The sequence below is a fragment of the Lotus japonicus genome, chromosome 3, assembly GCF_012489685.1.
Source record: "Lotus japonicus ecotype B-129 chromosome 3, LjGifu_v1.2".
Lineage (NCBI taxonomy): Eukaryota > Viridiplantae > Streptophyta > Magnoliopsida > Fabales > Fabaceae > Lotus > Lotus japonicus.
In genome coordinates, this window is record NC_080043.1 from 67,638,030 (window position 1) to 67,693,902 (window position 55,873).

Below are 55,873 nucleotides of genomic sequence, written 5' to 3' on the forward strand. Positions count from 1 at the left end.
TGTTGGAAGGTGCTATGAGAAGCTTGTGAGAGAGTTCTTGGTGAATCTCTCTATTGATGTTGGACTTCCTGAAAGTGCAGAATTCAGGAAAGTCTATGTGAGGGCTGAATGTGTGATGTTTTCACCTGCTGTTGTCAATCAAGCACTTGGCAGAAGTGCTCTTGAATTTGTTGATGAAGAAATGTCCATGGATGATGCTGCCAAGGAGCTTACTGCAGGTCATGTGAAGAAGTGGCCCAGCAAGAAGTTGTTGTCTACTGGGAATCTCAGTGTGAAGTATGCTATCCTTAACAGGATTGGTGCTGTGAATTGGGTTCCTACTCAGCATACCTCTGGTGTTTCTGCAACGCTTGCCAAGTTGATCTACAGGATTGGCAAGTCTATTGCTTTTGATTTTGGAACTTTTGTGTTTGAGCAGACCTTAAAGCATGCTGATACTTGTGCTGTGAAGCTGCCTGTTTCATTTCCTTCACTTCTTACTGAGATCATTCTGAAGCAACATCCTCAGATTCTCAGGACTGATGATGTGGCTATGTCTCGTGGTGTTCCAATCACTTTGGATCAACGTTTGTTTATGGAGCCACATGTTCTAGACATTGCTTTACCAACCAGCAGAACATCTGCTCCTCCTGTGACTGAATCCGGTACTAAGGCCATAATTGCTGAATTACAGGAAGTTTCCAAGGCTTTGGAGGAGACAATCAGGGTGAGCACTGCTAGGAAGCTTAAAGTTGATGCGTTGCTACTCAAGCTTCAAGAAGAAGAACGTCTAGGTGGTGAGCACAGTGCTGCTGCTACAGCTGCTCAGAAAGCGAGGAATGAAGAGGAGGAAGGATCTGAAGAAAGAGCAGAAGGGTCTGGGGAGGAGTCAAGTTCTGAAGACTAGTTTGCTCTGATCGTGTGCTATTTTCCTTTGTTTTTGGATGCACCCTTTGCAAATTTGTGCTAAAAAGGGGGAGTAGTTGTAGTTGAGATTGAAGGTTCTTCTGCTATGTGTAGTTCTGATCGTGTTTACTCTGATAGTGTTAGCTTTGGTTTGTTTAATTTAAAGACAAGTTCAAGATCGTGGCTATGTTTGTTTCAAGAGGCATTTTCTGATAGCAGGATTTCTGATAGCTTATGTGTTGCTAACTTCTGATAGCAGTAGTTCTGAAACGTTGCATCTGATTAACAGTATTTCTGACAGCTTATGTGTTGCCAACTTCTGAAGGCAGTATTTCTGAAACGTTGCATCTGATTAACAGTATTTCTGACAGCTTATGTGTTGCCAACTTCTGAAGGCAGTATTTCTGAAACGTTGATGTTCTGAGCTGATCTATTTTGGTGTCATCATATGCTAAGGCCTGATTGTACTTTTGGTTGTGTGTTTGTGCTGCTAAGTGTTTTGTTCCAACTATGTCTTCTGAAGAATGGTAGTTGGCTGTGGAGTTGCATCAGTTGAGGGGGAGATCTGACTAAGGGGGAGAACTGTTTCTCTAGTTTTTATCCTCTCCGATTGTGAGTTGTTTTAGACAAAATTTGACAAAGGGGGAGATTGTTGGAACATGTTGCCACGCATTTTGTCAAAACAACCGATTGTCGAAGCAGATGTCGTGGCATCTGATTCCGTGAAGCTAGGGCATCAGTCCTCAGCTTGTGTTTCTGTTGTGGGGCTTCTGAAGATTTACTGAAGATATGTTTTTGAGTTACTTGAGGAGCAAGTAGCTATTCCAGAAGGGTTTATTTGTTGGGTTGTTATTTGTTGAAACAATCTTTGTTAAAAGATTGGTTTCTATCTTTACTTGTGCAATAAGAAACCGAATCTATCAAGATTGCGTTTTGAATTGCTGTTACTGCAATCTGTTTCTTCAGCCCGTGGCAACCCTAAAGCCCATGCTACCGCTGCTGAAGTCTATAAAAGGATGAAGACCTAAAACATGAAGGGGTCGAAGCTGATAGAGAGAGATCGAGTGTTTTAGGATTTGTTAATTGTGCTTTGTCCTTTGTTAGTTGTGAATCTGTCTTTGCTCACTGGTTCTATAAAGCAAAGAGATTCTGTGTGTTTGTTTGCGTTCAAACTCTATTTGTTCATTGTGTTCACCAATCACTGTGGCAGTGATTGAGAGAAAGTGAGAGGGGCTCTCATACTTAGGTTGAGATTCTAAGTAGAAATACACTGGGTAGATTAGGAAGTGAACTATGAACTGAGTTGTTCATGAGTGTCTGTAGTTCCTGAATCTTGAGATAGTGGATTTCCTTTCTTTGGGTGCAAACCCTCCAGACGTAGGTGAAAGTTTTCACTGAACTGGGTTAACAATTACTGTGTGTTATTGTTTCTGTTGTTAAGTTTTGTTTTACTGTTAAGCGGTTGTCGAACCTCTTGTCCCAGCATCGTGCAGGACGATCGTATCAGAGGGAACCTGAATTACAATTGGTATCAGAGCAGGCACCCTGTTCTGGTTGGGTGAGCTCCAGGGATTTTTATTCAAGTTCTCATGGATAACAAGGAGGGAGGATCAGTCAATAGGCCACCCATTCTGGATGGTACTAACTATGACTACTGGAAGGTTCGCAGGGGCGGACCCACGTAGGAGTGAGGGGGTTCAGTTGAACCCCCTGAAAAAAAGAAAATTCTACTTACCCCCTGTATTGATTTTTTTTGAACCCCCTGAAAAATTTTATTTGCACCTATGACCCCACTTACACCTCTCTCTCTCTCTCTCACACACACTCACAGACAGACTCACGCTCCTCTCACCCAGTCTTTCTCTCGAAATTCACAGTCTCATTAGGTCTGGCCGCACTGAAGCAGTCGAGCACGGCGCACCGCCGGCCACCAACCCACCACCACGCCACGCCACACCACCACCACCGCGCTCCTCTCAAACTCTATATCTCACGAGAGGGTAACTCTTAGTGCTCTGAGTTGCCAGCGTTGGGAATCTGCACTCAAAGGAGTCAAGGTTTCTTTCTTTCTTATTTATTTTGGTATGAATGTGAATATGTGATGGTCAGATGGTGGATGTGGAGTTTAATTGAGTTGGTTTTGAATTTTGATGTTTTGTAGAGAAATGGGTTTACATATGTGTTTTTGTGCAATGCTAGTTTGAATGGTTTAGAAATTAGATTGATAGAAATAGAATGATAGTGTTCAGATTGATTGGGATTTAGAGGCACCAATTGAGTGGCGAGCAACTTTTGGCAGTTTTGGGTAAGAAAGTGAGGGAGAGGGAGGGGGTTCTAGAGAGATTGGGGAAAGGAATAAGATGATGATGGTGTGTTAGAGGGGGGACGGTTCCAGAGAGGGGGAGGGCTAGAGGGGGAAGGGAACACCAAATCTGGTCTTATTCTGGAGTTCCCAGTTCAGGCACAAGGTAAATTTGAGCTATTGCAGAAATGCAAAGTTTGATGTTGTGAAATTTGAGCTGTTACAGAACTGCAAAATTGGTGCTATAATGGGATTGTGGACTGAGGTGATTAATTCATACTTTAGCAAGGTCATCAATAATTCAATATATATTTGTTCTCTCTCACTTCCTGGGCTATTGTTAAGAAAATTGAAATGCTTTGTTACTGTTGGCGTGTGCTTCTTTCTCCCTGGGGCCCGTGAGTTTGTATTCATGTTTTTATCTTCTCTAAGATGTTGCAGCAACTATCTTGGTGCAGTTTCTCCACTACATCTTTGCTGGTTTCTTGTCAATTTCTATGCTATGCTGGCTTGCTCGCCTTATTGGAGATTGACTAGGTGTTGCTCTTTTCTTTTCTAGTTAGTTGTTGTACTAGATAGATTGGTTCTAGCTTTCTAGTCTTTTTGTTCTTGTTCTGTTTTTTTCTGTTTTTGCTTTGTATCTTCCTTTGTTGTTTAACTCACTTGAGAGAGTATGTTCTCAAGATCACTTCCTTTCTAAAATATTTTCATTTTCAAAAAAAAAACAATGTCTAGAATTATGGAACATCTTATCTGCTATACAAATTTTCACAATTATTGTTTTTCTTAACTTCAATGATTTCTTTTGTCGTCTTCTCTGTATACATGGGGTAATCTTCATGCTGTTAGACTTGTGTCTCATCTAATGAATCTGGGGATTGAGATTTGGGTTTCTTCATAATTCTATTATATCCATATCCAAGAGAACCTCCACTTGATTCAAATAGCTCCGAGTTCTTTTTAAAATTAAACGTGAGAGTGATTTTTCAAGTGATTTTTTGGTTAGTGTTTTTGTGCAATGTCCCAAATGTTTTTAAGTTGTTTTTAATTATATTTTTATCGATGTGCTCATTTGAAAATTTTGAACCCCCTGACCCCGGGGTCCTGGATCCGCCACTGAAGGTTCGCATGACAGCCTTTCTCAAATCAATTGACTACAAGACTTGGAAAGCTATTGTCAAGGGTTGGAAGCACCCCACTAAGGCTAAGGTTGAAGGCACCTCTACTACTGTTGTGGAAAAACCTGAAGAAGAATGGACCAGTGTTGAAGATGAAGCTGCTCTTGGAAATTCAAAGGCTCTAAATGCTATCTTTAGTGGAGTTGACAAGAATATGTTTAGGCTGATCAATACGTGTACTGTGGCAAAGGATGCTTGGGAAATTCTGAAAACTGCACATGAAGGAACTACTCGAGTAAGGATGTCAAGGCTTCAGATGCTTACTACTCAATTTGAAAATTTGATGATGACTGAAGAAGAGACTATTTCAGAATTCCACATGCGTGTCCGTGACTTGTCTAATGCTTCATTTGCTTTGGGAGAACCTATGTCAGATGAGAAGCTTGTAAGGAAGATCTTGAGATCTCTTCCTCAGAAGTTTTCTATGAAAGTCACTGCAATTGAGGAGGCTCAAGACATTGAGAACATGAAGGTTGATGAACTTATTGGCTCTTTGCAGACATTTGAGTTGAAACTGAGTGGAAAATCTGAGAAGAAGAATAAGAGTATTGCTTTTGTGTCAAACACTGATGAAGGTGATGATGAAGATTGTGAGGGTGAAAATCTTTCTGAGGCTCTGGCCATGCTAGCAAGAAAATTCAACAGAGCATTGAGAAAGATTGACAAAAGAACCAGGCCTAATGTCCAAGACATGAAGTTCGATAACAAACCCAAATTGTCCAATTCACAGAGGAAGACCAAAGAAGAAGAAAGATCTGGTCAGAATAAAGGAGTGCAGTGTCATGAATGTGAAGGATATGGTCATATCAGGTCTGAATGCGCCACCTATCTAAAGAAGCAGAAGAAAGGTATGATGGTAACTTGGTCAGATGAAGACACTGAAGATGAGGAGGAGATATCTGTAAACAAAGTCAATGCTTTCTCTGGAACCATCTATGAGTCTGATACAAGTGATGAGGACATTACAGATGAGGAACTGGCTGAGACTTACAAGCTGCTACACATCAAGTGGGAAGAAGCATGTAAACTTGTGAGAGAAAAGCAAAGTGAGATAGAACAACTTGTCTCTCAGAATGAAAGGCTGAAAGAGCTCAGCACAAAGCTGAAGGAAGATCTGAAGGAATGGCAAAGTAAGTTTAAAAATGCTGATGTTATGGAAAAAGCTAATCTAGTGTTGATTAATGCAGGACTTCAAGAGGAAGTGGCAACTCTGACAAGAAAGCTTGAAGCTACTCACAAATCTGTTAGAATGTTGAACAGTGGTTCTGATATGCTTGATGAAATTCTGAAAGAGTCTAGCAAGCAAGGAGGGAGTTTGAAGGGAATTGGCTTTGACTATAGAACAGCAAACAGAGAAAATCATAAAGGTTCAAAGAAATTTGTGTCCGCTGCAAAACAAACTGAGTTCAAGAAGCCCAGAAATTATCAGTTGTCAGATTCATTGCCTCGACATGTACCTCTGCATGTGAAACCCCAACTTAAGCTTGACAAAACTGTACCTTGGAAGTGTCACTACTGTGGTAAGAATGGTCATATAAAGCCCTACTGTGACAGGTTATATGGTTATCCTCAGATGTACGATAAAAAGCCTGTTCAGATGAGGAAGCAATGGAAGCCCAATGGTGAAGTCAGATGTCAGGTAGCCTACACGTCTTTCAGAGCATCATCAAAGGAAGATTGGTATTTTGATAGTGGCTGCTCAAAGCACATGACAGGAAACAAGAGTTTCTTGCAAGACATCAGAAGTCACTCCACCAACTATGTTACTTTTGGAGATGGAGCTAAAGGGAAGATCAAGGGAGTAGGAAAACTCGTCAGCACAGAATCTCCTAACTTGAACAATGTGTTACTTGTAAATGGTTTAACAGCCAACCTAATCAGCATAAGTCAACTGTGTGATCAAGGATATGATGTGAAGTTCAATAAGATAGAATGTGTTGTGACCACTGATGATGAGAGGGTTGTGATGAGAGGAGTCAGATCAAAAGACAACTGTTATATGTGGACATCAGAAGAAAAAGGTCATGTTTCCAGATGTTTGTTAACTAAAGAAGATGAGATGAATGTATGGCATCAAAGACTAGGACATCTCAACTACCGAAGCATGCAAAAGATTCTTGCAGATGAAGCAATAAGGGGGCTGCCCAATTTGAGCTTGGGAGAAGGAAAGCTATGTGGAGAATGTCAGATTGGTAAGCAAACCAAGGTGCCACACAAGATCCTCCAGCATCAGACCACGACAAAGGTTCTGGAGTTGCTTCACATGGATCTCATGGGTCCCATGCAGGTTGAAAGCTTGGGAGGAAAAAGGTATGTGTTTGTCTGTGTAGATGATTTTTCAAGGTATACATGGGTTGAATTTATGAGAGAAAAATCAGAGACTTTTGAAATATTCAAGAATCTATGTATGAGACTTCAGAATGAGAAGGACTGTGTGATTGTAAGAATCAGAAGTGATCATGGAAGGGAGTTTGAGAATTCAAAATTCTTGGAGTTCTGTGGAACAGAAGGTATTAGTCATGAATTTTCTGCCCCCATCACGCCACAGCAGAATGGAATAGTTGAAAGGAAAAATAGAACTCTCCAGGAATCAGCTAGAGTAATGTTACATGCTAAGAAGATTCTGCACCAGTTCTGGGCTGAAGCTATGAGTACTGCCTGTTACATACATAATAGAGTCACCATCAGGGCAGGGACATCCTCCACACAGTATGAGCTATGGAAAGGTAGAAAACCGTCTGTAAAATACTTTCACATATTTGGAAGTAAATGTTATATCCTTGCAGATCGTGATCCTAAGAGGAAGCTTGATCCTAGAAGTGATGAAGGAATTTTCATGGGATATTCTATGAACAGCAAAGCTTATAGAGTTTTTAACTCTCGCACAAGGACCATGATGGAATCTGTGAATGTGACTGTAGATGATGAACCAAGCAAGAAGGAAGAAGAAGTTCTGAATGAAGATGATGATGGTACTGATGTTCCAGCCGATGCTCCAGCAACCGCCCTCGACAATGAGTCAGAAACAAGTGCTGATGAAAAGGAAGACAAAGATATCACATCAAACAAAGCTCCATCAATCAGGGTTCAGAAGAATCATCCTCAAGAAAACATTATTGGTAACCTTCAAGAAGGGGTGACTACCAGATCCAGAAGTATAATTGCTCACAGTTGTTTCATCTCTAAGATAGAACCCAAGAATGTCAATGAAGCTCTCACTGATGAATACTGGATAAATGCTATGCAAGAGGAGCTAGAGCAGTTCAGAAGAAATGAAGTGTGGGAGTTAGTTCCTAGACCTGAAGAAGTAAACATCATTGGTACTAAGTGGATCTTCAAGAACAAATCAGATGAAACTGGAACTGTCACAAGGAATAAAGCAAGGCTAGTTGCTCAAGGATATACTCAGATACAAGGAGTTGATTTTGATGAAACCTTTGCTCCTGTAGCTAGACTGGAATCTATAAGACTCTTGTTAGGTGTATCTTGTCTCTTGAAGTTCAGACTATATCAGATGGATGTGAAGAGTGCTTTTCTGAATGGCTATTTGAATGAAGAAGTCTATGTTGAACAACCTAAAGGATTTACAGATCCGCATCATCCAGATCATGTGTACAAGTTGTGGAAGGCCTTGTATGGTTTGAAGCAAGCACCTAGGGCTTGGTATGAAAGGTTAACTGAATTTCTTGTAAGCAATGGCTACAGCAAGGGTGGAATTGATAAAACTCTGTTTGTGAAGAATGACAAAGGTAAGCTCATGATAGCACAGATTTATGTGGATGACATTGTCTTTGGAGGAATGTTGAACTCAATGGTGGAGCATTTCGTCCGACAAATGAAATCTGAATTTGAGATGAGCCTAGTTGGTGAATTGAATTATTTTCTAGGACTACAAGTCAAACAAATGGAAGATTCTATGTTCATATCACAGAGTAAGTATGCTAAAGGGTTAGTCAAGAAGTTTGGCCTTGAAAAGGCTGGTCACAAGAGAACTCCTGCTGCTACACACATCAAACTTTCCAAGGATGAGCAGGGGGAAGATGTTGATCAAAGTCTCTATAGAAGCATGATTGGAAGCTTGCTGTATCTCACTGCTAGCAGACCAGACATCACTTTTGCTGTCGGAGTTTGTACTAGATATCAAGCAGCTCCTAAAGCAAGTCATCTGCTTCAAGTCAAGAGAATTATCAAGTACATCAATGGCACAAGTGACTATGGTATTCTCTATACTCATGATACAAATTCCTCCTTAGTTGGTTTCTGTGATGCAGATTGGGCAGGTAGTGCAGATGATCGAAAGAGCACATCTGGTGGATGTTTCTTCTTAGGGAATAATTTGATTTCATGGTTTAGCAAGAAGCAGAATTGTGTCTCATTGTCTACAGCTGAAGCAGAATATATTGCAGTAGGAAGTAATTGTACTCAACTCATGTGGATGAAGCAAATGCTGAAAGAGTATGATGTTGAACAGGATGTCATGACATTGTACTGCGACAATCTCAGTGCAATTAATATTTCTAAAAATCCCATACAGCATAGCAGGACCAAGCATATTGACATTAGACATCATTTTATTAGAGACTTGGTAGAGGATAAAATTGTTAATTTGGATCACGTTACAACTGACAAGCAATTGGCTGATATTTTCACAAAACCCCTTGATGCTATCACTTTTGAAAAATTAAGAGGAAGTCTAGGGATTTGTCTTTCTGATGCATAGCAATTGCATGCTCCAGTGTGTTAACGGCTAGTTTATTCTTGGTCATCATTAACTGCCGTTGTGACATCAGCAGAGAGAAAGTTACTTCATGGTTCACTTATTCTATAACTACCTCCAACGGGCAAATTGTGTTCTCTCAACCGCTTGTGCATCTATCTTCTTCAAGATTTATCATCTCTCATTTGCAATTCTGTTTCGTTGTTCTGTACTCTGTTTGTAATTGCTCTCGATTCATCATGTCTCAAAGTTCAGGAAAGAAGGAATCTGTCAAGGCCAAGATTGAAAGAACTGCTAAAGGAGTCAAGTGTATGGGTTTGAAGAGTGATTCTTCTCAACCATCTTCTGTGTCCAAGAAAGCTCCCAAGACGATGAGATCACGAAACCCAACGTGTAAGGTCTACAAATCACAGGTCAAGAATAGCAAAGCTCCGAATGTTCCTATCCTTGAGGATGTTCCTGACGAAGAGGAAATCAATGATGAAGATTCTCCTGTGAAATCGCCCCCTGATGTTGTGCCTGATGTTGAGACATCTGGGTCTAAGGAAAGTTCTGCTCAAGAAAATTGTGGAAAGGATTCCACTTCTCATGAAGATTCAGGTGGTGCTACCCAGCCTGATATCTCTGTATCATCCTCTTTTAAGGATGCTGATTCAAAGAATGATAACTCTGCGGGTATCAATTATGAAGAGCCAATCCAGGCTCCAACCTCTGTTCAGGACATCTCTGATGATGCTTCTGATGATGTTCCTCTGACTGAGACTTTTGCTGATAGTGTTGCTGCGAGGATGAAGAAGAAAAGAAGGATTTCTTCTCCTGAAATTACTCCTACTCCATCAAAGAAATCCAGACAGGCCAGTGTGAAGAGTAAGGGAAAGCAAAAGGAAGAAAAGACTCCCACTGAGAAGAAGAAGAGGAAGATTTCAGTTGAAGTTGAAGACTCTGGGTCAGATGTTGAAGTTGGTGTCCAGGACATTCGATCTTCTGAGAAAAAGAAGTTTTCTGGTAAGCGTATTCCTCAGAATGTTCCTGCTGTTCCTATTGATAGAGTGTCTTTCCACTTAGAAGAGAATGTTCAGAAGTGGAAGTTTGTTTGCAAGAGGAGAATGGCCAAGGAAAGGGAAGTTGGTTCTGATGTTCTTGAATGCAGAGATGTAATTGCACTAGTTGAGAAAGCAGGTCTGATGAAGACTATTCAGAATGTTGGAAGGTGCTATGAGAAGCTTGTGAGAGAGTTCTTGGTGAATCTCTCTGTTGATGTTGGACTTCCTGAAAGTGCAGAATTCAGGAAAGTCTATGTGAGGGCTGAATGTGTGATGTTTTCACCTGCTGTTGTCAATCAAGCACTTGGCAGAAGTGCTCTTGAATTTGTTGATGAAGAAGTGTCCATGGATGATGCTGCCAAGGAGCTTACTGCAGGTCATGTGAAGAAGTGGCCCAGCAAGAAGTTGTTGTCTACTGGGAATCTCAGTGTGAAGTATGCTATCCTTAACAGGATTGGTGCTGTGAATTGGGTTCCTACTCAGCATACCTCTGGTGTTTCTGCAACGCTTGCCAAGTTGATCTACAGGATTGGCAAGTCTATTGCTTTTGATTTTGGAACTTTTGTGTTTGAGCAGACCTTAAAGCATGCTGATACTTGTGCTGTGAAGCTGCCTGTTTCATTTCCTTCACTTCTTACTGAGATCATTCTGAAGCAACATCCTCAGATTCTCAGGACTGATGATGTGGCTATGTCTTGTGGTGTTCCAATCACTTTGGATCAACGTTTGTTTATGGAGCCACATGTTCTAGACATTGCTTTACCAACCAGCAGAACATCTGCTCCTCCTGTGACTGAATCTGGTACTAAGGCCATAATTGCTGAATTACAGGAAGTTTCCAAGGCTTTGGAGGAGACAATCAGGGTGAGCACTGCTAGGAAGCTTAAAGTTGATGCGTTGCTACTCAAGCTTCAAGAAGAAGAACGTCTAGGTGGTGAGCACAGTGTTGCTGCTACAGCTGCTCAGAAAGCGAGGAATGAAGAGGAGGAAGGATCTGAAGAAAGAGCAGAAGGGTCTGGGGAGGATTCAAGTTCTGAAGACTAGTTTGCTCTGATCGTGTGCTATTTTCCTTTGTTTTTGGATGCACCCTTTGCAAATTTGTGCTAAAAAGGGGGAGTAGTTGTAGTTGAGATTGAAGGTTCTTCTGCTATGTGTAGTTCTGATCGTGTTTACTCTGATAGTGTTAGCTTTGGTTTGTTTAATTTAAAGACAAGTTCAAGATCGTGGCTATGTTTGTTTCAAGAGGCATTTTCTGATAGCAGGATTTCTGATAGCTTATGTGTTGCTAACTTCTGATAGCAGTAGTTCTGAAACGTTGCATCTGATTAACAGTATTTCTGACAGCTTATGTGTTGCCAACTTCTGAAGGCAGTATTTCTGAAACGTTGCATCTGATTAACAGTATTTCTGACAGCTTATGTGTTGCCAACTTCTGAAGGCAGTATTTCTGAAACGTTGATGTTCTGAGCTGATCTATTTTGGTGTCATCATATGTTAAGGCCTGATTGTACTTTTGGTTGTGTGTTTGTGCTGCTAAGTGTTTTGTTCCAACTATGTCTTCTGAAGAATGGTAGTTGGCTGTGGAGTTGCATCAGTTGAGGGGGAGATCTGACTAAGGGGGAGAACTGTTTCTCTAGTTTTTATCCTCTCCGATTGTGAGTTGTTTTAGACAAAATTTGACAAAGGGGGAGATTGTTGGAACATGTTGCCACGCATTTTGTCAAAACAACCGATTGTCGAAGCAGATGTCGTGGCATCTGATTCCGTGAAGCTAGGGCATCAGTCCTCAGCTTGTGTTTCTGTTGTGGGGCTTCTGAAGATTTACTGAAGATATGTTTTTGAGTTACTTGAGGAGCAAGTAGCTATTCCAGAAGGGTTTATTTGTTGGGTTGTTATTTGTTGAAACAATCTTTGTTAAAAGATTGGTTTCTATCTTTACTTGTGCAATAAGAAACCGAATCTATCAAGATTGCGTTTTGAATTGCTGTTACTGCAATCTGTTTCTTCAGCCCGTGGCAACCCTAAAGCCCATGCTACCGCTGCTGAAGTCTATAAAAGGATGAAGACCTAAAACATGAAGGGGTCGAAGCTGATAGAGAGAGATCGAGTGTTTTAGGATTTGTTAATTGTGCTTTGTCCTTTGTTAGTTGTGAATCTGTCTTTGCTCACTGGTTCTATAAAGCAAAGAGATTCTGTGTGTTTGTTTGCGTTCAAACTCTATTTGTTCATTGTGTTCACCAATCACTGTGGCAGTGATTGAGAGAAAGTGAGAGGGGCTCTCATACTTAGGTTGAGATTCTAAGTAGAAATACACTGGGTAGATTAGGAAGTGAACTATGAACTGAGTTGTTCATGAGTGTCTGTAATTCCTGAATCTTGAGATAGTGGATTTCCTTTCTTTGGGTGCAAACCCTCCAGACGTAGGTGAAAGTTTTCACTGAACTGGGTTAACAATTACTGTGTGTTATTGTTTCTGTTGTTAAGTTTTGTTTTACTGTTAAGCGGTTGTCGAACCTCTTGTCCCAGCATCGTGCAGGACGATCGTATCAGAGGGAACCTGAATTACAATCATCATCTTCAGTTTCCTCACCAGAAGATTCTTCCATGACAGCTTTCCTCTTGACATCCCTTCTAGGTGAAACTTCTTCAGGGTTAGAGTGAATGACTCCTCCTCTGTTGGTGTCATCTTTTTCTTCTTGAGTTCCAATGGAGGAAGTCACAGAGCTCTCAGAGCTATTAGACTGGGATTTTTTAGGAGACTCCACTGGAGTTCTTTCAGGAGAGGGTTCTGGAATTGGTTCCCTGATGACCACAGATTTTGATACAGCTTTCATCTTCTTGGTTTCCTCTATCAGAATACCTTTGCCTTTGGGATCTGAAGGCTTGCTACTAGTTGTTCTCTTGGACTTCCTTGTTGGTACCTCAGGAAGACTATCAGGAAGACTTTTGATGAATTCCTCGAGAGTGATTGGATCTCCCTTACTTCTGAGCATTCTCACATATTCCAGAATGCTGGCTGGATTATCCTTCTTAGACCAGAGAGGATAGTTATCAACAGGGTGATTCTTCTGACGAACCTCTTCAGATGATTCTTCAACAGGTTCAACTTGAACTTTGTCAATGATCTGCATTCTCTTCAACTTAGTCCCATTGAGAGCATCTCCAATGGACATAGCCAGATCCTCATGAAGTCCTAGGTCAGACAGAGTCTTGACCAGTTTGTTCTTGGTGAAAATATCTGAGAGCAGCCTGCCATAAGGAATGTAGGAGATAGACCTCTTGGTCTCACTTGCAGTAGTTCTTGACTTCTCAACACATTCCTTCAGATAGTTGAAGAGCAGAAATGGAAGAAATACAGGCTCACCCTTAGAGATATAGTACATGATTACCTTTTGAGTTGCATTGAGGTAATCAGTTCCTCCTGTTCTGGGGTGAATGCAGTAAATGAAGATCTTCTGCCAGACCTTCATTGTTGGCTTCAATTCCTTTATGGCATACTTTGTCTTCTCCAGAGACCAGTTGTCATAAATGGCCTTATTTACTAATTTCCTCATGCCAGGAACATTAGCATCCACATTTTTTATTCTCTTGCCCTGTTGAAACTCCATTCCCAACAATTTTGCAATGGATTCCTCAGAGATAACAATCTTCCTATCTAATACATGAGAAACGACATAGTAGTCGTTGCAGACAGCATTCTTCCAGAATTCCACAACTAACTTGTAATAGATAGGACCACAGAGCCTATTGAAATAGCCAGACCAACCTTGCAAATCGACTTGATCCCTGATGTCAAACCCATGCTCAGCCAGGTTGTCGAAGTCCACTCTTGCTTCGTTGCACACAACCAGTTCTTCAACCTTCTTGACGCAGGTGACCACATTGCCCGCATTCAGAATCTGTTGAACTTCTTCAAATCTTTGTTTCTCTTGCTCTTCAGCAATTAGTTTGGAGGAAGCAGTAACATTTGCCTTTAATTTCCTTGATTTGCCCATGATTCTCATGTATGCGAGGTTTAGGGTTCAGAGAGAAAGGAAATATTGGAGGGAGAAGAGTGAATGAAATGCGATGCACACAAAGAGTTTGAAAACCGTTTGAGTGAGTGTGTGGATTAGATCGTGTGTGAGATCGTGCGTATAGTGGGTTTAATAGTAACCGTTGAAATTTTAAGAAGCATAACGTAAAAAGCAAGATCAATGGTTTGTAAAATAATTAGTCAGAAAGTAGCACAGTGGAGGAGAGTAAGTATCATCATTATAGCAGATACACCACGCGACACAAGGAACTATGTCACAAAAGAAGTGACACGTGTATTGTTGTCTACCACAGAAGTTTAGCCAGTGGGTTAAGTGCTTCTGATCGAGTACCTTCTGAATAGGTAACATCTGATGATTTCAAAAGCACCATGGTCAGAAGTTCTGAAAAAAACCTTACTCTGGACAAAAGTCCATGTTCAGATTTTCAAGAATAAATAAAAACCGATCTTCTGCTAAGGGCTTAGTGAAGATATTTTCCCATTGATGGTCAGTATCAACATACTCTAATGATAGAGTGCCCTTCTGAACATGATCTCGAATATAATGATATTTTACCTCTATGTGCTTTGCTCTTGAATGTAGAATGGGATTTTTGCTGAGGGAGATAGCAGTTGTGTTGTCACAGTATATAGGAATCTTCTTCAGAAGCAAACCAGAGTCCTCCACATGATTCTTCATCCATATGGTTTGTGTACAGCAAGTGGCAGCTGAGACATATTCTGCCTCTACAGTTGATAAAGCAATTGTGTTATGTCTCTTGCTTGACCAGGTGACAAGATTTGCTCCAAGGAAATGGCAGCTTCCTGAGGTGCTTTTCCTTTCCACTCTATCTCCAGTAAAGTCAGCATCACAAAAACCTGAAAGTGTATACTCTGATGTTTTTCTATACATCAAGCCAAGGTTAGTGGTTCCCTTCAGATATTTGAGGATCCTCTTAACAGCTGTACCTTTTGATCTCTCTAGGATCTGATTGAAATCTAGCACAGAGATGCACACTAAACAATATATCAGGTCTGGAAGCTGTTAAATAAAGAAGAGAGCATATCATTCCATGATAGAGCTTCTGACAAACCTTAGAGGAAACTTCCTCTTTCTCAAGAATGCATGTTGGATGCATTGGAGTCTTAGAGATGTTGCAATCACTCATATTGAACTTCTTCAGAAGTTCCAAGGTATACTTCTTCTGATGGATATAAGTGACTCCTGGTCGTTGATCAATTTGAATTCCCAGGAAGTACTTGAGTTCTCCCATCATGCTCATTTCAAATTCAGCCTGCATCATCTTAGAGAATTCCTTGCAAAGAGAGGGATTAGCAGAACCAAATATAATGTCATCAACATAAATCTGAACTATAAGAATATCATCCTTATAGGTTATGCAGAAAAGAGTATTGTCACCTTTACCCCTTACAAACTCATTCTTTAGAAGAAAGGAGCTAAGCCTTTCATACCAAGCTCTGGGAGCTTGTTTCAGTCCATAGAGCGACTTCTTGAGCTTGTAGACATGCTCTGGATGCTTGTCATCTTCAAAGCCAGGAGGTTGCTTGACATACACTTCCTCTGAAATGTAGCCATTGAGGAAGGCACTCTTGACATCCATCTGATGAAGAATGATGTTGTGATTCACTGAGAAGGAGATCAGTAGCCTTATAGCTTCAAGCCTTGCCACAGGAGCAAAAGTCTCAGTGTAATCAATTCTCTCTTGTTGACTGTAGCCTTGAGCCACCAGTCTTGCCTTGTTTCTCGTGACTTCTCCTTTTTCATTCAGCTTGTTTCTGAATACCCACTTGGTTCCTATGGCATGGAAGCCTTTGGGTTTAGGCATTAAAGACCAGACATCATTCTTGGTGAACTGATCTAGCTCTTCTTGCATTGCCAGAATCCAGCCTTTATCTTCAAGAGCTTCATCAACTGATTTGGGCTCAATGAGAGATACAAGTCCCTTCAGACTCAGAAGAGTCTCTTCTGAAGGTTTGAGCATGGACCTAGTTCTGACAGGAGCATCTTTGTTGCCAATAATCAGTTCTTCTGGATGAGAGGCAGCTATTCTCTTCTTCTTCTGAAATTGATCAGAAGTTGTTGGATCATCTTCTGATGCTTCTGCCTCTGGAGCAACATCCTCTGGGATGTCCTTTGGTTGATTTGCTTCTGAAGGATCAATGCTGAGATCTGCAAAACTTTCAAACAGCTTTGACTTTTCTGAGCCAAGCTTGTCATCAAATCTAATTTGGATAGATTCCTCAACAGTTTGATGGACAATATTATAAATTCTAAAACCTTTTGATCTTTCAGAATAACCAAGAAAATAACATTTTAAAGTTTTAGAATCAAATTTACCCAATTGCTCCTTTGTGTTGAGCATGTAGCAAGTACTCCCAAAAGGATGGAAGTAAGAGATATCAGGTTGTCTTCCTTTGCACAGCTCATAAGGAGTCTTCTCCAGAATTGGTCTGATGGAGATTCTGTTCTGGATATAGCATGCAGTGTTGATTGCTTCTGCCCAGAAGTGTTTTGCCATACTTGATTCTTGCATCATGGTGCGAGCCATCTCCTGAAGAGTTCTGTTCTTTCTTTCAACAACTCCATTTTGTTGAGGAGTGCGAGGACAAGAGAAGTTGTGAGAGATCCCTTGAGAGTTGAACAATTCTTCAAAGGCTTTGTTCTCAAATTCTCCACCATGATCACTTCTGACAGTAATCACTGAAGTTTGGAACTCCTTCTGAACTTGGGTAATGAATTTTGTGAACATAGTGTGTGTTTCATCCTTGTGCCTTAAGAACTTTACCCATGTCCACCTGCTGTAGTCATCCACAATGACTAACCCATACTTCTTTCCTCCAATGCATTCAGTTTTCACTGGTCCAAAGAGATCAATGTGAAGTAGCTCAAGGGGTCATGTTGTAGATACCACATTCTTTGCTTTGAAAGGCTTCTTGGTGAATTTTCCCTTCTGACAAGCTTCACACAGAGCCTCTGATGAGAACTTCAGACGAGGCAATCCTCTGACGAGGTTTAGCTTGCTCAGTTGAGAGATCTTCCTGAGGCTGGCATGCCCTAGACGTCTGTGCCAAACCCTTTGCTCATCATTAACGGACATGAGACACTTGACCTTCTGAGATAACAGTTCAGAAGATTTGATTTTGTAAATGTCATTTCTTCTCTTCCTATAAAACAGAATAGATCCATCTGTTTGACTGACAGCTTTACAGCGGGTTTGATTGAAGATCACATCATAACCTTTGTCAGCTATTTGGCTTATGAAGAGCAAGTTATGCAATAATCCTTCCACCAGAAGTACATCATTAATAACTGGAATTTTTCCATCTCCTATGGAACCTTTTCCAATGATCTTTCCCTTCTGGTTTCCTCCAAAGCCAACGTCTCCTCCTGACTTAAGCGGTATCAGTTTTTGGAATATAGACCTTATGCCCGTCATGTGTCGCGAGCATCCACTGTCCAGGTACCATGACAGGTGTCTTAACTGAGCTGCATAAGATGTCTGCAACAGGAATAATTTTTGTCTTAGGTACCCATATCTTGGGTCCTTTCTTGTTAGTTTTCCCAGAAGTTCTCGGAACTTTGGATGCAACAGGAGGATAATACAAGGGAACTTGATTATAATATTTAGACATGTCAAGTTTAAATTTTCCCTTTGGTTTTACCATCTTGGGTGTAACTTTTTCTGGAATGACGGTACCGGCAGGAACAAAATGCTTATGCAAGAGTTCGCGTTTGGGCTCAGATGGCTCACCTCTCATAGGTTGAGAGTAGCCAAGGCCACTGTTCCCATTTCTGCTTATGCCATAGATCATTGAAGCCATAAGACTTCTGTCTATGCCTTTGGCTAGGAACCTTTGAAACGCTTTCTCATATAAAGTTTCATGCTTAACATCAGATGATGCAAGTTGATCTTCTATCATGGCATGTTTAGCACGAAGAACAGAGTTGTCATTTTTAAGAGAATAGTTCTCTTCAATGAATCCAGAGACTGACTTCTCATGAACTTCTGATGAACTAGTTTTAACAGCATATTTTCTTTTAAGCTCTTTATGTTTATTTAAAAGCACATCATGTTTCTCCATTATTTCAGATAATGCAGTTCTTAGCTCAGATGGAGAAAAATTAGAGAATACCTCATCGTCATTCTCAGAGTCTGAGTCATCTTCTAAAGCTCTCATATCATCCTGTGCTTCAGCATCTCTGCTAGTGGTAGCCATCAGAGCTTCCACAGCTTCATCTTCTTCTGACTCAGCTTCATCAGAGTCAGTCGCATCAAATGTCACAAGAGCTTTCTTCTTGAAGACTTTTCTTGGTCTCTTGTCCTTCTTTAGCTTGGGACAGTCACTCTTGTAGTGCCCAGATTCCTTGCACTCGAAGCAGGTGACTTCCTTCCCAGAGGACTTCTTCTGATCAGATGAAGATTCAAATCTTCCTTTACTTTTCCTCGGTCCTTTGCCCTTGCTTTGTCTGTTCTTCCAGAGCTTGCTCAATCTCTTTGTGAAAAGAGATAGCTCTTCATCACCAGAAGCATATGATAATTCTTCAGAGGAATCTTCCTCTTCTGCCTGATAGGCTTTCGCCTTGTCAGATTTTGACTCAAGAGCAATAGATTTGTCTTTCCTTTGAGGCTTGTGCTCTTTGAGTTCAATCTCATGGCTTCTGAGATGACTCACAAGCTCTTCTAGCTTCAAGGAGTTCAAATTCCTGGAAAGTTTCAGTGCAGTGACAAAAGTCATCCACTCCTTAGGCAAACTTCTGATAATATTTTTGACATGATCACCAGTAGAGTAGCTCTTGTTCAGCACTCTGATTCCAGCAATCAGAGTTTGAAACCTTGAGTACATCTCCTCAATGGTTTCACCAGATTCCATCTAAAACTGCTCATATTGTTTTATGAGAGCAAGAGTCTTAGTCTCCTTGACTTCTTCATTTCCTTCGCGCGTCATGACCAAGGAGTCATAGATGGATTCTGTTGTTTCTTTGTTAGAGATCTTCTCATATTCAATATATGATATTGAACTGAACAACATGGACTTCGCCTTGTGATGATCCTTGAACCGCTTCTTCTGAGCGTCCGTCATTTCAGTACGGGGGATCTTCACTCCTGAAGCATCTACTGGATCAGTATAGCCTTCCATGACCATATCCCAGAGATCTGGGTCAGTGCCAAGGAAATAACTTTCGATTCTATCTTTCCAGTACTCAAACTTTTCACCATCAAAGACTGGTGCTCTGAGTTGGTTGTTGTTGTTGTTGTTGTCAGCGGAAGTATTGGCTTGGGCCATCGTTGTTTTTCACACTAGGTTCTGGATCACTGATCATTGTTAAGTGTATAAATCAGAACCGGAGCTCTGATGCCAATTGAAGGTGCGAAAAACACTAGAAGGGGGAGTTTGAATAGAGTTTTTGAACAAAAGATTTCCCCTTTTTAAGTTTTGACAAACTTAAAGATAAAAGCTAGGTGCTAAAGAATATGAAATAGAGCACACAAGTATTTTATCCTGGTTCACTTGAGATAAAAGCTCAAGCTAATCCAGTCCACCCGTGAAGGTGATTTCTTCCTTCTTCTGATGAAGGCAATCCACTAAAATCAATGAATGTTACAACTGCACTTGCAACCTGCGAAGTGACTAACAGTACACTGATTTTCTCATTAGTATTCTCTCAAGAAGCTGATCTTCTGATCCTCTCAAGACTAGCTAAAACACTGAACCAAACTTGATTCAGTCCTCTTAAGATCCGACCAACCTTGGTCTCTTAAGGAACTTTACAAAGTATTTGTATAAGATTTTGGGTTTACAAGAATTGCTTCTAAAAAGCTAATGGTAAACTCAGATGTTTAAGAACACTGAAGAAATATTGCTAAGAGATCGGTTAGAATGAGTTCAAGAGTATCAACAAGGTTTTTCTTCTTTTCTTTCTTCTATCTTCAGTCCTTATATACTCCAAGGCATTTGATGTAGCCGTTGCTAGGGTTTTGCCCGTTGGAGTGGCAATCTTGTAATATCAGACTACTAGACTGAACGAGGTAGGTGGCGGGAAGGCTATGACTGTACAATGTATACTATGACAGCGACCTGTCCTTTCACCAACTGACTTATGATCTGGAGTGCTTCAGATGGACGTTGGTGAAGCTTCTGATCAGAGTCAGACGGAAGCTTAGATCCTCTGACCTTACAACTTCTGCTTCTGGACATGTTCCTCAGGACTTCTGAATGCCAGAGCTAGAATAGTTTGGGTCTTCAAAACCAACTTCTTGCAGGTCTTCAGAACTTGAGTCTTCTACTTCTGGACCGTTCCTTCTGGAACATCTGGTCTTCAGAACTTCTGACTCCGGTTCTTCAGTACCTCTTGAGAGCTTCTATCTTCAGAACTTCTGAAGGATTTGCCACTGTTCTGAGCGAACATGGTAAGCTTTACAACTCTCTTTTGGCTACCCTTGGGTCTTTATCTTCTGATTGAATATGTAAGGCCCTAGACTTGTCTTAGTGCCATTTATGCAAAACTTTGAATAAAATGAATTTTTAAGTTAAGTTTGAAGGTTGACAGATTCCTCCTGTCAACTTGTGTGAATTTTTAGAGGGTCTTAACGACCTCATTTAGGAAAACTTCCTATATGAGAGTTGTAGCCCTTTAAGTTAAGAAAATTCTCCAAGTGGTTTCGCGTTAATCCGATGTTTGTAGCTCCAGATATTCGGGATTTAATGGACAAAGGTCCAACTGTCCAGACCTTGCGAACTCTAATTTAAAACTTTGGGTTAAAGCCTTGTTTAATGTGTTAATTGGGCTGATTAGTGGGCTCAGGAGATCATAATCAGAAGATTAAGAGGAAGCTTAGTGGGCCAAGTGTGTTTGGATTGCAAAAGAGGGAGCTATGGTTATGAAAACCCTAGCCACACTAACAAAAGGGGGGAAATTCTATTTATTTTTTTCCTACTGTGCAAAACAGAAAACAAAACACGTGAAACACCAAACACTACAGAGAGCCATCATCACCATCTCCTCACCATCACCGGCTGCCACCCCAGCACCCACCCAACCACCGCCGGCCGCCGCCAGCAAGAGAGGAGGAGGGAGCGACTGCGAGAGAGAGTGCGACGCGAGCGAGAGAGGGAAAGGAAGAGGAACGTGTGGAGAGAACATTGGACAGCAAGGGGAGTCGACTTTCTGAACCTTAGTTCCTCTATATTCAGATCACCCTCAAGGTAAGGGCTGGTCTAGGATGGGTAGCTTCATTAGGAAATTGTTTGCCATGACTTGATATGAAAGGTTTGTGTGGGAGGGTTTTGCATGAGGGTTGGATATTGGGATTAACTTGCTGGATTCTTCTTATGATCATGTTCTTACTGGATTTGCCATGAGCCATGTGTTATTCCATATGCTATTCTTGCTTTAGTTCTTGATGCTTTGTGAAGATCCCATGCAATACTTGCTAAGTTTGACATGAAACTTAATTGTCCAACATGATGTTTGAGATGTGTTAGGTTCTGAAATCTTTTCTATGGATGATTCCACATGATTATAAAATGTTTTAGTTGCTGGAAAATGGCTTTGAAACCGTGTACTTGCATCTCCAAAATTTTAACTTAGGGCAGAAGTGACCCTGCCAGTTTTCTGCACTGGGCAGCGCACTTCATGGCCCGATATCACCTATTTCCGGTCTTCAGATGAACAAGTGGTAAACTAGAAAGTTGTGAGATTTTGAATTAGCTTTCCAGACATGTGTATTTCGAAAATTTTGGTTGAGAAACGAGCTCTGTAGGTCGATTTTAGTGAGCGCTTTTCCTGCTGTCTTTTAAAAAAAAATGGCCGAGACTCTTTTAAGGGTTTTGGGTGAAATTCTTTCTTCCGATTTATGCACAAGTTCACATGATGCTATGATTAATGGAATTGCTATGAATTATGTGTTGAGATGCATGAGATTTATATTCATGATACTTCTTAAGTAAATTATTGTGTTTATTAATTAATTGAATAAGGGGTCGCTCACCTAGCCGTAATTCCCTTTATTCATTGTGAATGTGATATTGTGCTAACATAGTTGAGACAAGATTTAATAAGACTCTAGGATAACCATAGAGCCAAACTTAAAAGAGAATGAGACATAACTCGCATGCAAGTGTAATTTTAATGATGAGATTTGAGATGGACATAGGTCTAGAGTGGACTATGGACCATGAGAACGATGGTACCTTGCACGCGAGGGAGATTTTCTTGAGAACTGTGCCTCTGCGGACGCACGTGATGTGTTTTGTGGATACTGTGGATCCACGTGATTGAGGTCTTGGACGGTGAGTCCCCCTCTGAGAATTGTGCCTCTGCGGACGCACGTGATTGGCCAAGGAGTTTTGGTGGGTTGTGTGAAGTGAGGAATCCGTTAGCATTGACTAATTAACTTGAAACTTTCCATAAGAGATATGTTGTATATATAAATATACTGTGCCTTACTGTGATTTGTTATTGTTTTTCTGTTTGACCTGGCCCTTTCTTGTTTGCTATGTGTTTATTTGGGGGGGGGGGTAGATGACGAGAACGACGACGATGGCACATGTCCATCGGTGGACCATGAAACTTGAGGACCAGTACGATGACGAAGCCTGGGGGACCGACACCTCTGGGATTCGGAAGATCTATGTCGGAGATGTGTGCATCATTGGGGAGGACGAGGACGGCAACATAGTGGAGAGTCAGATGATTCGGGGAGGGATCTATGACATGCCATACCCGCCAGCGAGGTTCCTTCAACGCAAGGATGAAGAATCACGAGTGTCACCGGTTAAGCGCGAGGATAGTGAAGAGTCTGTCGCTTCAGTGAACGCGGATGCTGGAACGAAGCGACGTCCTTATGGTGGTGGTGCCCGTTGGATATTCAACACGAAGGTTGGTCCAAGGCTGAGGAAGAAAGCACGGGGTGGCGAGGTCGAGGTTCCGAAGAAGGACTCTGCGGGGCAAGAGGGGCAGTGAGTGCATGGGGGTCCCAGTGAGAGCGCATATCTGTCCTTGGAACTTCATTTATTTATTTATTTTCTTATTTTGCTAAACTTGAGGAGGCAATTGGCTATTTTATGTAACCGGAGTACTTTCACAGGGGGTTTTTCCACACATGGGTGTGGCCACGACATTATTTTCTACGGTTGTTTTATGATGATGTCATTTAATGCGCGACGTTGATTATGACTTTATTTCAAGTTATCATTATTATTCCGCTGTTTATATTTATTGTTCTTTCGTTGGAGTTAGGATAAAGAAGTTTTCTGGAGACGTGATAATAAAGAGTTTTCTAAAAAGGAAAAATGAACCCTTATCAGTAAATAAAGAAGAGTAAATTAATCGGCGAAAATTATTTGCGAAATTTTGGTAATTACTTGACGCTTGAGAAATCGGGGCGTTACAGAATAAGCTTGGGTCAGAATCAGAACCTGTTTGTCACAACTAAAAGAGAAAAACGTTAGGGTACCACAATTGTTCATCATCACAAACCTTAATTGTAATCATCAAAATATAGAGATACAACCACTGATCAAGCCTTGATCTTACAGTCGTCACTTCTCTCTCCTCGACACACGACCACCGCCACCTCTCCCTCCTTCGGATCCAAAGCTACCAATACGGGATCCCACCTCTCAGTAGTAGATCCTAAAGCCCCCATAACGTGAATCCTCACTTGGTCATCTCACTGATGCCTCGCTCTCAGTTTTCTTCTTCTCCACCACCTAGGGTTCCAACCCCTGTCCGACTTGTCTTACGACGACCTTTTTCCAACGATGGCCAAGGTCCGATCGCTGTAGTCATTGACGTTGAAATTCGGTAGGTGAGAGCGACAGAGCGGGCAACGAGGAGGGTGGAAGAGGGTCTTTCATATCATCGTCGATCCACCCACTTTGTTGATAGGATCCTTAATATCGTCAATTACTTTCAGATTCGTGGGCTTTTTGGTCAGATCGAAAGCCTTGTCAGCCTATTTGTGCAGAGACAAGGGAGGATTGGGATGGTCTTTCATTTCGACTTCGTTAGGTACCCTTTTTTTGGAGTTAGTGTCCCTTTCTATCAACCTGTTGAACGACGTTGTGGTGGGGTCTCGGTCTTTCCGGTGACTCTTGTGAGGTTTTTGAGATTGGAGAGCTCTGGGTAGGGTGGGCGAGCGGGCTTTCCTTCGACTTCGTCGGTATTTTCTAGTACTGCTCCGCAAACCGTTCCTCTTAATGGGGGAGGGAGAGATCGGAGAGGTGCCTTTCTTTCTAAGGATGAAGAGATCGTGCTCTCTAGGCTTTCTCGGGTCTCGCCGTGTCGGAGTTTTCCTCCTTCACTTCTATTCCCTGAGATCGTCGCTGCTGGTTGCAGGGGAGGCGCTGCCCCTTTGGCTGATGAAGAGGGGAGGATCCCCTTTGAGGTTCTCTTTCTTGAGCTGGGTGTGGAGCTCTCGGGTCCGGATCCTCTCTAGTGAAATTTTCTCAATTTTTCTCCAGTGGACATTTGTGGCGGTTTTGAACCACCACAAAATTTTGCCAGCTGCTACAAAATGCTGCAGCAAAAAATTGATAGAATTTGTGGCAGTTGGAAACATTTTGTGGCGGTTCAAAACCGCCACAAATGTCCACTGGAGAAAAATTGAGTGGATTTCACTGGAGAGGATCCCAGCCCGGAGCTCTCTATTGTTGGTTGTGTTGCAGGTGGTTGTTAGGGCGTGTCGTGCCCTTATCCTTGCCCTTCCCCTCATATGGCTACTACATAAATACGAGTCATTTTATATTTATAAATTCAATAAAATCCATTAGAAAACTACTGATATTGAAAAAATATTTAAACGTGAATGATAAAGTTTGATGAAGGAGTGTGATCAGTTGATCTCAACTACAACTTACAATGAGTAGAGTCCAGGTAAAATACTGGGTTGGGCGAGCTCATAAGCTAGGCGAGGTGGCCAAAAGACAACTTCAATCCACAGTCAGGTAAGAGGCCAAGGTCATTAAGACACACTTTACTCTCATACTTCGAGAGTGGTGTCTTGTGGGCTTGTGGATTGTGAGGGATCAGCCACTATAGGACCCACCCAGATCTGGAGCTTAGAGTGACTAGGAGAATACTGGATCAGGCTACAAAGGGGCCTTTGAAGGGCAATCTTCCATATCTAGTTAGGACTAGGCGACCTGACCTTTGCAGGGGCTAGGAGACGCCTTATAGGCATCAAACTTAGAATATTCCTCTTGTAAGGATTCTTTGGTCGTGGATTTATGAGGCTCAAGAGTCCAATTAGGTTAGGATTAGGGTTCGGATCACCCTCACTATAAAAGGGAAGTCATTTATTGTAAAAAATACTTTGCTCATTTATTACATGACAACTACATTCTCTACTAGGGTTTCCTTTTTAGGGTGATCTTGTGCTAGACAAGAACAAATACTATATATAGTATTCAACTATTCATCCTCATATGTTTACAAAAACTCCAACAAATGTATAAACACCAATAGATGTTGCTCTCAGGGAAGATACTCAATGTTCAGTCAAGAAATGAATGAAGGCTATGTCCAGGAATCACTAGCTTAGCTTGTTGATACCGGAAAAAAGAAAATTTTGTTCATGAAACTATAGTTGTTGAATGCGAAAAAGTTGCAGGAGCTGCTGCTGGAAGAGAAAAAGATAAAGAATAAGCTCTAAGAGACATCACTTGAGTTGTCGTCGGAGGCTGGTTTCTAGGCTCAAAATATTTATAATGATATATATATATATATATAGATGATTGTATCTAGTGAGATGAGGTTTCTTATGTGAGAGTGAGAGGAGCAAATATTAACCTTTGGACTATAATTAATGGCTCACGTTAAATTGTCTCAAAAAGGTATCGTGTGCATCCTTCAAAGGTAATTCATAAACCACCATTTTCTCTTCTTCCTCACAAATTATTTCTCCCTTCCTTCTCGTCTCCTTTCATAAAACCTGTTCTTAAAAAAAAATTGGTTGTCCACTTGCTTTCCTTCCATTGATTAGGTTAATTTATTTCCCCTTTTTAAGCCTTCACAGTTGTGCGCCAGACAACATGCTCCAGAGTGCATAACTACATGCACATAGATATATGATTAGAACCATCCATGGAACGTTAAAACGAAAAGAACCATCCATGGCCACCGACAGTGATTTTAGGAAGAAGAAATAGAATTTGCAATCCTTAATTTCTGGAAGTGAGTAATGTCTAATAATAGCTTTGCAAAGAAAAATAGAGTTTTTTTTACGGGATCTAATATCAGAACAAAAGAAGCACGTGAGTTATTTTGAACCACTTCTAATCTCAACCATTAAATATGATCAAATGGTTAGAGAGAAAGAGAGAACTGAATAATCGGAAGGCTGTCATTCTGGCATAGTAAAGCTGAATAAATAGCTAGATTAAATGATGAGCAGGGAACAGTTTGAAAGGCACATCACGCGCTAGCATCATTCAAGAGTTCAAATATTCACATGACCATGCTTCAAAAAATAAGTGACGAGAAGCCAACAAAATGGGAAACATCTTCCACAGGAAAATTGGTTAGCTATGTAACTTGTGATAACCTATTCAGTTGCCTCCCTTAGCAGTGCACTTTCTGTACAATATTATGGACAGAGCTCTAATCTTCTACTCTTTGGATTCTTCTACAGGCGCAGTAGTTTGTGGTTGATCCCCCGCAGGAGTTGGGGTCTGATCCCCTGCTGAAGTTGGGGTCTGGTTCTGCCTTGGACGGGGTTTCCGGAAATATTTGCCATTGAATGACTCAGCAAGGTCTGGATATTTTTTCTTTACCAAGTTTTCCAGACACTTTCTATATGAGAAGTCTTCGCTTCGCCCATCCTTTAAAACCACATAAAGACACCTGCTTACCTGAAAACTGGTGTGTCTGCTTACCTGTCACAAGTGCTCCCAAAATTAAATAAAGGAAAATATAAAGAGACACAAATATTTTCATGTCTCAATTCATCATACACAAAAGGATACATTATATGGAAGGAAAGAAAGAAACCAAAATGACATCATAAGACAAACATTTTGGAATATTTGGAAAGCCCAGCTAAGATCAAATAAAGTATAACTGTTGATGAAAGCTAAAAAGGCAATAAAATAGAATTAGAGGATACCATGACGTAATCAACTCCAGCACCCATTTTGGTTTCTTTATCTGGGTGGTGTTCAAAGACATTCTCCAGTATAAACTGTTGGTCATCAGCACCCAGCGGATCCCCATCATTATACCTGTACCAGGAATTTATCAGAAAATTAGGATAAGAATGAAACAGCTTATGATACAAAATTCATAGAGGAAGTAGAGGAGGGAAGGAAAGCTGATGTAGGAGCTTTTTAAGATAATTTTAGTATTTTAGTAATTTTACTTATTTGTAATTAAGATCTTTTAGGATCTTAATTATTTTTTGTTAGGAACTTATTTATTTTCAATTAGGATCTTTTATTTTCAATTAGGATCTTTTAGGATATTATTTATTTTACTATTAGGATATTTTCTTTTCTTATTTAAGCACTTGTGATGTAGGAGCTTTTTAAGATAATTTTAGTATTTTAGTAATTTTACTTATTTGTAATTAAGATCTTTAGGATCTTAATTATTTTTTGTTAGGAACTTATTTATTTTCAATTAGGATCTTTTATTTTCAATTAGGATCTTTTAGGATATTATTTATTTTACTATTAGGATATTTTCTTTTCTTATTTAAGCACTTGTGATGTAGGAGCTTTTTAAGATAATTTTAATATTTTAGTAATTTTACTTATTTGTAATTAAGATCTTTTAGGATCTTAATTATTTTTTGTTAGGAACTTATTTATTTTCAATTAGGATCTTTTATTTTCAATTAGGATCTTTTAGGATATTATTTATTTTACTATTAGGATATTTTCTTTTCTTATTTAAGCACTTGTAAGGCATAGCCTATGGGAGTTTTGATTGATAATAAAATTTAAGAGTTTTCTCTTCTTCTCTGGTGGATTCCAGTGTATTTTCTAGGGTTTTAGCGCTTGCTAATTTCCTTTCTGGTGGATTCCAGAAACCTTTTCCTTAGGATTTGCGCTTGCAATCCTAGTACGACTTCCGCTGCATCAAGTGGTATCAGAGCAGGCTTTCTCCTGTCTCTTTTCTTTGCTTGATCAACCATGGAAGATCAACCAATGACCAAAGCAGACCTGAAGGATGTTACCGTGGCTCTTACCGCGGCCCTAACTGCTATTACGCAACATATGACACAACAGATGATACAACATATGGCGACGTTCACGGCGGCTTTAACGGCGCAGATCAACAATACCAACAACGGTAACCGGGGACGAGACAGGAGAGGGAAACCACATAGGTTTCCGCGCGACAACAACAACAATCGTTCCGCTATATCTTTACCTTCCCAATCTTTGCATTCACCATCCGTATCTCATCCTTATTACCAAGTTCAGTACTCAACCTCTAAAACCACCGAAACTCCACACCCCCAACCTGCTACTCCAAACCTTATCAATCCTTACCCCAACATATCACCGACTGCAGATCCAATTTCCTTACCACAACCCCTACCAAAACCTACTTCAAATTCATGTCCCTCTACAAGACCTATGTACGCAACTTCTTCGGAATCTGATTCTCAAATTTCATTTGCGCCATCCTCTGTTGTTGGCCTGGAAGATGAGGCAAAAACGTTGATGGATGATTTGTGCAGCGAGAGCGCACCAACACCAACACACTGTTCTCTTTTATCTAGATCTGATGACATCTTAGAGGTTGTACCCCATGTTATATCTGAGCCAGACACCTCTGTCAATTTGGGCATCGAAGCAGTGTTCACACCTTACAATCTAACACTTATGGTTGTGCCTCAGGTTCGATATGTCCTTGTTCCCAAGTTTGCACCCCATTTGTTTGGTAATATGCCTGAGAAAAAGGAACTGCAATCCAACTTGTCTAACTCGCAATTCAGACAATTTATTCCATGCCACTGGAAGTTGTTTCAATCACGGCTAGTTCATCCAGAAATCACACTCCATCAATTTCATGGTGTTTGGCGAAAACAATTTGATCCTGGCATCAACAAGATGGATGCTAGTGTTTCAAAACAGGAGTCTCCACACTCTTTTCCATGTGCTTTTATTAGATATTCAACACTCACTCTCCTTGGTTTAATTTGGAAGCCTTTTGATCCTGGTATTTTGAGGCAACTGAAGTCCTTTATCGTGATGTGAACTCGAGGTCGAGTTCTTTACAAGAAGAGGAGACTGATGTAGGAGCTTTTTAAGATAATTTTAGTATTTTAGTAATTTTACTTATTTGTAATTAAGATCTTTTAGGATCTTAATTATTTTTTGTTAGGAACTTATTTATTTTCAATTAGGATCTTTTATTTTCAATTAGGATCTTTTAGGATATTATTTATTTTACTAATAGGATATTTTCTTTTCTTATTTAAGCACTTGTGATGTAGGAGCTTTTTAAGATAATTTTAGTATTTTAGTAATTTTACTTATTTGTAATTAAGATCTTTTAGGATATTAATTATTTTTTTGTTAGGAACTTATTTATTTTCAATTAGGATCTTTTATTTTCAATTAGGATCTTTTAGGATATTATTTATTTTACTATTAGGATATTTTCTTTTCTTATTTAAGCACTTGTAAGGCATAGCCTATGGGGGAGTTTTGATTGATAATAAAATTTAAGAGTTTTCTCTTCTTCTCTGGTGGATTCCAGTGTATTTTCTAGGGTTTTAGCGCTTGCTAATTTCCTTTCTGGTGGATTCCAGAAACCTTTTCCTTAGGATTTGCGCTTGCAATCCTAGTACGACTTCCGCTGCATCAAAAGCTCTAAAGGCCAAAATAGAGAATATAGACTTGTATCAACAATCAGAATTGACCAAAAATGATCTGCGATAGGTAATATGATAGCTAATGGTATCTTATTCACACAAAAAAGTAACTTCCTGAAAAAACTATGGTGGCAGTAAGCAAAACTGGTGAGAACAGAGGTAAAGGTTCTAAAATGGACAGGAATAACACCCACAGCAAAACTGTTTGTTTAAGCTAACAAAAGTGGTTTGATGATCGTATGGTTTTATGCAAAGAAAATGTTGTCATTTGATTATCATCATAAAAATGCTTTTTATTATAACATGTAATTACAATTACAACATTCTATAACATTGTAAGAACCTTTTTTTTTGTCAAGACTCAAGAACCTTGTAAAGACCTGCCTTAGGGAACTTACCCTTCTTGTTGCATTATTCGTCTGATGGACTGGACAATAGGTTCAATATCCTTGAGAATATCCTGTTCCTCAGATGAATACATATCCAACCTTGGTCCAGGTACTCTGCCAGGACGATTCATATGTTTCATATCACCAGCATTTGATCCCCAACCTTGTGAACCTTCAAAGCGACTTTTCTTAAATGATTCTCTTCCTTGCTTTCCCCATTGAAAATTTCTATCACTGTCAGAATTAGCAGAAGCAATTTGTGAGTCCCACCCACGTGAACCTGCACCTTGATTTGTCTCTTTCTGGGGATCCCAAGCTTGAGTTTCTGGAAATTTGGGTTTTCCCCAAGAGCTATTGTCAACCTTCACATTGTCAGAAGTACGTTCCCAGGCTTTGGATTTAGAAGAGTCTTCTTGCACCGTATCAGCTTCAACTTGTGATTCAGCTTTCCACTTACCAAAGCTTAATGAATCCTCTTGGGCTCTCTCTGAACCACCATCTTGAGTTCCATCTTTATTTTTCCCCCAGGCTGACCAATCATTTGACTTGGGGTTTGATGCCTCATTATTTGCACCCCATGCATCAACCTTAGAAGAGCTTTCTCTGGTAACATCTTTTTGAGAGCTCCAAGAATCATCTTGGGCTCTTTTAGACCCACCATCTTGTATTCCATCTCTATTTCCACCCCAACTGGACCAATCATTTGACTTTGGCTTTGTTGTATCTTTGTTACCTCCCCAAAAGCTGAACTTGGAAGAGTCTTCTTGGGTAGCATCAGAACTAAGCTGTTTCTTAGAGCTCCAAGAATCATCTTCGGCTCTTCTAGACACAACATCCTGTATTTCATCTTTATTTCTTCCCCAATTGGAGGAGTCATTCGACTTGGGTTTAGCTCCCCAAGAGCTTGGCTTGGAAGAGTCCTGGATAACATCAGCTTTCAGTTTCTGAGAGGTCCAAGAATCCTCATCACTACGTTGCTCTATGTTTGACTTCCAAGCATTGGACTTGGAAGAGCCTTCTTGGATAACAGCAGTTTTCCACTTTTCAGAGCTCCCACACTCCCCTTCGGCCTTTTCAGCCACATTATCCTGTATTTCCGATTTATTTTTCCCCCAAGCAGTCCAATCATTTGAAATTGTTTTGGTCTGTTCCACGTTTCCATCCCAAGCGTTGGTCATCTGGGAATCATCTTTCATCACATCACGAGAAGTCCAAGAATCCTCATGGACTCTTTGAGAACCACCATCTTTTGTTTCTGCTTTATTACTTTCCCAGGCTGACCACTGTGTTGACTTTGTTTCAGTCCGATCTGTAGTTGCACCCCAGCCATTGGATTCTGGACCGTTCATTGCTTCAAAAGTCTCTTCAAACACAGCATCAAGTCCGGAGGTATGCTGTGGGGACAAGCCGTAATCAGCATTCTCCTCTTCTAGCAAATCATCAATGTCCTCACCCAAGCAAGCATCGTTTTCTTCTTCCCCATTGATAAGGCTTTTCACCATGTGAAGAAAATTGTAAACATCCATCCCTTCAAGTTCATTTGACTTTCTCTGCTAAAGAAAAATCAATATAAAATCAAGTTTACAGAGCCCCAACTGTTAATATTATCAAATCCAACATTTAATCTGATTAAAATCAAGTACCTCTTTCGCATCCCATAAAACATCAAATCTTGATCCTGTTCCAACTGCCACAGGTTTACCCCACGAACAGGAGGCAACGATGCTTGATAAAGAGTCAGTGTGGCATTTCTCAGCAGCTCGCTCAAAACATTTCTTAGGAGTCTGCATAACCACCATGTGCTAAATAAGAAAAATAATGACATGATTCATCTCATTATTTTATCAATTACGAAGGCACTTACAAAGAGAGTTGCATCAGTGAATGGTACTTGAATATTTAATTGACGAGCCAGTGCTTTATATCCACCTGTATTAAAGCCCACCAAATTCCCGCCACAAGTCATGCTGCTTGCTAACAGAATGAGATGTTCTCTAAGAACACCTTTTGCTACCATTTTCACAGATGCTGCAAGACGCTACACAGACCAAAAAGGGGGTAAGAGAAGAAGGAAATGTTATAGTCCTAATAAGGGGCTACTGAAGAGTAGACCATGATCAAGGCTCATTCATAAAAGTAGGTTCAATAATCGAGGATATCACTCTTGTACTTTTTTATAGAAAAACAACAAAAAAAGGGAGGATAAGAAAACCACCAAAAGAGACAAATTACATACAATATAAGGAAGCAAGACATCACGGTGATGGGGGGTGTTACAATACATGCAGCAAGTCATCCTAAAATTACAATCTCTAACCGACTACATTTTAGCAACATTCCTGAACACAGAATAAAGACAGAAGTGTTTGTGTCACAATACTGGTGCTCTAATTATATACCAAGTGCCGGGTATCCTTATTTCTAATCTACTCTCTTTTCTTTTGGGTCAATATATTTATACCATAAACCACAACACAAATTATAAGTAATTACATACAGAATAACAAGTCTGCTAGGAATCGTCAGATATGACACGGGATGCAGATTCATATATGACACAACAAGGACAAGGAGATGAAATACACCACATATCAGACTGTAGTATTGTACAGGGAGTGACTATTCTGTACTAGCCAAGAGGCCCAAAACAGACTCTTAAATAAGAAAACTATAAAATAGTTGAACTTCCAAGTAAGATATTGTATAAAGAACTCGTATATATGCTAATAAAACTTCCATAGACATTAAGTTCAGGCATGGATCTATAAGTAGAACTATCCTGGTAAAATGCATGAAGGTAACCATGGATTTAGAACTAGAACAAATGAACTTCTGTGAAATGAAAACACCAGGAGATGATCGATACTATAAGCACCCAACTCTCGCTGAAGACTGAGACTCCAGGATGATAGTGTGAAGGAAAGAATAATGCATATCTGAATATTAATGAACGAGAAAATAAATAAAAACATTACAGAAAAAGAAAAAAGATATAGTACATATTGAGTGCATCCAGTTAAAATATGCTAAAGGTGAATAATCCCTAGAGAAGACAGTAGAGACACTAAACATTATATTCAATATATTCTTAAGAAAATTACCTGGATTGCTTGATCAAAAGTACATGATATCCCAAGTAATTCCTGAACCTGCTTAATAGCATAAGGGATAGAACGCCTGGTATCAATCAAGTTAAGGACAGGAAGGCAGGAATCAAGCACTATCCTCCAAGCATCACCACTTTGTTTAACAGCTGCCTCCTCAAGAATGATGTCTAGTGCCAATTCACCATTAGAAGACTTTGATGGGTTGCGCACCCATGCGTTTGAGTCAGGATTAATCCAGGTTATATTCGCAGAGCTAATTCGGGGGTCTCCTATTTATTTAGGACAGAAAATAGAAAGGTTTTTAAGAAGAATATATGTGATGACTGATGAATGATTATGAGTGCGGTAAAACATATAAAAGACCAACAAATTAGTTGCTGACAAATATGGACAAGAAACGTTAGAAGCAAATTACATCCTAATAGGATAAATGAAACTTCGAAAGTAAAAATTCCAAACTGAAATGAAACGCATGGGTGTGTCAAAAGGACAACGTGGGCTCATGTATTTGACATCAGGACAGGTACCATTTGTGCTTTCTGTGAAGGACAGTGGAGTTTCTGACATTGCATATATTGTCCATAGATAATTTGAGAACTTGAGGAGAATGGACAAAGAGTTCTAAGGAGTTATCTGCCAAGGATGCTGGCAAGGTTATATTATTCAGAAAGAATTTGCTTAGTTATCTATTTGAATAAGTTGTATCATTTTATCTTTTGGAGTTCTATCTTTCTTTTTCTGGATTTGTTACTTGCAACCGTACTCAGATTTAACTTGAAGGAAAATATCAGCATATTATGGTTAGGAGTCTTATTGTCACTAGTCTGTTTTCTTAGTACTGGATTCCACTAGTAGTCATAATACAATCATTAGAACAAAGAAGAGCATTTAGTTATAGTATCAAACCAGAGTATCAAGTTATAGTATAATTTTTCTCGCTTTCACTTCACTACCTAAACCCTTATATTGATTTAACAATAATAAAATTTAGTAAATATCCCATCCCATCTATTACGGGTATAGCCGTATAGATATATAAAAGATTAAATGAAAAAAACCTTATATGAAAATAATTTAATGATTAAATAAAATATATATTTAAAACTCTTAATTATTCAAAATCTCAAATTTATTCCAATTGATAAAAGAAAGTACTTTAACGATGATTTACAAATAAATAGTCTATTATAATTCACGTTGGTAGGAAAAGTTTAGTATTGATTATTGAAGTTGAAGAAAGTAAATATCTGTTACGGACTGGCAGTTTGCAGGAGTAATAGGAGAGGAACAGTTGAAGAAAGAAAAGTGAGAATGTCATTTATGTATTGAGAGAATTGCAGGTGGAAAAGGAGCAAGGTTACTACCGAAAGCAGAAGCTAACCATTCATAAGTAACAACCGTAATATTCTCCAAGATATCCCCCATTCTTACACATGTAGCCAATTTGTTAGCCCCATCCACCATGATTAACCAACTTACCTAGCTCATTATGATCCCCCTATTCTCTCAACCCCTCCTCTATTCCTCCTGATGTAGACTTTCCAAATTTTAGGCCCATGAGATAGAGGATGGATCAACTGCCATCTGGGCCCAATGATTCATTTTGGGCTGCAACAAGATCTTTATTTGAAAAACTAATTAAGATATAAATGATTATTTATTTGATTTGATTTAATCTGAAAGCTCATGACATATGGCACAATATATGAAAAATACACAAAGACATGTGGCTTCATACTAAACCATATACAAACACACACAAAAATTAAGTGATAAGGAAAATACCTTGGATTATTGTACCTAACAGAACCGGGCAGATTACGTCAGCCAGGATTTCAGTGGTTTTGTCTAAACCATCACCATCTAGCGAAATGAATGTCACACATGGTGAAGAAAAATTTGGAGAAGCACAAGACTCACTGCCAAGAAGTAGGTAAGATTGGTAATTTTATTAACAGCAAAAGATTGCGTGCGAAAAGCAATATAGACTAAAATGTAAATTGCAATAGCCCTAAGAGAAATCATGTGATTAAAATGTACAAAGAAAGAAAATGCACACACATAGGCTATTATCTTTTTTATTTCTTCTTTCTCTAGAAGCCAGACGTATATTATGGTACCACCAAGTGGGGAAAGAAAGGCTTTAGTTGTTCAAAAGAACAAGAAATATAATGCATAAGGGAGAAAGTAAACAAACAGATACTAAAAATTCTCATAATGAAACCAAGAGAAACTTCAAGCATGGATTGTCAGAGTATATACTTATGTTACTCACACTGGATTGTAATTTTTAACTACTTACAGTAGTTAGGCTTCTGTTAGGATTAGTTAGAGCTGCTATACCGCTATTATACAATTTGTTTTAGTTACTAACTTCAGTTACTATATATGAACAATGTATAGGGTAACTCAATCAATGACAATCAGTTTATACTCTCTCTCCTCTCTCTCTCGCTCTCTCCTCTCTCTCTCTCTCTCTCTCTCTCGTACTCCGTTCTCTATGTATAGGGTAACTCAATCAACGACAATCAGTTTACATATTTTTCCTAATCCATTTCAGAATGTCACAAAACATCCTTAGTTCTATTCAACAGAAGTTTGGCTCTAAAATTTCTCGATATTTGTTAACTGTTATCATTTTCATCTCCCCGAATCCTATCTTCCAAAAACGCATAGCTTCTATGTTTGAGAATTGAGACATATCCCAAGACAACTCTGCTAATTCAACCAATTGGATTATGTCAATCAATAATAATATGTCACAATCAAGTTTCTCCTTTAGTATGTCCTTCATTTTTCCTAGACAAAAGTAGAAGGATGGAATAAACCAAATCCCCAGCCCTTTTTGGATTATTTTGCATTCCTTTGAAAATTAATAAAGGAGTATACAATTCCTCTTTGAAGACAAAGAACAAGGCTGTACAAGTGCCACTTAGACAAATTTTGGGAGTCATATCCCAAACGTATTTGCCAGCTACTTCAAAAAAAATGAAAATCATACTAAAAAGTGAGAGGGTACTCCCTTGATATGTAACTAGGAATACTGTACACATCACCATCAGATACGAATATAATACATATAGCCACTGATTTTAGAGTATATACTATATAGGTTTTAAACACAATGATTAATTATCTTAAATCCTAGACACATGGTTGAGCACTTGCTAATCAAGTTAGCATGGGAGGCAGTTGCCTTTATGGCCACTTTGAGGAGTTTTGCTAGTGGTTGCTTCAATGATTTTGCCATTTTAAAATTGCAATTAAAATGGGTACCGTTGCAACATTATTATTTTCTTGTTTTTCCACATTTGCTTCTTTTTCTGATTTGGAGGACTTGATAGTTGCTATCCTCCATTAGTAACACCGGGTAAGCATGAAAAATTAGAATCCACTGCAGCTTATTAATGCATATGGAAAGAGCTAAAGATTCACCTGAAAAACAATTCAGTGCTCTTCAAAGTTTGATAATATTTCCTTTTCCGATTTAACGAACGAAGTTTTTCCTGGCATCTTTGGAAAACTTCAGCCATATTGATCTTCAGCTCCTCCAACATCACCTGATATTAAACAAAAGGTCAATTATCAAAAATAAGATAATAATAATAATAAATACATGATGGTTGCAGTTTTAATATTAAGACAAACAATCAAGTTGTATCCGACTAGGTGACATCAATTGCCACTAGGGCTAGGCTATATCAAAATCATATTTTGAAATACTTCATCAAAGTACTATCTTTATCGTGGTTTCTCCTAGGCTTTCTTGGACATCCTCTACACTCTACACTTTTTAATCAAACTATTTTGAAATTGGTCCAGTTTAAGCTTTGCATGTCCTTTTAACATGAAAAAAGCAAAACTATTTCATGCTCTAGTCATCCTCACTTCATAAAGTGCTATTACAATTTTCTCCAGAGTACCTAGTTCTTAATCTCCCCTTTTAGGTTCTTACACTAACCCACCACAGCACTCTCATAATCCCACTCATCATACTTTACCCTTTTGGTACCTAACTACCAAAATTTACTACATAGATATTTTTTGAAATTTTCATCAACCACTCAATTACTCTGTAAGATGGATCCAATACCCCCTTAAACCACAGAAACAACAGTACCGAAGTAATATCTAAAACTCAACTCCAAAACATTGATAACACATGTTATTAATACGAATAATAAAGCTAAAAAAATGCTAGGCACATGATTAACAGACCCAAACATGCTGTTAATCATAAACACCCAGCAATTCAGAGCCTAGAGTAGGTTCGGAATTAAAATTAAACTAACAAGAAATCAAAACCTGGTGAAACCTGATAAATAATGAATGAGAAAAGAAAATATTTTTTTCTGCACAACAGCTACTAATGATTGAGCAAGGAAGCCTGTTTGTTAAATCAGCAGTCTTTCAATTTATTTATACATTTTCTGATATGACAAACTTAGAGAGGCTAAAAAAATCTTGAGATCATTAGTCAGTTTTTTTGGTTATTTGATTCCTGTTATTAAGGAGCTACCAATAGGAAAATTCTATAAATAAACTGCTTGCATTGGAATTTATACAAACAGCGATGAACTTATTTGCTGGGGGAAAAAAAAAATCAACCAGTATATAGTATGTACACTCAAATTCAAACAATAAAAAGTTAAAAAGTGTAACTTTTTCAAAGTAGCTTTACAATTCAAAAAGCAAAAGAAAACAATTTAATTTATCTCAACAACAAGTCACTTATTATGTAAAAGTAATAATCTTTAGTAAAAATGTAAAAAAATACCAGGTGTAAGTAATAGGAAAGTCTCGTAAAAACAAAGGAAAACATTTAAAAAAATAAAATGCTTGCTCACAAGTGCTTTCCAATAGCACAGCATATCTGATAAAGAAAACATGTGGAATATTTCTGAAGTAAGGAAAATGTTCAGGCAAGCTGATAAACTAAATTTTAGGAGGAAATTTCAATATAAATGCATGACCAAGGCACATGGCTGCACCAATATCTAGGTTTAAGTAGAAAAATGTAAATAAGTCAAAATTTGACATAAATAAAACCAAGAACCTCATCGAGATGAATATGACCAACAAGGCCTGCATCAGTTTCAGAACCTTCCCGTTTCCGCTGCTGTTGGTATCTGCAGACAAAAGACAGTTGCCAAAAGAATTTGAACATTAATACATCTTGTTCCTAAAATATCAAAGTCTGCTTAATTCATGCAAATATTATATGTTTTACAAGGAGTTGATGAATAATAGATCAGATAAACTGCGTATGAGGATCTGATACTGACATCCTTCTGAACTATATGAACCCAAATAAGTATAGTACCTTTGAACCCACAGTAAATTGTAATATTCACACCCCAAGAAAGCTAAGAATCAGGTTTGGTGATCCACTTGAATTTGGGTACAAAAACAAGAACCCAAAGTGTTTAGGACATCACAAGGATGACAAAGAAGTCAGAAGTAGTTCAATGAAGAACTCATACGTGCCACAAGGAAAGGATTCCTTGATAAGTTTAGAGAGAAGTTCTCAAAAGAGGTTGGGAGAAAATAACCTCAGTTTTTCTTTCATTTCCAAATATTCCTAGTTACAATTACAACTCTGAAGAAGGCCTTTTATAGCAGTCTAGGTATTAGGCCTTAAAATAAGCAATAAACACACTAAAAATAAGAAATACAAATTGTTTCTGAATTGAAGCATAAAATATGCGAAAATGCAAAATTAAAATTTCACTTATTTTAAACTTAATTATATGACTAAGTGGGTGCAACTCTTCACAACTTTACTGACAAGTGCTCCAATAATTGCAAGTGGTGGTTTGAATCATGAGTGTTTCATTGAATCCGAATTAAGTTGATTAATCTTCTTGAATGTTCCTTTACTCCTTGGTTAGCCACCAAGTCTTGAATCAACCCATTCCAAGATCTTGCTCTTGTAATTAAACTGCTCAGAAAGGCCAATTGGATCACTTGTAGTTGTTGTTTTGTTCGTTAATCTTGACATGTTGGAAAACCCAATGGGTTTCTTGTTGCACAAGCCATTATATATATAACACTTCTACCGTTACCCAGCAATATATAACCCTACTCATGAACTAAACTTAACCCGTTGAAACGGCAATGTAATATAATACCAAATAGATGCCAAACAAGTAAGCACAACCCAAATATGTATCTCAGAGAAACTACCATAAATTAAATAGTTCTACACCCCCAGATTCTTAGATCTCTTGTCTCCTGTAACTTCTGGGTCTATATTTTATGCAGTTTCTTGCAGTATATAGTGTATATGTCTTTGCCTAAGTAAAGGTATTCTATATTCTTACAATGACAACGGCAGGAACCAACTACGTACAGAAATCCAAATATTTGCAAGGTAAATGAAGGTGAGTCATGTCGACAGGCATCATTGATAAGACAACTCAGATCAAATGATAAGAAGTAATAAATTAGTCATGGTTGATCTGTTCCTCATAAGAAAGACAATTTTTCTTAGGTAAAAGACATGTTCAAAATACAGCAACAAAAATATCATAAAAAAAGGAAACTTACTCAACAATGAAATCCACAGCTGTGTCCTTCAGGCTGACTTTTCTCAATTGATTTTTAACTATATATGCTGCATTTTCTCGGCAATACCTCCTTCCACAATCGCAGTCATTCAAGTACAAAATTACTCGGCGGTCAATTGGTTCATTTCGAAAATTGACTTTGCAGAGAAGTATTTCCTGAAGATAAAATGTGTGGATTAACAAACTCGACACTAAAATCTATTCCTGAGATATGAAGAAAAAGATGTCCATTATTTGCAAAGAAAAAAATAATATTACCTTCATCAATTCCCATGAACAACTGCTGCTAGGACTAGCATCAAGGACTGCCTTATAAGCAGGATTAGACATTGATGTTGCTGCCAAGACACCTACAGGCTCACCAGCAGGGAATAAGTACCGAGTTTTGTCTCCAGCTTTTACCCCATACTCAAACTGAATGATGGAATTACTACATACATTTCGCACAGTTCCATCATAACAAACTACAACATCCCGAAGGATGGCCATCAAGTTTTTAAATAAAGTTCCAGGTTCAGACAATCCTCTTGAAGAGCGAACCATTATCTCTCTTGTGGAAATTGAATGTACTAACTCTTCAAATGGGTCCAAACCATGGAAAAAACAACCTTTGAGTAATCCATATTCAGCTGAGGGATAACCATCTCCATCATAGTAACATTTTAATTTAAAATGTAACGCAACATCCTCCAACAACCCCTTGGAATACAGTCGCCCTCGCACAAAGAGTTGCTGCCCAAGGAACCCTATCTGTTGTGTCACCTTATCAAGAGCTGATTTACTTTTGGAATCAATCATATCCCCAAGTCGGGATGATTTTGAAACAAATTTTATAGCAGGAAGTTCAATGTCTTGCATGTGCTTCTCTAATTGCTGTGCCACCAACTCATTATATATAAACCTCAACTGATACAACAGCGGGGAAACTTTCCCTATGTTTCTGTCTGTAACCCTTTTCACGGCCCCAGATATTGAAAAATCATGTAAGCCAACGCTAAATCCATTACTGAATATGCTTTCCATCAAAACCGGTTGTAACACATCAAAGAAATTCAGTGCCTCTTGAGGACCCTTCCCAAAGAACACTGACGCTGCTATTTCATTTATAACTGCAGGAAGAACATCCCTACTCAAATCAAATTCTAAGATATCACTCTGCCTAATCAAGTAACGTCCCCCAGTACAATCAAAAGATAAAGGCAAAGCACACTGCAAAATTTGGATGGATGTCCAATAAGAATCACCAGAACCGGCCTTCAGCAAAGCAGGTCGTGGCAAAGGCAAGAAAAGAAACATTGCCAATTGATTAGCAGCTGCTCTATCCATAAAACCTTTCTTCACTAACATCTTCAGTGACAATAAGGAATCTGTGGATAATTGCAGGTTCAGATTACCACTGTGAGAGCTGAGGAGCTGTTTCTCCACCGAGAATAATTCCACTACTTCAGCCTTAGCAGCAAGTGACTGTGGATAAAATAAATGGACACAATCCCCATCAAAATCAGCTCCAAGAGGCCCACAAATCAGTGGATTTATCTTCACCGTGTGATCATCGTGGATGTAGACCACAAGTGCTTGTAATGAGTGTTTGTGGGTTGTAGGTGGTCTGTTAATGAAGACGATGTCCCCATCCATAATCCTTCTATGCACTATCTGGCCAGGCTTAAGATATGTGTGCCCCTTTGAGCCCTCCCTCAGTGAATATGTTGACACACCTTCCTTGTAGGCGAGACACAAATTTTCATCAACCAACTTCTGTAAAAAACACATGTTATGCAAGTTTACTCTCTCTTCAAATGTTATCCTCTGGGCAATTTCAAGCGGAATTCCTACTTCATTTGTCCTCTTGTACCCATCTCCAGTTATCACACTCCTTGAAGAAAAACCTGAACCCTTACTTATAAATAGACTTTTCATTTTATCAAGCCATGCTTTGTTTGATGCATCACTCAGCTCTTTATTGACCCCGAAGTGTGTTTCTATATCACGGGCAGGTTTAGCACAGCCCCTAATTTGAAGATACTGGTCAACCACTGACTGTAAGTCATTTGCTTCCACTTCATGAGACTCAAAGTTTGGTTCACCAGATCTAGAACTTCTGATGATTTCAACCTTCCTGAGCAATTTTCTCAGAAATGTCATGGAAGGATCCTGCAAAGCAAGAAAGATGAGTAACATTCAAGAGCACTATACAATAGATTTACAAAGAAACCAACCACTTTATCATTTCCTCACCGAAGACATGACACTGACGCCATCAGAAACAACAGGCACAGACAAGCAATTTGGTGGTACAGGAAGATACTTCAACACATATCCATCTTGAGGAAAATATCCTTTCCCAGCCAGTTTTTTCTTGGTTTCTAGGGGAAATCTCTTGATAATTTCCATCACCTGTTAGATATGTAATGAGCAAATTATAAATCAAAAACTAAAAGCCAACGACAAGATCCCAATGAAACATATAACAATTATAACTACAATTCACAAGTATAGACCTCTGACACAGCCAATCACAAACAAAAATGTTACAAGTATAAATTTCAATCATATAGAAAATGCAAATAATAATTCCAGCTGCAAGAAAAAGTAAGAAAATCAAATGCTCACGATAATATATCCCATTACAAAGAACTGTAAATTGAAAGGTGCACTTCACCATTCATTGGCAACGGAAGAAATAAAGAACAGATAGAAAAGAGATGAACTTTATTATATAACCAGGAATGGTGTTTCTCACAGTTCAAGGAAAATTGAAAGTCTTGGGCCTCTGCTTAATCTCTAGTTCAAATCCAAAACCTAATTACTAATATTTCCCTCTTATCAGTTACACCCTATCATCTCTCCCACTCTAACTAAATTAAGTGTTCCAACTAATAGAGACTGAACCAATATTATGGTCAGCTAAAAGAAATCCTTGAATTAAAGAAAAAAAATGACCAAGGCTAATGATAATGTCAGATCCAAAAAAATGCAGTTATCATAATTATATGACTCAATTTCAAGGAGGCTTCTATGTGGATTGCCAGGTGACATTTTAATGAACATATACATAGACAGTCATGAGGACATATAGAAAGGAAAGGGAGAAAATTAGAAAATATGGAAGCTCAAAAAATAGAGAAAGCGGAAAAAATAAAGGGGATTGCAAATATAAATTAATTTAGAAACATATATCCAGACATGTAAAAGAGGCTAGCCACTATAAGCACACACAGTAACAATGAAAAGCAGTAGAAACCAAACCTCACAAGGAAGCAAAGCTCGAGTATGATCGCCCTCATAACGATAGCCATACTTGTCTAGAAACCTCCAAAAACCATCATGCATCTTTGACTTAGATACTTTCAGTACTAAGTAACCAGCTCCATCGGCTGTTTTGACTTCCCGTATAGAAACTTGTGCAGCATTAGCATCCTAAAAGGGAAGAAACAAAAATCTCATTCAGCTTGGACAGGAGATAATGAAAAACTAGTTGAACATTAAATTCATCACAAATAAGAGAAAGCAGCAAAATCAAAGCAGAGAATAGTCAACTATTAAGCAAGCCAAGGAAAAAAAAAACTTTAAAAAACACAAGAAAAGGAAAAATTGCTTTCACATCTCTTCATGTTCTTCAGATGAAACATTCATAAAATAGAGCAAATGAAACAAACACCATTTGGAAAGGTTGCAATATAGAGAACATACTCAAGATCAACATCCTGCATAGGATTAGGAGCATGCATTGAACATGCAAAATATGATATTTCCATAGTAACATCACCCGCCCACAACATACCTACGTAATACGTCCATAAATGAATGATCAAGATTATTTAAGTTCAACCAATCTCAACCAACCATATACGATGATATGGTCAAGATTAGCTCCTTGCACCAATCATTTAATAGACTAACGGGAATATCCAGTGAGAAATGAGAGGACTTGCTCTTGACAATATGACCGTACATGGATAGCGCTAGGTGTAATGGTGTAACTCACTCTATTATATATCACTTAGAGTAGTTAAGATTTAGTTAGCTTTAACTGAAGTTAGTTGAGTCCTGCTACATCTGTTGTTAGTTACAGGCCGTTAAGCCTTGCTCATCATGGAGCAGCATCGTATACCAATGTTTCAAAAACCATTGAACCAGTAAAGGTACTGGTTCACAGTTCAATTGTGGTTGAACCATGGTCAAACCTGTAATAATTACATATATAGATATAGAAAAGATGTTATGTAATTTATTAAGTAATAAATTAACATAATATTTTAAGAAATTAAATTTCAAATGAATATAGGATGATCATATTATATACTCCTCCGTTCCACAAAGATTGTTGTTTAAGGTTGTGGTACAAATAGTAAGATGACAATTGTTGATAGTACAATGTTACTAAAATACCCTTATTTAGTTTTACTAATACCATGTGCAACTATTAAATTCTACCTTGTATAGAGAAGAATGTAGTTGATAGAAAAGAGTTGTGGTTGATAATATGAAAGGTGATAATTGAGAGAAAAAAACTATTAAATGAGGGTATAGGTGGAAAAAATTAGAAATATATCAAAATATGCTAAAACAACAATCTTTGTGGAACAGAGGGAGTATTTTGTATGATAATACCAATAACAAAAGTCTAAATATTAAATTCATAAATGCAGGTCATTTTAACTTGTCGTTCGACTTTTATTGAGTTATCAAATATTTTAAAAATAAAAATAAATGTAAATAAAAAATCAGGCCGTTCGGAACTAGTTTTATACCAGTTCAACCAGTCCTCACCGGTTCTGAATTCAACTGAGTTTTGGGGTTAAATGGCTCACTTGACCAGCACTGACCGGCCAGCTCAGGTTTTTAAAAGTGTCACATATACATGTATCACAAGCAGCCAGATTCAGATAAAACACAATCATATTTTTTGCAGAGTTTTCATCTCTCTCACCCTCTCTAGAACTCTAATAGGCCCAACACCCAAGTGCAACAACTTTGTTGAACAACAAAATTTTGCATTCCCTTTTTGCCCTATCACAATTCACAATGAGTTTTAACACAAAATAAGTTGCAGCAGATCAAATAACCTTTTCAAGGGTAGACAGTCTTTACAACAAGATATCATTTTCTCATTTCTCACTTTAAGATTGAGCCAAACAAGTGAAAGGAAATTACAGTTTTCCTTCTCTTCCACTTCTTTCTTATCAACCTAAAAACTGCTCATTTCCTCCCCTCAACTTCTTTTTATCCTAATCGGCTCCTCCATACTTCTTCCCACATCCAAACTTAGTATAAGTGAGAATTGAGCAGACGTAATTTACACTACAACCATGTATGGATAGTTAAGATTATTTTGTCAAATAACCACTTATCCCAAAAGCTTAAGCTGTTGGGTAAGGTTCACTTTAATGGCTTTATATTATATTCTAACACGCCCCCTCACGCAAGAGCCCTTGGGCTTGAAGCGTGGTTAAATGCACAAGCCCACCTACCATGTGCTTAATCAAATTCCACTTTTTAATTAGAAAGTGAGGGGAGCAAGGATCGAACTCTAGACCTCTCGGCCATAGAGGCTCTGATACCATATCAAATAACCACTTCCCAAAAGCTTAAGTTGTTGGGTAAGGGTCACTTTAATGGTTTTATATTATATTCTAACATATTTTACTTAAATCTAATGTTGATATTTCTTTTAGGATTAAGGTAAAAATATACAATTCTCCCATTCGAGCATGATCTCACCTAATACACTCACCATATCAGACAAGAACCCATGACAAAAGGTGTCTACAAAATTTCACATAATTCAAAAACTAATGAACACTTCATCAAAGCTTTTATATAGTAATGAGCATGAAATTGAACAGAATGAATGAGTAATTAAATGCAGTAAAATTGCCATGTTGTAGCAGATATCCAAAAGAACCTTTTCAGCTTTTTTTTTCTTATGAAAGGGGAAAATTTTCATTAGAGGTTTTAGGAATTCGAAGATTTTCAATCTTTCGACATTAAAAAGAAAATAGTATCATAGGTTCAACAATAAAGAACTAGAGGAAGAAAACACATTCAAGGAAATTTTAGTCAGAGAGAAAGCTGATGCATATTTTGTACACATCCTGGGGACTTTAGTATTTTTTAATTGTAAATAAATAAATTTATTGACAAACAATAATATTACCAAAAAGTAACAACAAATAGTCCCTAGAAGAAAGGAGGAAAAATGACAATGCAACCATAAGAACACAAACTCAATACAGCAAAGATCTCTAACTCCAGGGAACATCTGCTAGAAAAGAATCCAATTTGAAAAATTCTAATCATAAGGGAGTGCATTTAAATATTTGCATCTCCGACGTAGTATAACCTAAAGATCCAAGCAACATGTTTGTAGCAATCTACACCCAGTGTACAGGATTATGTTACCACAGCTTAAACAAGGAGAAACTATATACTTGATCATGCATGTTACAGAAAATAAGAAGAATATTATTATCATCGTAATTTCACACATCTCAGGTGCTATTTAAATACTCTCAGTTCTTAATACATGATACTATTATAAAAAAAATTAATTCATTTTAATATATAATGAATAATCAAAAATGAAACTAAGTGACAAGAATATATCAACTAGAAAAAGGATATTATATGATTGATTCATGCTAACCTGACAGCAGGGAGATAATAACCTCTGTGCCAAACCACTGCTTGAAGAAGGAAACTGAAATATTGTGAGCCAGTAAGAGCAAACACACAAATAGCATAAAGAATTTAAAGTACTATAGTATAGACAGTTTTCTGTAAAGAAATATTGTGCAATATTATAATAATAGAAATAAAAAGTTTAGGCAGAAAATGTGCTTCATGTAAAACCAGCTGATATTGCAATTGATTACTAAATCAATTCTTGACTACTTGCATAAAAAGACATTTTGCAACTTGAGTACTAAATTTGTTTCATAAACTTCAACTAAACTTAGCCAAATTTGTTACAAAAAAGTACCAGAATAAGCATACACAAACGGGTCCTGGGTCTTTCAAATAAAAAGAATTCAGTGCATACGTAAAAGGGGGAAAGTGGAGTACTACCAAGTACCAACACATTTCATGTGATTGGTTTATTTTTTAAAAAGTGAACACATTTGTCTGTTTTAAAAAAAAAAAATTCTGAGTTGACTTTTCAAAAATAAACCAATCACATGGAGTATGTTTGTATTCAAAAGAGTGTGTTGCTAGCATTTCTAAAGTGAGAATACAGAACTCACCACTAAATCACTTTCAGATTTCGTACTTAAGACATAGAAACTATATAGACATGGCAAAAATCTGAAGAATGTCAAGTTCAGATTCCAGTTGAGCGATACCTTGGTTTTCTTCATTTTTAAGCAGTTTAAGCAAATCAGGCTCAGTACCCGCTTCAATTCACTAACATGGTTAGGATGATATATTGGAATTGGAAGCTCAATATATCCAAAGTGGCCTGAAAAGTAATATTGATTTGATACAACATTAGTTCATCTGAAATACACCATTTTCCTACCATTGGAAAGACAATACCAAACATAAGAAAACAACAGACCTTCACATTTTCCTGCTTCAGAAGTACCACAAGATTCACATCTTCCATATTCAAGGGGCAGCCCAAGGAATGGATTTGACAGCTGACTAGCATGACTAATTGAGGAGTCACTTATCGATGCTGTACACTAGCAACCAAAAGAGAAGGGAAACTTCTCAATAAATTGACCGAATCCAAAAAAATATTAAATAGGCCATAACATCATAGTAAGACTTATTTACAATTAATAGATGTAGTTAGTCTCGGTTTCAAGCTTTAGTGAAGGCTCTGTTGTATGCTGTTAGTCTGTTTTAATTCTGCAGTTGTTATGTTGACAGCCGTAGTTAGTTTGTAACTGTCATGAATCATGTTTGACAGATATAGTTATTTACAATGATGATTGTAGTCAGTTAGTTAGATCTTATAGAAGCTTCAGCTTTCTGCAAATACTTAGGTAGCCCACTTGTATGAGTAGCAATTCTGAAATGAAATACACAGTTTCTTTCTTTCTTTCCCTTGAGCACCAATTCTAATATGGTATCTAGAGAATACATGATTGTGCATTTTTAGTTTATTTTGAAGTTTTTAACCAAAAAACAATCACGATGTACATTTACTATGACATAATGAATTTTAAGAAATATAAAAAACGAAAATAACAGTCCAAATAAGGTTCGTAAAGCAATCCAGCAGAAAATACCATTAAAATTTGATAAGTATTTCCTATCACCTCGGCATTCATCACAATGACATTGTCCAAAATAGATTCTAGTTAACCTCATTAGAGCCATATCACCAAAGAGCTCAACTCCTCTGTGGAGCAGCATCTGATAGTCACAAAATTATACAGAAAATTATAACACATTGTGTACTTACAATTTCCTGGCGTGTAGCCATACCAAATCGAATCCCAACTACTTCCGCATCTAAAACACTTGAAGTTGGATTATCCTCCATCACTTTCAAGGGAAATCTACAGTGCCTGTGAACAGATAGATGACTCATAATCATGGTCATCATTGGCAAATCTTACAGCTTTCAACAAATTAAGGCACAAAAGCAAATAAGAAATGATGGACCTGAAAAATCTAGAAAGGCAGCCAAGTATAGCATAACCATGTATACTCACTCACTGTATGAACATATCCATACAGGCATACATCTTTGCCCTTTAAGAACAATTTCACAGAATTAAGCAAATAATTATAAAACAAATCTCCAAAAGCAGCAGAGATAAAATGTGCATAAAATTGACAACCATAAATGTTTGAAGGGATTGCTAGATAATACATGTTGTCCAGCCTATCAAGCACCCAATCCCAAGAGGATATGCTACCATTCTTTCGTGTTGAAGTACTAGAAAGTGTTAATTACTTACTTACAAGTTACAACCACAACTACAAGAGTAATAATCACCTATAAACAACATTGCCCCTTAAATTTGTTTTACATACATAAATAAATTCACTAATTCACTTCTTTTAGAAACACAAAGTAACCCAAGAATTCATCTACTCTGTAAAACCCCCCAACCAACCGATGTTGTCAAATTGCGATCGCGGACTACCGCGGGGAGCCAAAAATCCGCTATTTCGGCCGCTATTAGCACGCTATAGTGAGTAATAGCGGCATCACGATTAGCCAAAAATCCGCTATGCTATAGCGGCGTATAGTCGCTATTTGATAACACTGCAACCAACCAAAAAAAAAATGCAAGATGATCATCATCTGACCCAAGCCCCAACCACTCAAAGACAGCTCCTTGACACTTCAAATCATTTTTCAACAAAAAAATTCGAAAAACAAAAACCTACCCACATTCGCTTCCATTCCAACGTGTTAGATGATTTCATACAATTTCAAAAAAAATATAAAATAATCAAAAGCTAGTAGGGTAAGCAATGCCATGAAAAACTTCCCCAAAGTCATCATCACCTTTGAAGGAAAACATAGAGCAAGTCAAACAAAAAATTCAGGCATAACAATAACAAAAACAAACACAATATACAAAATGAGCTATTTGAACTTCTTCCTCACCTCAGAAGCGAAACAGTGTGTACACTCTAAGCAACGAAAAACCCTAAACCCAGAAAAAGACAGAGAAATAATGAGAATGCGAAATGCAGAAGCAAATGAATGTCAATGAAGAATCGGTGACGAAATGCAACATGAACATTTGCATGAAACGAAAATGCAGAACTACAGAAACAGAGAAATGGAGGTACCGAATTGCGAGTGTCCGATTCTGCAGAAGCAGAGAGAGAGAGAGAGAGAGAGAGAGAGAGGAAATGAAAGTGACAGAGTGAGAGTGAGAGTGAAGAAGAGTGGGTGTTGAGTGAAATTTGGAGAGTTTTGTATTTATTTGCATGAGACCAATTTTGTGTTGTCAACAAATAAAATAAAGTATTGGGGAAAATTTGTTATTGTGTTTTATGCTGCAATGGCGATTTTGTCCTCTAAGACTCTTCATTTCTGTGTTTTGGTTGGTTGTTGCACCATGTGCATAATTGGGATTTCAGTGATTTTGGTTTTATGTGGAGTGAAATGGCTAAACAAGGTTGCTAATAATAATCCTGGTTAAGAAGACTTTCACAAGGCTTGAATAAGTGCTTGCTTTTTTTAGTTTTATTATGATACCTATTAATTAATTGTACATAATTATTATTACTATTAATTTATGTTAGTGTAGATTAAATTCAACGGGTACGATTTTCCTTTTACATATGTAAACCAGATTAAGTAACTGTTTTTTTAGAAGAAAAGATAGTTTTTTTTTTGAAAACAAAAATATTATTATTGAATAAAAGATTCCAAGAGAACACCCCTCTCAAGGTAAGACTATGAGTTCAAAACACCCCTCAAACTAAAAATCCCCCTTGGGAACCAAGCTGAGCCAAGGGAGTGAGTCTCATTAAAACCTTATTAAGAAAACCCAATGGGAAAAAACCTAGTAAGGAAAAAGAGTACTCAAACCAAAAGCAAACAATAACAGTAAAATTTTTGTTCTCAATACATATCACATGCAGCACATCCCATTACAACCTTTCTGATAAGCCCATATATATACCCAATTTATCAAGACAGAGATCCTGCTAACCACTTATATATCATAGGCACATTTTGGATTTCAAAATAATAAGTTCTTGAGCTGTTTGCAAATTTTCAAAACTCCCTGCACTTGACTTCAAAAGCACGCCCAAGATAGCCATTCGAACCTGCCAACATATCTTCCAAAATATATATACCTACACTGTTCCAATTAAAAATAACAAAAACATACAGCAAAAATTCCTGCTTCTTCAAACTTGGAAAACCTACATAACAGACTGCACCAGCCACGTCTATTGTCAAACCATTTTCTGCATCATTCAAAGGTCACTGGAAGAAGTTCTAGAAAAAAGCAGAATAAACCTTTGATCTCTTACATTTGTCACTACCAATTCCTTATCCCTCCACAACGAGACCAAGCCTCCCGCAGAACCCACTGCTGGTACAACAACGAATAACATGTTTAAACTCCTAGCCCAATTCTCCAGAACCTTCTCTCTTGTCGTATCAAGTTTCGACTCCTGGACTAACAAAACCCCAGGCTTTGCTTTCATCACTGCCTTTTTAACAATTCTTTGTTTGACATCCCTCCCTAAGCCACGAACGTTCCATGTTACCCATGGAGACCCCATTGTGCATTCAACAATCAGCTAAATGCGGATGATTCAATTTGATCTGCTCCTCCAAACCACGAATTGCTAATTCCTCGTCCCCGTTAAAAACCAGACCCAATTCTTTCCCTAAAATCCAAGTCTCCTTTGCTCTTGTTGCCAAGTCGATATCAACCCCATCCTCATCAGACCATACTAATTCCTCCTCCACCACGACCTTTGGTTTGTTTTTGCTTCCCTTTGGCCTTCCTCTTTTCCCTTTTGCCTTTCTCTGAGTACCGTTTTGAGCTTTTGTCTGCAAAATCTTCTTTGAACCCCTCTTTCTCTCCTTGCGCGTTAAAGGCACCAAATCATCTGCCCACAAATCTCGTTCACCACCGCTGGAATCATCCCCAATTTTTCGTTCATCTTCTACCTTTCTTTGTGTCTCATAATTTTCAGTCAATATTATTGCTGAATTTGGTGTCCCCACTACACCCCTTAGACGAGCTTTAGCCTTTATCTCCCTCAGAGCATCTTCAATCCATAGTTGCTAGTTTGGTTGCTTAAAAACTATTTTGGTGGGTCCAAACTGACACATAGGATTTAATCAACCCAAGCAGAATTTGCTCCAACCACGGTTGCTTAGTTTACTTTTAGTTGGGTCTCATTATACCTTTTATATTTATATTATTTCAAGGGAATGACACTATACAAGTACATGAATGAAAGAGAAAATATGATTTTTTAGTCAAAAAAAAATAAGGAGAGAGAAAATAAGCAACCGTTGTTTAAATAAGCAACCGTTGCTTAAATTTAAGCAACCCAACTGTCACGTCATGTTGCTCCAGTGGTGCTCCAAAATAAGCAACGTTGCTTAAGTTGCCAACTGGATTTAAGCAACCCCATTGGAGATGCTCTTAGTGATACTTTCCTATCTGATCCTGTTACTGGCACGTGCTTGTTTTTTTGTCTTCACCATGTAAAACATCACCACCCATGCCATTGACTTCCTGAGACAATAATAACGAATTTGTTGAGCCCGCCCCCCCTTTTTTTTATTTTTTCACAATCCTTGCTAGGCTGATCCTCTTGACCCAATATCGGCCCAAAGCCTCCAGACCCATCCCCATTTAAAGTCTGGTCAGCGTTCCCTTTTGACTGCACTTCCTGCGTCCTCACCCAAACATTTGATTTTTGAAACTTCAAGCCGATCTTGCTAGCCGTTTTTTTGCTTTTTCCCTGATTTTCCGCAGCTTGTTCGTGTGTTACCATCAAGTTTTTAAAACAATTCAAGGCCATTAATTCCTGCACTCCGTAACCGGCTTCTCTTAGAAATTGTAACGCCTCAACCACCGTTACCGGCGTGTCCAAGGTCACCTTCATCGGTTTCTGCTTCTCCTCAGCCGCCATCTCGGATCCCTTAATCACCATGTCCTCCTCTTGATCCTCCGAATCCAACGAAGGCCACGCGGAAAGAGGTTTCTGATCCTATCTCAATCCCGTCCAATCCTGATAAGCAGACATTTCTTTTTCCACCAGCACCTCACAAACCTCTCCCTCAATATTCACCATCATCACTTGTTGTTCAATGAGAGGTGCTGTAGTGTGTACCAGTAATCTTCCAAAATCAAGCCTCTCCCTTATTGATGTTATCTCATCGACACAAACGAATTTTCCCAGAGAAGCACCTAGAGCCTCAAAAAACCGTGTGTTCCACGACCCTACCGGTACTCGCCATACTCTAACCCATACCAGGTGAGACTTTCCCACCATTAAATTAGTACATGGCTTCACCCATTCAAATAGCTCTTCCAAAGCACTGTTGGCCTCTGAAAGCGTAAATTCCATATCTTCTACATTCTCAAACTCAAGCAAAACTTCGCGAGCACCCATGATCTTCACCGACATATTAGTCAAACCAAGCATCTTCAGCTTTTCACGAACTGCTTCCACTGATTGAAGACCATGCATCGTCGCACATGCACACCTTTTCACCCACGCAGCGTCCTCCTTGGTAAGAGAATACATAGCATTTGTGTTGGGATCTGCCTCCTCCTTTAATTGTTCTTCGTCTCTAGCCACCACCTTTGGCCTCCACACCTTGCCTTTCATCTTGAAAATAGCTTTTGGTTGTTTGGGCGGTATAATAGTGGAATCCTTACCCCAATGCGTCTGGTATCTCTCCTTCTTCACGGTCAAGTAAGCATCACGAAATTTCAGTCCATGAAACTTCTGAATTGCGCTCCATGCGTCTACATCACGATCATACCGGAGAAAACCAAATCTAAATCTTCTGCCTGCCCTCCGCTGTGATTGCAAGAACACGTTCCGCAAACGACCTGCTTGTTCAAATATTGTTGTAACATCTTGTCTTGATACACTATCACCCAAACCGTCAATGAAGACAGAAAAAGACCCCTGCACAACACCCTGGCAACTCTGTTTGTGTATCCAGCTTCCCCCACCCTCTTCCTCCTTCCTCCTATATGTTGACCGGAACCGCCATGGCGGCAGTCCAGTGCCCGGAGCCCTAGCAGAGCTCATTTTATCCTTATCATTTTAATAAAAATCTATTAGAAGAAAAGATAGTTATTATTAAAAGGAGTAATTGTTTAAATTCTAACTATTAATTTTTTCCATTAATTTTTTCGAATTTTATCATGGAACTTATCAGTTATTTGATATTATTTCAAAAAAAATATTTGACATTATAAAACGATTACAATAAATTAATAATTTTCATAGTAATTAAAACTTAAATTTTAATTTTAATTTTAAATTTTAAGCAATTTATACCTATAGTTATTTCGGTGTGTATCAAAATTATTACTATTAATATATGCTTTTCTATTTTTATCATGAAACCTTATAATTAATGACATATAATTATCCTATCTTATCCTATACTATATATTGTTTTGCAAACCAAAAAGTGGCAATTTCAACAAGTGTCACTCTCTCATTCTATATCTTCCTTCATAAATTTTCTCTCTCATACTATAATTAGTAGGAGAATGATGTCATATTTATATTTTCTGATTTTTTAGTAATTTAAATATTAAATAATTCCATATTTTTTAATGTATTAATATTGCATTTAATAGTTATTAATGACAATAGAATAATTAATAAAAGTCAATTGTTACTTTTTTCAAAAACAAGTACTATATTAATTTGACTTTTAATGGTTTTAATAACATTATAATAATTAATAAAGGTCAATTCTAACTTTTCTACCATTAAGATGTATACTTACAAAATCGTTTTTAATGATTATGGTTATTTTATATATTATAAAATAAAAAACTTGAATGTTATATCTAACGTTCAAAATGATATCAAAAATGTCATAGAAAAATTGATATCAAATAGTTTTGAAGAAAATTGATTTGGAAATTAACTCAAAATTGATTTGAAAATTGAAGAAAATCTGACATCTGGAAGATTAAAAATGGTTTTTGTATATTGATTCAAAGTGTAACAAATTAGAATGTAATTAGGATTAGGGAAAAACCCTAAGTATGTGATATACGTATTTAAAAAAGAAAAACGAGAGAGAAAATATGAAAATGTCTAATGTACGCCTATAAAATACTCTTATTTCATCCGTGCATCGCGCGGGATCAATAGTACTAGTTACTAGTAATTTCAATTTGTAGTATTCAAATTCAAAGGTAAATACTTTCCTTTTATGAATGTGAACTAGATTAACTACTCCAATTTTAGTGTCTTTTTTATTTTCCTCTTGTAAAAAAAAAGCTATTAATTAATACATTAATTTTTCATTTTTTATTTTTTTGATACATCGGAAAATAAAAATTAAAACATTATTAAAATAATTAATATTGTGCATAGGAATTAAAAATCAGAACTTAACTTAAAGTATCTCAACTCATTTAATTGTTTCAATGTGTGATATATTTCGATAAAAATAAAATACAATTATATAATTTGGGTTAAAATATATAACCATCCCTGAACTTTGAGCTAAATCTGAAAATCGTCCCTCGCTTGAAAATTATCTGAAATCCGTCCTCGTACTATCAAAAACAAATTTGACCCATCCCTCCGGCCGCCTTAGCTCCAGCAAGAGTCATTTTTTTTTACCCATCCCTGAACTTTGAGCAAAATCTGAAAACTATTTTTTTTATAATTGAAATTCCCTAATTTCTAAGAATTAAATCTAATACCCTTTAATCTAAGCCTGAATTCTCAATTTAACCACAAATCCCTTAATCTAACCCTAACTCATCCCAATTTAACCACAATTCTCAAGTTCTCTCTCCTTCATATCTTGTTTCTCTTCTCTTCTTCTTTCTTCATCTTCATCTTCATCTCATTTCCTCCACCAACAACAACATCGCCATCTTCTTGTTGTAGTTAGAAAAAATTTGCAATTCTAATTCTTAGAAATTAGGGAATTTTCAGATTTCGCTCAAAGTTCAGATTTCAAATTAGGGAATTTTAATTCTTAGAAATTAGGGAATTTTCAAATTAGGTAGATTTAATTCTTAGAAATTAGGGAATTTTAAAAAATAAAAATAAAAAAGGAACGGTTTTCAAATTTGGCTCAAAGTTCAGGGATGGGTAAAAATAAAAAAAGGGCTCTTGCCAGAGCTAAGGCGGCAGGAGGGATGAG

The 55,873-nt window shown here is 38.1% G+C and overlaps 2 protein-coding genes across 3 annotated transcripts; one reads left to right on the plus strand and one right to left on the minus strand.

Annotated features, from left to right (window-relative positions):
* Nucleotides 1–26,401: 26,401 nt before the first annotated feature.
* LOC130745433 (DNA-directed RNA polymerase V subunit 1-like) lies at nt 26,402–49,913 on the minus strand. Of its 2 annotated transcripts, none has more exons than XM_057597671.1 (19): nt 49,819–49,913; nt 49,631–49,673; nt 48,470–48,575; nt 47,615–47,741; nt 47,400–47,515; nt 46,703–46,756; nt 43,303–43,473; nt 42,292–42,450; nt 40,315–42,207; nt 40,037–40,212; nt 38,544–38,616; nt 36,923–37,047; nt 35,273–35,406; nt 33,482–33,756; nt 32,245–32,418; nt 32,024–32,164; nt 30,390–31,930; nt 27,271–27,385; nt 26,402–27,040 (listed from the first exon to the last, which is right to left on the minus strand). In XM_057597671.1, the coding sequence occupies exons 3-19, from the start codon at nt 48,548–48,550 to the stop codon at nt 26,774–26,776; spliced, it is 5,622 nt and encodes a 1,873-aa protein (XP_057453654.1). In that variant the 5' UTR covers nt 48,551–48,575; nt 49,631–49,673; nt 49,819–49,913; the 3' UTR covers nt 26,402–26,773. The 2 variants fall into 2 exon arrangements, with proteins under 2 accessions (XP_057453654.1, XP_057453653.1); XM_057597670.1 differs by having other exon boundaries at nt 30,390–31,933.
* Nucleotides 27,948–29,529, plus strand: LOC130745434 (uncharacterized). The gene has a single exon (XM_057597672.1). It carries the CDS (start codon nt 28,298–28,300, stop codon nt 29,369–29,371), a length of 1,074 nt encoding a protein of 357 aa, XP_057453655.1. The 5' UTR covers nt 27,948–28,297; the 3' UTR covers nt 29,372–29,529.
* Nucleotides 49,914–55,873: the final 5,960 nt, after the last annotated feature.

Coding starts and splice junctions, on each gene's coding strand:
- LOC130745434 (XM_057597672.1), top strand. CDS start 28,298: ATGGAAGATCAACCAATGACCAAAGCAGACCTGAAGGATGTTACCGTG.
- LOC130745433 (XM_057597670.1), bottom strand. CDS start 48,550: ATGGAGGATAATCCAACTTCAAGTGTTTTAGATGCGGAAGTAGTTGGG. Junction 40,213..40,314: donor GTTCATGGGAATTGATGAAG/GTAATATTATTT, acceptor TTTTATCTTCAG/GAAATACTTCTCTGCAAAGT. Junction 32,165..32,244: donor TCACTGATGCAACTCTCTTT/GTAAGTGCCTTC, acceptor GTGGTTATGCAG/ACTCCTAAGAAATGTTTTGA.